At 44.5% G+C, this 71398-nt stretch overlaps 1 protein-coding gene and 1 non-coding gene across 2 annotated transcripts; one reads left to right on the forward strand and one right to left on the reverse strand.

Moving 5' to 3' along the window:
- The first annotated feature begins 2771 nt into the window (after positions 1-2771).
- Positions 2772-57751, forward strand: Rab10 (RAB10, member RAS oncogene family). The gene is made up of 6 exons (XM_052746050.1): positions 2772-3446; positions 39661-39721; positions 47489-47627; positions 50796-50885; positions 51603-51704; positions 55361-57751. The coding sequence occupies exons 1-6, from the start codon at positions 3320-3322 to the stop codon at positions 55442-55444; spliced, it is 603 nt and encodes a 200-aa protein (XP_052602010.1). The 5' UTR covers positions 2772-3319; the 3' UTR covers positions 55445-57751.
- Positions 57752-65430: 7679 nt separating this feature from the next.
- Trnan-auu (transfer RNA asparagine (anticodon AUU)) lies at positions 65431-65503 on the reverse strand. Its single transcript has one exon. It is a non-coding gene; the product is annotated as a tRNA-Asn (tRNA).
- Positions 65504-71398: the final 5895 nt, after the last annotated feature.

Raw genomic sequence — 71398 nt, forward strand, 5'->3', positions numbered from 1 at the left:
AAGTCCTAAAGACTGGAAGAAGCAGGTTTTACAGGCAGGTGATAACACAGCAAGGCTGACCCACCTTTCAAGCAAAGATGCCATTCTTTTTTTTTTTTTTTTTTTTTTTTTGGTTTTTCAAGACAGGGCTTCTCTGTGTAGCTTTGCGCCTTTCCTGGAACTCACTTGGTAGTCCAGGCTGGCCTCGAACTCACAGAGATCCACCTGGCTCTGCCTCCCGAGTGCTGGGATTAAAGGCGTGAGCCACCACCGCCCGGCAAAGGCAAAGATGCCATTCTTATGAAGAACAAAGTGACCAAGGAGTAGAGATTAGACCAAAAAAAAAGCAAGAAATCAGGTAGAGAGGTTGGTGAATCTCCTGCCTACTATGTAGAGAAGGGTTCAATTCCCAACAGGTAAAGAGTCAATTCCTTTTTTAGTTTTGTGAGGATGGGGTGGGATAGGGTGAGTGAGACAGGGTCTACAGCTCAGTAATGGCCAAAGTTTGGCTTTGCGCAGCTGACCCTTGTGCCTCCGCCTCCTACACATTAGGGTTAAAGACATGTGTACCACATACAAACAAAATTATGATCTCGAAGATGGGACAGCTCTAATAGTCCATGATCTTGATTTAAGAATAAAAACAGAGCCGGGCGGTGGTGGCACATGCTTTTAATCCCAGCACTTGGGAGGCAGAGGCAAGGGAATCTCTGTGAGTTTGAGGCCTGCCTGGGCTACAGAGTGAGTTCCAGGAAATGCGCCAAAGCTACACAGAGAAGCCCTGTCTTGAAAAACCAAAACAAACAAACAAAAAGAATAAAAACAACTGTTAATAAATATAACCAAATAATCTGGAAAATTTCAGACTATGGATTTTGAAAACAACTGGGATATAGAATGAAACCTTTTTAAAAAATAATTATTTTTAGCAGTGCATTATTTCCCAAATTTATATGGTGGCATTGCTTTCTAAATTCAGCTACCATAAAAACAAAGCCAGTAACATTCAAGCAGGTGTGACAGCATACACGTGCAAACTCAGGATCTGGGAGGGGGAAAACAGGAGATTGTTGAACCTGGAGCTTCATTTATACTAAGCAGTCTCTCTACACAGTGAGCTATATCCCCAGCTCCTTGAGGGTTTTTCTGGGGTGCTCAGAATTATGACTGAATGACAAATCCCCAAGGCCAGTGCTTACCTGCAATTTACATAGAATTGTTGACTTAAGCTATCGTAAGACATTCCCAACTGGAGGAAGAATGATTCACAGGATATAGTTTAATGATAAAACTAAGACCAATCAGCGAATCAACTGGAGGGAGATGATTTAGAGAACGCAAACACGTTCAAAGCTTTAGGGGTGTTTAGAAGGAAAACAATTTTTTTTTTTTTTGGTTTTTCGAGACAGGGTTTCTCTGTGTAGTTTTGGTGCCTGTCCTGGATCTCACTCTAGCCCAGGCTGGCCTCAAACTCAGAGACCCACCTGGCTCTGTCTCCCAAGTGCTGGAATTTAAAGGTGTGCGCCACCGCTGCTGCCCGGGGACAAATCTTTTAAGAACATGATCACAACTGAGATGGTCACAAAAGAACATGATCAAAGGCTTATTTAGGTTACACATGAAATGCGCATTTTGGTGACGGTGAGATGTGCGTTAACATGTAGCTTTTACTTCTCTTTAAGAAAATCTCTTTATTGGTTTGTAGATGTCCCAGGTTGAACCAGCTCACCAGGTTTGACCATTCCACCATCACAACCTGCATGTGCTGGAGTGATGAAACATACTGAGAAAGGTAGGTTAGAACCGTGGCTATTTCGACTACAGAAAGGAAGACTAGAAAAGGGAAGTGTAAATAAGACAGACAAGGAGAGAGGGAAGAAGGGGGTGAGGCAGATGAAAAAACACGGGCACGGGTTTGGTGGTGCAAGCCCACCAGAGAAGCACTCTGGAGGCTGAGACTGGAGAATCATGTATTGGAGGTCAGCATGGGGTTCACAGCCAGACTTTGCAACAAAATAACCAACCCTACAAACAAGTAAACAGGTAGAAAGCGACCGGTTGGGATGGGGCAGGCTTTTGGGTTTTCGACTTAGTGGTACAACTTTAGCAACCGTGACGGGGCCCCCCCCGCCTTCTCTTGTCTAGAGCGCTCCGGTTCCTGGGGATTCCAAGGGCTGCTTAGGCCTGGAGCAGCGAAGCTTCCATTCGCAGGGAGGTTCTCCCCGCACCCGGGGCTCCTCAGGCCGATGACATCATTCCGATCCCAGGAGCGCTGCGATTTTTCAATTTGGAATTCCGGCTCCTTCGAACTCTAGCTCCTTAAGGAGGCCGCGATGTCACGACGGGCCCTTCTGCAGACGTCTGGTTTTAGTAAGGAGGTTCTTGAATGGCCCAGGACACCCCTTTCTCTCATCGACGAGCTACACACACACAGGGACGCGCGGCCACCCACGCCCGTCGCTGAGCCAACATCCTTAGCTCCACAAGAGGAGGATGAAGAGGAGCAGAGGATCCCAGCAATCAGCAGGGCACCCCGGAAAAGGCAAGGTGTAGGGAGGTGGGGGGGGGCAGGGGCTACACGGCCGTAGTGCGCCTGCGCAGTTCCCAGGCCGCGCCCCCTCGCGGGGCGTGTCCGTCTGCTGCCGACCCAATCAGAAGGCGGCAGGGAGCGCGCCCGCGGCCTCGCCCTCTCTGGTCCCACCTCCGCGTGCCCTACACGCCCTCCCGCGCGCGTGCGCAGAAGCGGGCCGCAGGGGGCGAGGGCGCGAGGAGAGAAGGGCGGGTGTACGTCCTTGCGTGCGTCTCAGGCAGCGCGCACGCCGGCGTGAGAGGGCACGGGGAAAAAGGTGGCTCTGGCCGGGGCGGCTCGGCTTCCTGGGGTTATGTAGCAGGGCTCGTCGGCTCGCGAGACCTCCTTCGCTGCCCTCGCCCGGGTCCTAGCGCGGAGTCGGTGCTCCGGGCGGAGGCCCTGTTCAAGCCCGCCGCGCTCCCTCGACGTCGAGCTCGCTCGCCCGCCCGTGGGAGCGTCCCGGCCGAGCCGCGCTGAGGGGGGAGGGGAGGCCATTTTGTCCCGACCGACTCCCCGGAACCGGGCGGAGCGGCTGGGAGAGGCTGCGGAGCCGCGGGCGCCGCCCCTCGGAGGCACGGGCGCCGCCACCGTCGGGGCTCCCTCGACGAGGCCGTTCGGAAGGTCTCCCGCTCGGCCTCGAGAGCAGCTTTCTCCCGGGCATACGCTTCCCCGCTGCTGCGGCCCCAGAACGCCCGGGTGAGGAGTTGGCCGTAGTGAGCAGCACCGATCCCTTGGGGCTACCGGCGGCGAGCGCCCGAGCCGCTCCTCCCAATGGCGAAGAAGACGTACGACCTGCTTTTCAAGCTGCTCCTGATCGGGGACTCGGGAGTGGGCAAGACCTGCGTCCTTTTTCGTTTTTCGGATGATGCCTTCAACACCACCTTTATTTCCACCATAGGTAAGACCTGTGGGAGGATGGTGTGGGGGCTCTGCAGCCGCGAGCCTTTTTCTTTTATTCGAGACATCTTGCTTCCCGGAATTTACGCCTTTGTTCCAGTGATTCCGATTCCAGACGACAGACCTAAGTTACTGTTGGAATCGGAATAGCGCTTACTGGGGCGGGGTCTTCCCATGCTTTCCATCCGGTCTTGGCTTTTCAAGTCTCCTTCTCTGTTCGCTGCCTGCTGGCACAAAATAGGCAGCATTTAGCAGCGTTCCAGGATCCTGTTTCTTTAAGTAACTTGACTGGCCTTTCCATAATCGAGTGAAGTTAGTGGATGTGATATTTGTAATAGGCAGATTTCAGTGGTTGAGACCGAAGCGTTAACTGGCTGTGTGGTAAAGGCCCGAATTTATATGTGGGGTCGCGGAGAATATTCCATCTGGCTGTAACTTGGAGTAAACTTGAGAGTCGCAGAATCATTAAGGAAAATGAGAGGGGCGGCGGGGGGGGGGGGGGAAGTGAGTTGGCTCTCTTGACTAAACCATTGATGTGTCAAACAATTGGAGGCTCTTCGTGCTTGGGGTGGGAATCTGGCGTGATTGGCTCACAGTGCTTTTTCAAGACCTCAACAGAAGCAGGAGTCTGAGGGAGATAGATGGTCGGGTTCTGTCTTCCGTCCGATGGAATCAAGTCGAGTTCTTGTGTTTGACTTGACGCTAGAATTTGCAGGAAAATGTTTCGCCGGTCGTGGCCCTAAGGACTCCTGATGTACTTTTACCACATATTTAGGAATTACTTGGTGTGGAAGTAAAAGCTGAGAGGGGGCGGTTGACCTTTTAAATGGGTTTCCTGTTTCGGACATGAAAAGGGAAGGTTCCAAGAAAGTCGTTTTGACTCTGGCACCAATATTACTTTTCTCAAAATAACTGTACATGAAACATCCCCCCCCCCCACTGCCGCCCCCAGTTTTTTGAAGTATCCTGTGTCTATCATTTTTGGACGTCAGCTCCAGTATTAGGGCAGTGCAGGAAAACTTGTGATAAGTGTAACTCATTTCATGATGAGATTATTTAGAGAAGCAGCTGTAGTGGTTTTTCAACTCTTAAGAATTGTGGAAATCAAACTGATTTTAACCAATTTATACTATTACTGAAATCGGCTTGGATTTCCTTGTGACAGGTGTTTATCAGTAACTTAAACTTCTTCGTATAAAACCAGTTATACTGACACTAAAGTGAACAAGTTTTTATTTAAAACAGGTTGTTTTGCCTTACTGGTGGGAGGGACTGTCAAAATGTCAGGAAGCTTAAACTTGCCCTCTGCTTTGTGGGTTAGCACTTAGGGCCCCAGAGTTTGCTTTGAGGTGTACCTGGGTGAGTCAGGTGGTTAGATCAGCAAATATTTATTGAGAACCCAACGCTCGGCACTGTTAAAGGTATTGGGAATTTAAGTGGTGGATACAATAGACCCCTTGACTGTTCTGATGAAGACAGTCACGGTAGTGTGCAAAGTTCTCCAGTGAGGAGAGGAAGGAAAGGGACTAGTCTGAATTATGGGGAGTCTGAGGAGCTTTGCGTGGACAGTTTAAAACGAAGCCTGAAAGACAAGTATGAATTGGGTCAGAGGGGAGTCAGCCTTTCTGAGAGAGAGAATTTAATGTGTGGTCAGGTTTTGAAAACCTGCCATCGGGAAGGGTGAGGTGGAAAGTAGGAAGCCAAGTTTTTAAGTGAAAGGTGATCCTCAGCTCTCCAGCTCTCTGTCCCCAGGTACTGGAGATTGAAGAAGCCTCCTGCTTGGCAAGCTGCTGAGCCGCATCTCCAGTCCTGATCCATCCGTCTTTGTTGTTTCAAATGTAACCTGTTGTGTCGGAATCCTGGCTCCACAGGTTACTAACTGCAACTTTGGTTACAATGTCTTAAAATAGTATTAAATTGTGTCAAAGTATCTACCATGGTCCGTATGAGGATTTTATAGGTCGTGGGAAGGAAAGCACTTAGCAACGGGGCAGGTATTTTGTAGGAGCACAGTACAGATTTGTGCAGAATTTATGGCCTTTGTGTTACTGGTGTGTGGCAGAGTGTGTTGCTTTATGGATTGAATGTGTCCTGTACATAACGGCACTTAAATATTTGTTGGTGCTCTGCTAAATAATTTTACTGTAACCTCTGACTTTTACACATCTTGATATAAAAACATTTGATGTTTTGATATGAGATGTTGAATAAAGTAGCCTGAGAAAATGAACACAATTCTGACAATTCAAGAGTCCAGCTCAAACACATTCATGTGTGCAGAGATTTCTAATTTTTTTTTAAATGTATTTATTATGTATACAATGTTCTGCCTGCATGTATGTCTCAGGCCAGAAGAGAGCACTATAGATGGTTGTGAGCCACCATGTGGTTGCTGGGGATTGAACTCAGGACCTCTGGAAGAGCAGTCACTGCTCTTAACCTCTGATCCACCTCTCCAGCCCAAGATTTCTAATTCTTCTACTGTCTTAAAAGAGTGCTGTCTGAAAGAAATGTGAGCTACCCATGTAATTAAGCTTTAGTAGTCACAAGAGAAAAATTTAATAATATACTTTAACTCATCAAAGATGTACTTTTATGCAGTCTGTTTCAAACAGATATTTTACATTGCTTTTCTCTAGTGTGGGAGAATGGGCTGTATAGGCCACTCATCTCAATTTATATTAGCATATTTCAGTTGTTTGGTTGCTAGATGTGACTACTGGCCACTATAGTGACAGTGTATGTCTAAACAACAGAAAAGTAGCCAATTGATATACAGATAGCTAGAGATACTTCGAATGTTTATCACTTTTAGGACATTTAAACTATTAAGTATTATCAGTGGTCCAGAGTCTTGTCTCCTCCTCTGGGTGGGCATTCACCACTGTGATATAAGCTGAGCCTCCACACCTGCAACTGTGAAGAAGTAGTCACCTTACAACCGTTCTGAAGGACCAGACGACAAGTAAGGCAGCCCCTCATGTTCCAGGCAGGGTCATTAGCTTTTTTTGTTTGTTTGTTTTTGTTTTGTTTTGTATTTTTTCGAGACAGGGTTTCTCTGTGTAGCTTTGCGCCTTTCCTGGGACTCACTCTGTAGCCCAGGTTGGCCTCGAACTCACAGATCCGCCTGCCTCTGCCTCCGCCTCCCGAGTGCTGGGATTAAAGGTGTGCGCCACCACTGCCCGGCTGGTCACTAGCTTCTTACTGGCTGACTCTGAAGGAAGGCATTTTATAGGTCAATGGTTGTTAGAGTGCTCACCAGGACTATTGTTTTGCTTTTCTGTATACTTTCAATTCTTACATATTCATATTAGAGATCATGTATGTTTTTATGATTAGATTTATTGAAACTTGAAAAAAATTACTAGTATGTTTCACATTTAACCAACTGCAAAGTGAATCTCAAGTCACAGTTGGGTGTGATGTGGTGGCTCATGCCTCTAATTCCAAAACTTGAGAGGCTGAGGCAGGAGGATCACAGGTTCAAATAGCAAGACCATTCACAAACAACAGCAAAAAAGTGAATCTAAGATCATTTGAATAATAAGTTACATGGGGCAGGGGTCTGTGCTTTTTTGCCAGTAAGTGCTAAGCACCTAAAGGAGGTAGGTGATGCATAATGAGCACAGGTAGGAGGGAGATAAGATAGTACAATGAGCTCTCTTTATATAGAACACACTTCTCATTTGCTTTCTGAGTATTACAAAGTAAATTGGGATCAGATTTTACTTAAGAGTAAATATTAGCTGTTTGAATAATTGAGTAGTGTGTGTGTGTGTGTGTGTGTGTGTGTGTGTGTGTGTGTGTGTATGTGTGTGTGGTGAAGATGGAGGCCAGAGGATGAGGTCAGGTGTGACTCTGTTGTGCTTGCTTCACTTTTTGAAATGGGTTCTCTGATTGAACCCTGAGCTCGCCGATTGGTCAGAATGACTGGCCACAAGCCCCAGAGATCCTCCTGTCAGTTTCCCAGTGCTGGGGTTCCCTGGTGCCATGCTGGCTTTGTACTGGATGCTGGGAATCTGCACGCAGGTACTTCTGCTTGTGCATCAAGCATTTTAGGCCAAAACTGGTCTTAGAAATTCAATGATTGTTTGGAAAGTAATTAAGAAAGTTACTGGTTCTGGAAGTGCAAATTTCACAAGTTGATTTGACCATAATTTCTTGGTAATATAAGCTCTGGAAAGCATTACTCTATGATAGTATAGTAGCATGAACTTGTTCTTAAAGCACACATTCCTTTGTTTTGTTTTGTTTTGGTTTTCAACACGGTCTCTCTCCATGTAGCCCTGGTGTCCTGGAACTCACTCTGTAGACCAGGATGACTTTGAACTCAGAGATTTGCCTCTCTTTGCCTCCTAGTACTGGGATTAAAGGTGTGTGCCACCATTGCCTGGCAAAACACACATTCTTTTTTTCTTTTTTTTTTTTTTGGTTTTTCGAGACAGGGTTTCTCTTTGTAGCTTTGCGCCTTTCCTGGAACTCATTTGGTAGCCCAGGCTGGCCTCGATCTCACAGAGATCCGCCTGGCTCTGCCTCCCGAGTGCTGGGATTAAAGGCGTGCGCCACCACCGCCCAGCTAAAACCGCCCAGCTAAAACACACATTCTTTTTTTTTTTTTTGGTTTTTTCGAGACAGGGTTTCTCTGTGTAGCTTTGCGCTTTTCCTGGAACTCGCTTTGGAGACCAGGCTGGCCTCGAACTCACAGAGATCTGCCTGGCTCTGCCCCCCGAGTGCTGGGATTAAAGGCCTGTGGCACCACCGCCCGGCTAAAACACACATTCTTTTTTTTTTTTTTTTTTTTTTGGTTTTTTGGAGACAGGGTTTCTCTGTGTAGCTTTGCGCCTTTTCTGGAACTCACTTGGTAGTCCAGGCTGGCCTCGAACTCACAGAGATCCACCTGGCTCTGCCTCCCGAGTGCTGGGATTAAAGGCGTGCGCCACCACCGCCCGGCTAAAACACACATTCTTAATGTGTTGTTTTCACTGCTTGTGCTATCACTTGGTCCTTAATCCTCCCCCCACCCCCCCCCCACCCCCCAAGGACAGTATCTTCACTGAATAATGTAGTCCCTGGCCCCCATGTAAGAATTTAAATTGATACAGACTTGCCTCTGAGAGAGGTGTAGTGTCTTTATTATCTGAGTGCATTAGCTAAGCTTTGGAAGAGTAAGTTGATTCCACTAACCTGATTAAAGACTTGTTGATTGGGCCAGCAAGGGGCTCAACAGGTAGGGTACTTGAACCAAGCCTGGTGACCTGAGTTTGATCCCTGTGACCCACTTGGTAGAAGGAGAGTTCAGATCTCAAGTCTTCCTCTGACCTCTGCATGTGTGCTTTGACTCTTGAGTATGTGCCTGAACACACACACACACACACACACACACACACACACACACACAGACAGAGTCAAGTCAATAAATAGAAATTATTAACCCCTAAGAATCAGTTGATTTGTGGTGGCATATGCCTGTAATCCCAGTACATCCTCAGAAGGCAGAGGATGTAAGTAAGTTTGAGGCCATCCTGATCTACATGGATGATTCCAGGCTGTCCAGGGATAAATTGGACATGTTGGCACAATCCTGTATTGCTCAGGACAGAGGCAAGAGAATTACTGCTAATTGAAACCAGCTTGGTTTATGTAGCATGTTCCAGGCTAGCCTGTACTACAAAATAAGACACCACCTTCCCAAACAAAAGGAAGACAACAAAAGAGTTAATGAAATTCAGCTGACCCCATTTTATATAGTGTTTGCTTTTTAGAGAAATGAGCCAAACCTTTGTCATAAAAACCATGTAAGAGCTGTGCAGTGATGATACTCAGACGCATGCTGCAGGAATGCCAGAATGCCTAAGGAATTTTTCTCATTGAGGCATGTGCTTTTAGGATGGATTAATACCATGTAAAAAATGCACAACTGGCTTATAAGCACGTGAAAAGATGCTCAGCGTCATTAATAATTAAAGAGACACAAGTCAAAGCAACAGTGAGATGTTGTCTTACAGTCATTGAATGGCTATTCTCTATTAGACCATGGTGGCACAGGCCTGTAATCCCAGCTACATGGGAGGCTGAGGCAGGAGGATTTCAGGTTCAAGGCCTGTCTAGTCTACAGAGCAAGACCATCCTGAGCAAGTTAGTGAGAACTTGTTCAAAATTTTAAAAAGGAGGGCCGGGAATGTAGGGTGCTTAGCATGTGTGAGGCTCAGGAACGTAATCCACACATGTGGGGGTATATGAGAGAATAAATGACTATTCTTACAGTACCCCACAGAAACAAAAGCAAGTATTGAAGATATGGAGCATTTGGAACATGTTGCTGGGACTTCAAATAGTATGGCCACTGTCGGAAATAGCATAGGAGTTTTTCTAAAATTGAATATGTGAGCCTGGTGTTATGGCTCATGACTATAACCCCAGACTCACGAGGCTGCAGCAGGAGGATTGCTGTGTGTTCAAGGTCAGCCTGGGCTACAATGATCCTCTGAAGAAAATACAGCAGAAAAGGGACTTGCACACCTGGCTGGGTTGGTGGAATGCTCCCCAGCTCATAGGCCCTTGGTTTAACCCACAGCACCTCATAAACTGAGGGTGGGTGGTGAGGCACACCTCTAGTCCCAGTGCTCAAAAAAAGGAAGAGGCAAAGGGATCAGAAGTTCAAGGTCATCCTTGGCTATATAGGGAGTTTGAAACTAGCCTAGGTTATAGAACCTGTTTTTATTTTTTACTTTTGTTTTTAAAATTTATTTATTTTTATTTTGTGTGAATTGGTGTTTTGCCTACATGTATGCTTGTGTGAGGGTGCTGGATCCCCTGGAGTTGGAGCTACAGACAGTTGTGAGCTGCCATGTGGGTGCTGGGAATTGAACCTGGGGCCTCTGGAAGAGCAGCCAGTGCTCTTAATCTCTGAGCCATCTCTCCAGCCCCCTATTTTTATTTTTTAAAGGACAACAAGAAGAATATGATCTAGTAAATCTCCTTCTAAGTTATACCCAATACAGTTCAAAGCAATTTTTAAAAATTGTGCTGGAACTCTGACCCCCAGGGCCTTGTGCATGCTAAGCGAGTCCTATTCAAAGAGTTTAAAGTAGGGACTCACAGATGGTTGTATGCCAGTGTTTGTAGGAGCATTATATACAGTAGCCCAAAAGCATAAATAACTCAAAGCCCATTGATGGATGGATGATTAATAAATAAAATGTGTATGCATGCCATGGATTATTCATCCTTGAAAAATAATGAAATTCTGCTAAGTACTATACCAAAAACATAAAAATAGCCAGTGTGGTGGTTCACACCTTTAATCCCAGCACTCCAGAGGCAGAGGCAGGTAGAACTCTGTGAATGTATGGCCAGCCCGGCCTACATAGTGAGTTCTTGGACAGCCAGGGCCATGGAAGAGAGACTCTGCCTCAATAAAACAAAACAACATAAAGTAAGTCAGATGTAAGAGGACATCAGGTACTTAGAGCATACAGACATATAGAGAAAATGGAATGGGGATTACCAGGATGTCAGTGGCAGACGTATGTAGAGTTAATGGTTAATGGCCATAGAATTTTTTGTTTGAAATGTTGAGTAAGTGTTGGAGGTGAAAGGGGCACTGTGATCCTCCGGTCTCTGCCTCCCTTTCGGCTGAGACTGCAGGATTGCAACACCAAGCCCAACCTAAGTTCAGTTTTTACAAGTGGCGAAAATGGTAAATTTTGTGACATGTGACACTCCCTACCAAACAACCTACAAGACTGTTGAAACATTTGACCGGTGCTCTAAAAGAGCATTTGGTCATAGAAAGCCCCTTCTGTTCCAGATGACAGCTAATGCTAACAGTGGCTGGTGAGAAAAGAGGAACCTTCAGTAAATGCGTTTCACTATTTCAGGGCTTTGTTCGTGTCTGTGCTGCTCATTCTGAGAATTTCATTGTTACATTGTTCCCACCCCCAACTATTGGTGGGGTAGGGTACTTCCACTCATTAGTTTCAATTTGAAGAGTGAGGTTACTTAGGAGGGGCAATGTTTCCACTTGGATTATTTGTCCTTTGTGTGATAGAGTAGTCCAGAGCTTGATAGAGCAGAGGTGATAACATTAAAGAGAGTTGTTCTCTTCAAGGATTATGGGATAGAATGCTGTGTGAAGTATTTGAATGAAACTACTGATACTTTCATGTGACTTGGAGGCGGGGGAAAAAATGGAGGAGAAATATTGGTGATCTGTTTCAACTTGAAAGAGTACAAGGTTGCCCAGGCAGTGCTGTGGTAGAGGCTGCTCAGTCTTGATTTACAAAGGAGACTGTTTATTGAGCACAAAGTACAGATTGTGTTCTTAGCCATAGATGTACATGAGGGAACCACTCAGGAAGATGGTTAAGTCGTGAAGGAGGAGTTTGAAAGAGTGAGAAGGGACACTGAGGTTGGGGCAGTGTGTTTGAACCTGTACAACTGGTAAGAACAAGTCTTGTAAATGTGGAGGTGGCTGTGCCTTTCTGTACGCCTGTAACCCCAGTACCAGGGAGGCAGAGGCAGGAGAAATGCTGGAAGTTTGAGGTCAGCTTGCTTTGTGTAATTAATAGGTTTGAGGCCAGCCAGGACTACAGGGCAAGACCTTGTTTCAAAAACCAAAGTAAGTTAAACAAAATTTCTTAAGTTGGAGTTGGTGAGGAAAGGAATTTGAAAGAATAATGGTAGAGGAGAAAAAAATGAAGTGGAGCTGGAAATGTCTGTGTTCCTTTGGCAGATAGTGTGCTGGTCTACTGTGCAGGGAACTCATAAGGGCATGGCGGTGCATGTGTGCTCCAACACTTGGGAGGTGGAAGCAGGAGGGTCCACATGAGAATGAGAAAAAAGTTTTCTTTGATGACGTTGTCATATATTTTGGGTTGCAAGCATGGATAACTGGTGTTTATACTTTACAGTGATGAAAAATTACGTTTTTTAATGAAAAGAGCTATTGGTGATGGAGTGCTGTGTTTCCAGTATGATGCAGAACTGAGCACCCAAGGTTACAAAACATTAGAAGATTAGAAGAGGTACAATGCATCAGACTTGGAACAGAAGATACTGTTGATTTGTTTGTTTCTTATCAGTAGCAATGCTTACCCACGGTTTTCATTGAAAATTTTATTAAGATATTGTGGCTTCACATATAGTCTTTTTTTTTTTTTTTTTTTTTTTGAGACAGGGTTTCTCTGTGTAACTTTGGAGCCTATCCTGGAACTCACTCTGTAGACCAGGCTGGCCTGGAACTCCCAGAGATCCACCTGCCTCTGCCTCCCGAGTGCTGGGATTAAAGGCGTAAGCCACTACACCGGCTTAATTTTAATTAAAAAAAAAAAAAAAAAGATTTATTTATTTCATGTGTATGTGTGAGTGCCTGCATGTGTGGGCACCACATGTGTGCCTGGTGCCTACATAAACCTGAATAGGGTGTCAGATCCCTGAGAACTGGAGTCGTAGGTGGTTTGTGATCTACCATGTAGGTACTAGGAACTGAACCTGGGTCCTCTTCAAGGTGACAAGTGCTCTTAACTCTGAGCTAGCAATGTTTCCAGCTCCTTTGATTGTAAGTTCCGTTATTATTGTTTTACAGGGTTTATTATTCATATAAGCATATGTGTTTGAATCACATCCATCCTCCATATTCCTCCCTTCAGTTCCTCCCCAGCCCCTTCCAGCTTACCCCTCTCAACTTCACATGTTAACCTCTTTTTTAATTCTCCTGAGTTCATTAAGTGCTGTCTGTACGTGCTGAGTGTAGGAGCACTGGACCATCCATCCCTAAAGAAAACCGAGTTTCCTTCCCCAGCAGCCATGACCTGCTTCTGCGTGCCCACCTCCCCCCACTCCCCTCCGTGCTGGGCTTCTGTCTGCCTGGAGATGGAGCAAGGTTTTGGTTTTGTACGTGTAGTCCCAGCATGTGTGCAGCTGTGCTGTCCTGTCCATCATGTCCGGCAGATGCCGTTCTCTGCAGAAATGGACTCCCTCGGGTTCCTACAATCTTCACACCCTTCTTTGTCTTTCATTGTAAATTTTTTTTAATTGATTATTTGGACATGCACAGTCTCTCTTTCTCTGTCTCTGTGTGTTGTGTGTGTGTGTGTGTGTGTGTGTGTGTGTGTGTGTGTGTGTGTGTGTGGTGGCATGCATATGGAGGCCAGAGGACAGCTTTGTGGAGCCAGTTTTTTCCTCCGACTTTCAGGTGGCTTCCAGGGATTGAATTTAGGTTGTCAGGCTTGCTCAGCAAGCATGTTCATCCACTGAGCTGTCTTGTGCCTCCCCCATTTCTTCCTAGTTAAAAATTATCTTTATTTGACTAATTACCGTTTAGCTGTTTCTAGGCTCCCTATATCCTCAGTAACCTCTGAGTTTCCTCACAGTCAAGCCAGCAGAGAGATAATCTTTTGATTCCTGGCTATCTCCAGTCTAGACCTCTTCTCGAAGTCACAGGCTGGTTGTTAATTAGGCTGGCACCCCAGGCCTGCTCCTGTGTGTGACAGGCAGTCTTGTTTTTGCTGAATGTTCTCCCGTGAAGCCTGTCCTCCTCAAGCAGCTTCTTGCAGAAAAGCTGCATATGAAGGGAAGTTTGTGAGACAGCTCGCGGCAGACGGGTTTTTTAAGTGCTGCTGGCCTTGTATGATGGAGCTGCGGCCCGGGTTTCTACCATGGAGACATGCCTCTAGTCCCATGGCGGTGTTTTCATTCTTCCCTTTGGTTCACCCGAGTGTTGGGGAGTCTAGGTTGGAACGTTGTCTGTTTTCCAGCTTTGGATGGTGCTATAGTTTGAGCAGCTTTCTGATTCCTTCTTGGTTAGGGGTCGAGCTTGTTTTTGAAAGTCTTGGGATTTAAGAGTCCTTCCAGTTCCCGTTAGAAGTTTCAGTTCTAGCTTGGCGGACACTGTTTCTTTTAAAATGTCTTGTTCTAGGTACATGAGTGTCTTTTTGGGTTCTTCACTGGATTTCGTGTTGCATTTTTTCTTCTCTTTATTTTCTATTGTCTTTTTAACTGGATATTGACTCCATGGATTGTCTTAGTTTTTATTTTCCAATATTGTTGATTTGTTCTACTGCCTGGGAAATTTCCTCAACCTTATCTTTTAGCCCTGTTTTTTTGTTTTGTTTTGTTTTGTTTTTTCTCTCTCCTCTTTCCTTAAACCTCAGCCTCCAGATTACAGACTTGTGCCATTATAATTGGCTGTCTTTAAAATTTTTTCTATTGAAGAGATCTGGGTCTGGATCTGTCATGTTGTCTCTTGCTCACTTGATTTCTCTCTTTCTCTCTGTAGTCCAGACTGGTCTTGAACTGGCTATGAAGCCCAAGGATGACTTTGAACTCCCACGTTGTAGTAGCATTACGTCATGCCCCGTTATATCCAGCTTCTGTTTTCAACTTCAGTAACTCCTGGCCTGGCCTTTCCTTTTTGTTTCCTTCCTTCTCTCCCTCCCTTCTTCCTTCCCTTCTTTCCTTAACAGGGTCTTAGGAAGGCTAGAATGGCCTTGAACTTGCTTGGAAGCTGGCCTTGAACTTGCTTGGAAGCTCCCAGTGATGGGGTCACAAGTCAGTAGGTACTTGCTGCCAAGCCTGATTCCCAAGTTGATCTCTGGGACCCACATTGTGGAATGAGAGACGTGATTCCCACAGGTGTGTGTGCATGTGCACATAATAAGGTTCAAGAATTTAAAAAGAATGTATTGTTTAAAAGATAATTTGCAGCTGGTGGTGCAGACCTGTAATCTCAGTTATTTAGGAAGTTTAAGGCCAACTCAGACAGCTTAGTGGGACTCTGCCTCAAAATAAAAGTAAAAACGGTAGGCATGTCTTTGGATGATAGGAGAACTTGCTTAGCATGTTCGGCACTAGGTTCAGTTCCCAGTTAACTTCCTCCCTTCACCCCCAACAAAAATATTTGCCGACGGGACATGGTATCGAACACCTTTGATTTCAGCGCTCAGGAGGCAGGTGAATTCAAGGCCATCCAGGGATATATAGTGAGAGGGTGTTTCAAAAAAAAAAGGTGGGGCAGGGAGATACTTGCAGTCCCATTAATCTTTAGTCTTTAGTCATGGACGCTGAGATGTTCACAGGATGAACAGTGAACATATTCTAAAGTCTGGGAGTGCATCTAGAACTTAAATCTATAGGGCTTTCCTTTGTTTTGCTTGCTTGTTTTTTGAGACAGTCTCACCATGCAGTGCCTATTTGTCTTGAATTGGTGTTGATCCTCCTGCCTCTTACTCCTAAGTGCTAAGATTACAGGCATGTACCTGTCACCATGCTCCAGCTTTGTGGGCCTGGTTGATGGAGCAATTGCATTTTTCCAGAGAATGACCCTCAAATCACCTGTCTGTGGCGTGGAGAGGAAGGTATAAACTGATGGAGCATTTAAAGACATTTGGGAAATGGGTGTAAGGTTAGCTTAAATTTCAGGATATTTAGTCTTTTTTTAAGTCAGCTGGAGAGATGGCTCAGTGGTTAAGCATGCTTATCCTACTTCTAGAGGACCCATGTTTGGTTCCCAGCACTCACGCAGGGCAGCTTACAATCTCTTGTAACTCCTGCTCAGAAGGGATCTGAAGCTTCCCACTTTCTTGAGCACTCACACTCATGTGCACATACCTCTCCTCCCACACACACATAATTAAAAATAAGTAAATTTAGAGCAGAAAGAGAGCTTCCCTGTTTCAGTCTTATCTCCACATTGCACTGCATCTGTTGTCCTAATTGATAGTGTGTGTGTTTTTGCTGTCCTAGTGAACAGCCACTGAGATTCCCACTGAATCTTGAGCACTGATGGCATCTGGCTATGAGAGCGGAGGCTGCGACGATGTCTTTGTATAGACCTTTAATCAAGCCCCACTGTGCATCCAAGACCCATTCTCCTGGTGTTAAACCTTTCTAGGGTTCTAAGGCATGAATTGGTGTGTTCCTAGTTGCTATCTTCAGCTGGTCCTGATCCCTTTAGAGTTGCAGTATCTAGTTATTGAAATGAAGATGGAATTTATAATTCTTATTTTGTTTTAGTGTTTGGAGAGAAGGGAGTATGAAATCAGCTTTTCTGTCAGTTGGAATTTGAGATAATTTTAAATGATTCCTTTTATTTTTTTGAAGCAGGGTGTGTGTGTGTGTGTGTGTGTGTGTGTGTGTGTGTGTGTGTGTGTGTACACCAGAGAGCAGTCTGGTGACATTCTCAGAAACACCATCTATCTCCTTTTAGACAGAGTCCCTCATTGGCCTGGAGCTCACCAATTTGGCTAAATGGGTGGGCCCACAAGTTCAAGAATCTTGTTTCTGCACCCCAGTGTTGGGATTACAGTGCCGCCATGCCTGGTAGTCTTAAGTGGTTCTAGGCACTAAACTCAGGTCCTCATGCTTTTGAGGTAAACCCTTTCCAGACAGAGCCGTTTCCTCAGCCCATGACTCTACGTTTGGACTCACAGCATCTATTGTGTTAGATTTTATGTAATTTTTTTGAGACAGGTTATGTCACACGTTGGCCTTTTATTGATATCAATGAATTCCTCATATTCCTGCTTCCACTTTACATGTACCTCAATGCTCAGTTTATGTATTATTGGGGATTGAACCCAGGGCTTCCTGCTTGTTAGGCAAGAAGTACTCTGCCTGGGCTGGAGAGATGGTTAAAAGCACTGGCTGCTCTTCCAGAGGACCTGGATTCAAGTTCCAGCATCCACATGGCAGCTCACAACTGTCTGTAACTCCAGGAGATCTGATATCCTCACACAGATATATATATATATAATATATATATATATTATATATATATAATATATATGCAAAACACCAATGCACATAAGATAAAAATAAATAAATGATTTAAAAAAAGAAAGAGGAATTCTGCCACCTGAACTACACTCCCAGCCAGGGATAGTATTTCACTATTGATTTTGTTAACACCCAGATTACTCTCAAGATAATAGTAATAATGTTATTTAGGATAATCAGATGAATGTTGTAGGGAATCAGAAGTTTCAACTGCTGTCTATAACTGTGACATTTAAGGAAACATTCACTTAAATGCCTAGTTTTTTACCTAGTTACTTGGTACTTGTAGGATATTTTTGCTTTTTGAACAGAGTGTGACTATAGTCTTTAATTTCAGTCTTAAGCTCTTGGTACATTTTAAAAAATTTATTTTATTTTATGTGCATTGGTGTGAAGGTGTCAGATCCCTGGGGACTGGAGTTATAGACAGCTGTGAACTGCCATTGAGTGCTGGGAATTGAACCCAGGACCTCTGGAAGAGCAGCCAGTGCTCTTAACCACTGAGCCATCTCTCCAGCCCCTTCGATACATTATTTTTATAAGATACCCAACAACAAATGGCTCAGTAACTTCATAATCTGTCAGGATTACAGTAGAACCTCTATATTATATCATTTGGCTTTAAATGGTAAGACAACTAATTCTTGATTTTGGCTGATTTAAAACCTAGTAAATATTTGCTTATAAAAGGCAAGTGTTAAGTTAATTTACCTTTATGCAATCATAATAACAATTTTACCTCTCTTAAGTGAGACACTAGGTGTAGTGTTGTTGTTTTTTGCTCTTCTTGGGGGGCTGCCACCAGCTTTCAAGTAAATCACACATAGAGCCTTATTTTTATTTTATTTTTTTTTTATTTTCTGAGACAGGGTTTCTCTGTAGTTTTGGTGCCTGTCCTGGACCTTGCTCTGTAGACCAGACTGGCCTCGAACTCACAGAGATCCACCTGGCTCTGCCTCCAGAGTGCTGGGATTAAAGGCACGAGCCACCCCCGCCTGGCATGGAGTCTTATTCTTAATTATGAATGCCTGTCCTTAGCTTGGCTTGTTTCTAGTCAACTTTCCTTAACTTATCCCATCTACCTTTTGCCTTTGGGCTTTTCCCGTTCTCTTACTTCTGTAAATCTTACTCATACTCCATGGCTTGCTGTGTAGCTGGGTGGTTGGCCCCTGGAGTCCTCCTCCTCCTCTGGCTACTTGATCTCCTCCTCCCAGATTTCTCCTATATATTCTCTCTGCCTGCCAGCCCTGCCTATCCTTTCTCCTGGCTTGCTATTGGCCATTCAGTTCTTTATTAGACCATCAGGTGTTTTACACAGACACAGTAACACAGCTTCACAGAGTTAAAGAAATGCAACACAAACAAAAGTAACACACCTTAAAATAATACTCTACAACGTGTAGATTTTTGAAAATCCTGTATCTTCCCATTTTTCCCTCTCTCCATCCTTCCTTTCCCTCCCTCCTCCTCCCTCCCTCCCTCCCTCCCTCCCTCCCTCCCTCCCCCTCCTTCCCTCCCTCCCTCTGTCCCGTGTGTTGTATTTTGTTTTGAACAAGATCACATGTCTGGGCTGGCCAGAATTCACTGAGTAGGTGAGTAGTTGAGGATGACCTTGAACTCCTGATCTTCCACCACTTACCAAAGTGCTAGAATTACAGACAGACTGCTCTGCTTGACTCAGTCTCGCTCTGTAGCCCAAGTAGGTTTGGAGCTCACTTTGTGGCCCTTGAATTCACGTCTTAGTCTTCACAGCCCTGGAATCACAGGCTTGAGCTGCCATGGCTGGCCTTGCTTTTTGACTTAAATATTTATTTATTTAGGCATCTTTTTGTTTGTTTGTTTATTTGTCTATGGGCATGTATGCCACAGTGTGTGTTGGAGGTCAGAGGACAAACTTGCCGAGTGTGTTCTTTCTACCGTGTGGGTTTTAGGGATCCCACTCAGGTGGCTGGGCTTGATGGCAGGTGCTCTTAGCCTGTTGAGTCATCTCATTGGCTCCAAAAGTTTCTTTTCAAGCACAGTGGCATTTCTGAATGTTTTGGTAGAGGTTTGATGTTACAGTGTGAGAGTGTGAAGGTCAGAGGACAATTTGGCGAGTTGGTTTTCTCCTTCCATCAAGTAGGTTCTGGCTATTGAGTCCAGGTCATCAGTACCTTTACCTGCTGAGCCATCTTGCTAGCCCTAGAACTTTTTCCTTCCTCTCTCCCTTTTCCTTTCTCACAAGCCCAAGCAGGTTTTGAACTCCTGGTTTCCTTGTGTGTCTACCTGAGTGCTGGCATTCTTTTGCTATCATCCATCCGTCCGTCCGTCCGTCCATCCATCCATCCGTCATCGGATTTTTGAGTCAGTTTCTCTGTAAAACAGCTCTGGCTGTTATGAAACTCATGTTGTAGACCAGACTCACCTCAAACTCACATTAAAATTCTATTCCTTTTAAAAAAGATATATTTATAAGGATTTATTATTTAATAGTGTACTAGCATCTGTTCCCTGAGCAGCTGTGTGTAGAACATATACAAGATCTGCAGCAATTCTGCTATACATAATACATTATTTCTGCTGCCACTATGCAGTACAGTGGATTACTAAAATTTATACATCCAGGCTATACAAAACTTAATGCTCTTTCAACAATATCTTTTTTTAAATCCATTTCTTCCTTCCACTCATTAATACTAACCACTTTTCTGCTCTTGAAATTCTGTGAGATTGACCTTTAAAATTATTCTTTTCAAGATATGGTTTCTCTGTATATCCCTGGCTCTCTTGGAACTTGCTCTGTACACTAGACTGGCCTTGAACTCACAGAGATCCTCCTGCCTCTGCCTCCTAGTGCTGAGATAAAGGCTTGTGCCCCCACTGCCTGGCTCATAGTATTCCTTTTTCTGTGCCTGACTTCGTGGAGTCTAATGTCTTCTCTTCCAATTCTGTCCATATTGCCATACGTGATAGAATAATTTTTTTTTAAATGGTGTATGGCAGTGGTTCTAAACCTTACCAAATGCTGAGACTCTTTAATATCCATTATGTTATGGTGACCCCAACCATAAAATATTTTCATTAGTACTTCATTACTGTAATTTTGCAACTGTTATGAATTGTAATGTAAATATCTGTGTTTTCCCGTAGTCTTAGGCAACCCCTGTGAAAGGGTTGTTTGACCCCAGGGGTCATGATCCATAGATTGAGAACCACTGATGTATGGTGTTCTGTTGTGTATACATCACATTTTCTCTTATTCGTCTATTGGAGGATACTTAGGTTGCTTATGTATCTTGACTATTACCAGTAATGCTGCAGGGGACTTCGGGAGGCTGTCCTTGGCGAATGGGCCAGATTTATTTATTAATTATGTATAGTGTTCTGCCTGCATGTATATCTGCAGGTCAGAAGAGAGCGCCATATCTCATTACAGATGGTTGTGAACCACCATGTAGTTGCTGGGAATTGAACTCAGGACCTCTGGAAGAGCAGCCAGTACTCCTAACCTCTGAGCCATCTCTCCAGCCCCAATCTAACTCTTGACAGCCTTTGAACTCACAGTGATCCTCTGTCTCAACCTCCTTGGTGCTGGGATTACAGGCTTACAGGAGCCACACACTCAATCTGAGAAGGTTTTATCATTGATGTAAACATAGGCATTAGGGGAGAGGGATGGTAGAAAATCTGAATTGTTAAGCTTTGAGAGACTGGCCTTCAACACTGGCTTTGAAAAAAGCATTAAAGCTAACTATAGGAGTGAACAATTAAAACAGTGTTAATGTGTTCTAATTTGTGTGTGTGTGTGTGTGTGAGGAGGCATGGATGCTGGAGCCTTGACTCTTTAGAAAACGTTTTCCTGAAAGCAGTGGTGTGGTGTGCCTGATTGGTGGTGTTTGTAGAATTTGAAATCCTCCCAGAAATAGTATTACAGGTTGGCCCATATCCTTGAATTTTGTCAGCTAATTTTTATTGCACAGCTTGCTGTAATCTGGGTTAGTTGATGATTTGCTTTTAGGCAACATTTGTCCTTCTCAACCCATTTAGTCTTGGTTGGTTGATTTCATTCATTCATTCAATTTTTTTTTTCCCTTGGAGCAATCTTGTGTAGCTTGATTGGCCTGGAATTCTTGATAGTTCTGCCCCTACTTCCCCAAACCTGGGATTATAGCATGCAACACCGCCTATTTTTACACCTCTTCTTTCCATGTTTCCCTGCCATCAAACCCAGGACCACCCTGTACATGAGAGACAAGCACTCTTCCATGGAGATAAATCTCTGGTCCCAATCTTGTTTATTAAGTGTGAAAAAGAATACATTTTTTTTTTAAAATTCAGAGTGAATTGATACAATGGATCTTAAAAGCAAAACCAAAACAAGATGGGGCCTTTACCAACACAGCAGCATTTTGTAGATGTGGGAAATGCAAATTATCCTCAGATCCTCTTGAGCCATCTAGCCCAGCTAATTTTAAACAGCCCCCTCTCTTCTCTGTCCCTCTTCCCCTTTTCCAGACAGGGTCTCACTCAGTAGCTCCAGCTGTCCTCAAAGCCATGATGATGTGCCTGCCCGAGCATTTCCAGTGCTGGGCGAGTCAGCATGCCTCACTCTCTGTTAGACATGGTCTCTCTGTTCAACCCAGGTTGGCCTTAAAATCTTCTTTTTGTGGTACTCAGCCTCCTGAGTGTTGGAATTACAAGCATGAGCCACCGTCCTTGGCCTTTTTCTTTCTTTCTTTTTTAATGGACACAGGAAAAACTTTATTTAAGATCCTGGAAACCTGTTATATGTTACTGACATACAAGTTAATAACATCTTGCCTGCTGGACACATGACTAGGTACTAGCATAGAACCTGTCCTAGCATGCAGAGAGAGGGCTACAAGCTCCTGTTGTATTTCTTTTTTTTGTTTGTTTCTTGTTTTTTGTTTTTTGTTTTGGATTTATTTATTTATTTATTTATTATGTATACAACATGTATGACTGCAGGCCAGAAGAGGGCACCAGATCTCATTACAGATGGTTGTGAGCCACCATGTGGTTGCTGGGAATTGAACTCAGGACCTCTGGAAGAGCAGTCAGTGCTCTTAACCCCTGAGCCATCTCTCCAGCCCCTTTTCTTGGTTTTTTGAGACAGGGTTTCTCTGTGTAGCTTTGCGCCTTTTCCTGGATCTCGCTCTGTAGACCAGGCTGGCCTCGAACTCACAGAGTTCTGGCTCTGCCTCCCGAGTGCTGGGATTAAAGGCGTGCGCCACCACCACCCGGCTCCTGTTGTAGTTCTTATACTGGAACTTTCTCTGACCACCTGTGATACCAATATATTCTAATGACCTAACATGAATGTTCTGTAAGTTCCCCCCCTTTTTTTGCACCTTAAAAGTCCTAACGTGTTGATAGAATTTGGACCTTCAATGCAACCAATTACTACAAGGCTGTTCAGGAATACTCTCGTGTGGGCCCCATTCTTCATCTGTAAAATGGGAGACCAGCACCTATCCCAGCAACACAGTGAGTGACAGCGAATCTGCCACACTTGGATGACAAGCACCTTTACCCTCAGTCATCTTCCTGGCCTAGTTAAACTTTTTAGTTACTTAATGTGTGTGTGTGTGGGGGGGTGGTTAAGGGGACAGCTCTCTGGAGTTAGTTCTCTTCACTCAGTTGTCAGCCTTGTTGACAGGTGTCTGCCTGCTGAGCCATCTTGATTTTCCTCATTTCCTCATAAGTTTGTTTTGTTTTTATAACTTAGTCTAAGTAATCTTTTTGTTTGTTTGGTTTTGGTTTTTCGAGGCAGGGTTTCTCTGTGTAGCTTTGGAGCCTGTCCTGGAACTTGCTCTATAGACAAGGCTGGCCTCGAACTCTGTCTTCCAAGTGCTGGGATTAAAGGTGTGAACCACCGCTGCCCGGCTAACAAATGATATCTTCAGTCTTTCTTTTTTAAGCAATTAAGAGAGAAAACAGAGGAGAGGGGACATTCTAGACAGAGGAAATAGTGAAATAATTATGTGAAGGTCCGAGGGAAGACCCTTCCTTGTCCGCTGCAGGCCTGACTGGGATAGAGTAAGGGGAGTCAGTAGATGTTGAGGAAGCTGGTGTGGGCTAGCTCTTGTAGAGCCTGCTAATTCTGTCAAGGATTTGAACAGGGATGTGAAATGGTTAGGTTCATTTACAGAAGGAATGACTGTGAGATCAGGTGCAGAATAGGTTAGCATTGGAATTTCCTGGTTAGACTTAGCCAAAGATGTCTTTAAACTTCTAGAGATACACTGAATAGCTTAACCTTTCAGGTACACAGATTACTATGTATGTGAAAATGACTATCAGTAATATCAGTGACTGTGGCAAGTGTATGTGTGTGTGTGTGTGTGTGTGTGTGTGTGTGTGTGTGTGTGTGTGTGTTTAATGACCTTTAAGTGCTAAATACATTTAGCAAAATATTGAACCTGAGGTCAGATTCTGTTTGTAGTTAATTTGCTCTTAAAATTGATCAAGTCTTTTAAGTTCTGAGCTTCTTTATCTGTAAATGTAAGAAACATGTGTTTAACTTAATTGTGTTAATCGCTTAACTCTAGTTCCCATATGGGCTGAGTCTTGCTGAGTCATTTTCTCAGACTGTGTGGGCGAGGCTTAATTAAAACCAGCTAAGAAAACTTAATGATACCCCATACCTCTTCTGTACAAGTGTTATTTCATGTATGTTTCAGTTATTGTGTCTCTGCCCCCACCTCCAGTTTTTTAAGAAGGAATCTCGATATGTAGTCTGCCTAGCCTGGAACATGAGGTATACGTGCCTCAGCCTGCTGGGTGCTAGGATTACAAATGTTACAAATTTCTGCAGTTGAACCATCTGAGGGTAGTGGTCTCTTCGACAGTAGCAGGCCCTAGCTAGTTGCATTTATAAAACTGCATCCTTGACTTTGTAGTTATTTGTTTTCAAGTCTTTCTTTTCCACTGTTTTTTAATTACTATTTTGTGTATGAATTTTTTGCTTGTGTGTGTGTTTGTGTCCCACGTGTATGCCTGATGCTCACAGAGACTGGAAGAGGGTATTGGAATCTCTGGAACTAGAGTTGCAGATGGTTGTCAGCTGCATATATAGATCTGGAGATATATATGTGTGTGTGTGTGTGTGTGTGTATGTGTGTGTATATATTGCCCTGGATGACCTATAGTAGACCATATTGGCCTCAAACGCAAGAGAAATCCACCTGCCTCTGCCTTCCAAGTGCTGGAATCAAAGGCATGTACCACCATGCCAGGCTGATTTTTTTTTTTTTAATTCAAGCTTTTTAAAAAATATACAAGATTTATTAGTTTTAATTATGTGTATGTGGGGAGGTGTGCCTGAGAGCCCCTGGAGCTGGATTTACAAGCAGTTCTAAACCACCTGACCTGATAACCTGAGTCCAGGGAACTGAACTGAACAGTTAGTTCTCTGCAGGAACAGTACATGTATGCTGGGCGGTGGTGGTGCATGCCTTTAATCCCAGCACTTGGGAGGCAGAGCCAGGTGGATCTCTGTGAGTTCGAGGCCAGCCTGGTCTACAGAGTGAGATCCAGGACAGGCACCAAAATTACACAGAGAAACCCTGTCTCAAAAAACAAAACAACAACAAAAAGTACAGTACATGTGCCAAATGGTTGAGCCATGTCTCTAGTCCTCATTGTATTTTTAATTGTATGTGTGTGTGTGCCAGGGGTGCATGTGTGCCCGGGTATGAATATGTGGAGGCCAGAGGCATTGGCTCCTTTGGGGCTAGAATTAGAGGAGAAGGTTATAAACTGCCCAGTGTAACTGCCTGATGTGGGTGCTGGGAACTGAACTCAAGTTCACTTGTGTGTAAGAACAGTATGCATGGACTTTAACCCCTGAGCCATCTCCCCAGCCCTACAGAATTAAAAAGTAAAAATTCAGACTTTTGAGCAGAGCTAGAGACTAATAGCAAGGCATTCAAAAAATCTTAACTATCCAGTCATGGTTGTAGATACCTTTAATCCCAGCTACTTGGAGAGTTGAGACTGGATGGTCTCAAGTCCAAGTTCTGTCTGGGCTATATGTCAGTTCAATGCCTGTCTGAGCAACTCAGGGAGATCTGTCTCAAAAGGAAAGTAATAAAACAGGCTGGAGATAGGGCTGATAGAGCACCAGTCTAGCTTGTGTACAGCTCTGGGGCCACTTTCCAGTCTGCCAACAACAGTAATTTCTGTTTTCAGTTTTTGAGACGGTTTTATGTAGCCCAGGCTGACCTCAAATAAAGCTGTGTAGCTAGCTCATCCTTCTACTTCGGTCTCTCAAGTGCTGGGATCACAGGCTTGTACCACCGTGCCCGACTTTATTTTGGGGTTTTCAGATCTCTTTAGCCTGGAACTCCTATGTGGCTTAGGTCTTAGCTTCCTGAGTGAGTGCTGGGATTACAAATTACAGGCATGAGCCACAACACTTAGCATGGTCAGATATTTTTGATAATAGTCTTGGTTTGGGAAAGCTGTATGTCAGTCTTAGATTTATCTTTTCATTGTCTATTACATTGAGCTATACTGGACAGTTATATATTTTTATTTTGGAACTCTTTGGACTTGAAATGATGCATCCTTGGCTTTATCATAGGATCCAGCCTTCATGGTCTCCTGGGTTTTTTACAGTGCATGGAAGATGCACCTTTGCTTTCCTGCAATGAGAACTTGCTGCAGGATGCTAGGTTTTCCCATGCAGTAGAGAGTGGTAGGGCAAGGATCAGGTACGAGATGAAGAAGAATTTCATTTCATTTAATTTAGCCTCCTCTTAAACAGGCATGTAAACTTTTATAATCATGTAATAAAGTTTGTATTATGTTGAGCCTCGAGGATTATTTCTTCTTGAATTTGGTTTTGTTTGTTTAGGAATACTTAGAACTTTCTGGATTGCTTTTTCTTCCCTTGTAGTCCTTTCGAATAGTAGTGAAGAGAGCAAGAGGTAGCCATTGCCATTGTACAGGTGTAGGAGGCGGCTTGGTGGCAGGCACTGATAATGTGACAGGTGTATCATGGCCAGGCCTTGAATGTGGGACTAGAAACATACAGATTTAGTTTGGCCCTGTACTGCTCTGCACCCCAAATACTGTCCATATGATGGACTTGGTGGCACATGCCTGTAATTCCAGCACTTTGGAGTCTGAGGCAGGGAGACCACTGGGAGTTCAAGGCCAACCACCAACCAACCTGTCTTACATAGCAAGTACTAGGTCAGCCATTGCTAAGAAGCAAAATGTGCTGTCCCTCAAAACAAACCCCAGAAACAATGAGTTTGTGGTAAGCCCTGACCTTTGTGTGCCTGTTTTTGTGTGAATACATGGGGAGTCACTGTGAAACAGCTCCTTCTGTGAGACAGAACTTCTTCCAAGGAAAAGCACCTTTGAGATAGTTGGAATTAACCTTTTTTTTTTTTGTAATAACAATGGTTGTTCAGACTTGAGGACTTGGCCAATACTTTCTCTAATGAACCAAGTGACAGTATTTGCTGCTGCTGATAAAATGCATGCTTTACAGTTTTGGAAACGTGTGATCCTCTGTGGCACATTTTCCCAATAATTGAATTTTCTCCTTCCATGCATGGTGGCTCATGCCTGTAATCTAGCACTTGGTGAAGTGGGAGCAGGAGGAATTCTGTAAGTTAAAGGCCAGCTTAGACTACAGAGTGAGACACTGTCTAACACAAAACAAAACAACAATTAAAAATCTGATAAGTTCCACAGTGATAATAAACATGGCCTTTCCCCCATACTGTAATGAAATGTGTCAGCATTTTAAGGAACTTGAAGTCAATAAACTTGAAATTCCAAATGGCCAAAACATGATGTTAAAAAATCATCCATGCCGGGCGGTGGTGGCGCACGCCTTTAATCCCAGCACTCGGGAGGCAGAGCCAGGCGGATCTCTGTGAGTTCGAGGCCAGCCTGGGCTACCAAGCGAGTCCCAGGAAAGGCGCAAAGCTACAAGAGAAACCCTGTCTCGAAAAACCAAAAAAAAAAAAAAAAAAAAAAAAAAAAAAAAAAAAAAAAAAAAAATCATCCATGGCTCCGATGTTGGTGGTGCACACCCTTAATCCCAGCACTTGGGAGGCAGAGCCAGGTGGATCTCTGTGAGTTCGAGGCCAGCCTGGTCTACAGAGTGAGTTCCAGGACAGCCAGGACTGTTTCACAGAGAAACCCTGTCTCGAAAAACCAAAAAAAAAAAAAAGGAAAAAAAAATCATACATGAAGAAGATCCATTGAAAGTATGAAGTGACTAATGGGTGTTATTGTAGTAATATATGAAAAGTTCAGCAATAGGGCTTCAGATTCCAGATTGCAACTATCTTTAAGAAATGACTTCTGAACCAGGTGGTGGTGGCATACACCTTTAATCCCAGCACTTTGGAGGCAGAGGCAGGTGGATCTCTGTGAGTTCTAAGCCAGGTCTACAAAGCGAGTTCCCAGACAGCCAGGGTTATTATACAGAGAAACCCTGTTTTGAAAAAGAAACAAACAAAAATATAAAGAAAAGAAAGAAATGACCACTGGGCTTGGTGGTGCAGTACTCAGAAGAATTAGAAGCTTGGAAGCCAAACTGGTCTGTTTTGTAGTGCTAAGAAAATCTAAATGCAGAGCTCCCCCCTTTCCAGGTACATATCTGTATGCAACTAGATTTTTCTCTGTGACTTTATATTCTTTACATGCTTCAGCCAAGCATACTGTAGCAAACTGAATGCAGAAGCACCTAAAACTAACTTCTGTCTGTCAGGGTAAACACCAGTTACAAAACCTTAACATCATGCCACTTTTCTCACTAGGTTTATTTTATTTTGGATAATGTTATTTTTTAATAAAAATGTTATTTATGTTAACACGCAGTATGTTATTTTCAAACATGCTAGTCATCTGCTTAAATTTTTCTTAGTTTTAGTTTCCAGTGTGATAAATACAAATTGGCATAACCCATATGGCAAAAGCTTAATTGGGTCCTCAGTAATTTGGGGACGTAAAGGACAGAACAAAAATTATGAGAAACAATTAATGTGTCTCTTTTCTTCTGTGTACATGTTGAGGTCATAAAATGTGCCTGAGAGACAGGTTTGTGCTGTGTGTGTCCCATCAGAAAACAGATCTCACTCTGGGTTGAATTTAGAGTATAGTTATTTGTTTTAAAGGGAAAGAAGAAGGTTGGGCGTGGCAGCCCAGGTCTGCTATCCCAGAACTCTGGGGGTAGAAGTAGGGTGACGGCTGCGAGTTTGCTATACAGCAGGTTCCAGACTAGCCAGACTGCAGTGGGACCCTGACTCAAAAAACTAAAAGGAAAGAGGAATTACTAGTGGAGTTGTTTCAAAAGGGGTGGAAGAACAAATGGGAGAAGGGTTCTTATACAGAGAAGGAGCTGCCGCCTTCTGTGGCCTGCAGCTCTTAAGCATGTACTTAACTTCCTGTTGAGTGTTGGAGGTAGCCTTTCTGCTCAGTGAGGCGTGGAGGTCCATACCTGTAGACTGAAGTGGGAGGATCACTTGAGCTTGTGAGTTCAAGACCAACCTGGACAAGACTCATCTTAAAACGGACATTATTTTTGTTTTCATTGCTGTGACTGATGTACTGTTGAACTAATGCCCTGTGCTGGACTGCCCCTGCCCACTACTGTTGCCTGTGAGTAGAGGCAGAGCCTCTGGGTCTGTTGGAGCTACTACCAGAATCAGATGGCTTGCTGTTTCTTCTTTCATTTCATTTCCTGCTAGGGTGTTTAATTAGCAGATTCTATCCAGAGCCAGGCTTTCAGAGCTGGTACTATAGATGAGAATCAGAACAGAATACTAAAAGCTTCATATAGTTAACAGGTAAAGTGGGTTTTCAGGTTGTTTGTTTTAATTTATTTGTGTGTGCATGTACATGTGTATATGTGCATGCAGGCACATGTGTATTCAGGCACACATGCCCATGTGCATACACATGGAGGCCTGAGGAAGAGGTCAGATCTGTGTCTCTGTGTCTCTCTGTGTGTGTCTCTCTCTGTGTGTCTCTGTGTCTCCTCTCTCTCTCTCTCTCTCTCTCTCTCTCTCTCTCTCTCTCTCTCTCTCCTTTATTCCCTTGAGCCAGAGTCTCTCACTGCACCTGGAGCTTGCCATTTTTCAACTAAACAGGCTGTCCAGTAAGTTCTGGGGCTTCCCCTGTCCCTCCGCCCTCAGTGAGGCATTTACAGGTACATGCAGCTACAGCCGGCTTTTATGTGGATGTTAGGAATCCAGACTCAGGTCCCCATGCTTGTACAGCAAGTGCTCTTATCCATTTCCCCATCTCCCCAGCTCTACAGTTTTTTAAGCAGTTGATGAAGGGGCTGAAGTGATGGGTTAGTGGTTAAGAGCACTTGTTGCCCTTCCAGAGGACCTGACTGAGTTCTGTTCCCAGAACCCATGTGGGACAGTTCACAACTATCTGTAACTCTAACCCCAGAGGGTCTGAGGCCTCCAGTTTCCTCCTGCGCCTGTACCCACACATGCACATATCCACATGTAGATATACATACCTATACCTAATTTAAAAACAACACAAAGAAATGTTTTTACAAGAACCAGCTAATGAAATCAGTTTAGTATAATAGCTGTCTAGGCTTCTTCAGTGATGGCTTCAAGCTCTTCTCCTGACTCAGTACAGATGGAAGTAATCTTAACAGTCTTAGACTGTTGAAGTCAACCAGTCACTTGAGGATGCTCATCTCATCCATGTCTAGAACCTTCACCACAGGGTGTTTTTGCTGTAGTGATTCTCAAAGGGTATGGGAACTGGTCCTTTTACTTTCTAGTCTTTCCCTTCACCCCTCTGACCAAGTGAGCACACACCTGCAGAAACTTCCTGTTGCGAGTAAACAGTGGTGAGTGAGGAGCTGGAGCCAATGAAACACAGCTCCATTGCAGCCTGGTTGCTGTATTTCACTGAGGCAAAGGGCAGAAGGAACAGACTAGAGCTCTAGAGTCTTACGAAGGAAGCTAAAATGGTAGTAGCTTATGGTCAGAACCCCAAGGTTTTGATTTAATAGAGTTGGAGAGAGCTTTTCAAGCAGTGGGTCAATATGAATGAAATGAGATTAGAGGAATTGATTATAAGAGAAGTTAATATTGCACTTTAAAAATTCAGTTTATTATTATTATCTATGTGCAGATGGTATGTGGGGGCACTTGTATGACAGCGTGCATATGTAAGGCAGAGGACAATTGTTGCCTGGGTTCAAAGGATCATGAGACCCAGGCTTCCAGGCCTGAGTGTCAAGCACCAGTTTCTGTGAGCCATCTCACTGGCATCATTACACTGAATTTTAAGAGAGAGCTACAAACAGTGGCAGTGGAATTTGGACTTTACCTGGTAGAAGTTTAAGAGCAAGAATGACATAATGAAAGGAACAGTATACAGCGTTGGAAGACAGAATGGTAGGAGCATGAAACAGAAGAGGCTATCAGGACTGCCTTGGAGGCTGGTGGTCTGAGCATGGGATGATGGGAAGGCAGGAAAGAAAAGACTGTTCTAAAGAGTTTTGAGACTTTGGATTGTGAGTGGTGGACTGAAAGCAAACCAGAGGTGACTCAGAAGATTTAAAACTGCTCATTCTAGTGAACTTGTGTGGTTGGGATTGGAAACATGATTGTAAACTTCAGAGTCTAGGAAAGATGGGAATGTGCTTTCAGAAGGATTGGATGAGACGGAGAATTAATGACAAGGATTAGGGTGGTTTTATTCATGGTGAATTCTATGTGCTTTTAGGAGAAAGTGGACAGCCGAGATGGCCCCTTCATTCATAACTCAGTTCACACTGCAGGAGTGACTGACACACAGGGGAAGGTCCCGTGAGAAGTAAGGATGCCGGAAAAGGCAGCAAAAGGGATCTAGTCAAGACAGTTAGCTGTCCGAGCAAGCGTGTCGGTACACACCGTTAGTCCCACCAGGGAGGCCAGGGCTCCGTAGAGACCCTGTCTCAAAGACCAAACAAAACCTGAAACAAACTCAGGTCCTCATGTTTGCCTGCCAAGGGCTTTACCAACCATGCCATCTCCCCAGCCCAAATAAGGCTGAGTGTGGTGGCACAGGCCTTTAATTTGAGGGCAGCCTGGTCTACATAGCAACTTCCAGGACAGCCAGGGCTACATAGGGAGACCTTGTTTCAAAAACAGTAACAACAAAACAAAATAAAAAATTATATGAAGAAAGAAAGCTAAATAGGAAAAAATTTCAGGTATAAAATCCAGATTACTCTAGTGTTATTTCTTTGGTTAGAGTATGAAAATGTTGAGCCGGGCGGTGGTAGTACATGCCTTTAATCCCAGCACTGTGTAGCCTTGGCTGTTCTAGAACTAACTCTGTAGACCAGGCTGGCTTTGAACTCAGAGATCCTCCTGCCCCTGCCTCCTAAGTGCTGGTACTAAAAGCGGATGCGCCTGTAGTCAGTTCTTAATGATAAGATGTCTTCTTTCATCAAAAGGAAAATATTCCTTGGCTTAAGTACTTTTGTCTCAGCCTGAACAAGTTTTAATAAATAAAAATTATCTCTAAAACCTTGAAAGAATGATAGATGCTGGAGCATTAGGGTGCAAGGGATCTGGAGTGGAGATCCTGAATCTAGGAGATTTTTAGGTAAAGGGTGTGGGCAAAGGATACATGGCATTCATTGGTTTCAATGAGAAAGTGTTCCCCAAAACGGGACTGCTTAGCTTTATTTATTTATTTTTCCATTTATTTTATGTACATGAGTGTTTTGCCTGCATGTATATGTCTGTGCACCAGGTGCATGCACTGCCTGGGAAGGCCAAAAGAGGGAGTGTTGAATCTCCTGGGACTGGAGTTATAGATAGTTGTGAGCTTCCAGGTGGGTGCAGGGAGTCGAACCCAGGTCCTCCTTAATCACTGAGCCGTCTCACCCCCCTCCCCCAACCACTTAACTTTTAAAAGCAAAAAGGTTTGAGCACTTCCAGATCTGATCACTACAAAGTAACTGGTACACAACCAGTGTTCTAGCCTAAGTAGCTAGGAAACAGGACAAAGCATATGAAACAACTGCTCCCTGTGAAAAGGAAAAAATCGAGCCCTGTAATCTGCTCAGGTTTCTGTCTGAAACTGGATTCCAGTGCACAGTTCAAGCAGAGAAAGGCAGTCTTCTCAGGCCAAGGGAATAAAAAGTACAGGCTGGATGGAAGGCAGGAATTTGTAGATTAAAGAGTGAGATACAGAAATCTTCAGGAGAGCCCCTTTTTGTCTTTGGCTGACTTGGGGTGAGGCTCACAGGCTGGGCAGGCAACAACTCTGAAGAACTTGGTAGATGTTATTGGCACTCACAGGTTGGGAGACAGTCTAGTTTGTAATGTGTGGAGCAGATCCTTATCATTAAGGATAAAGTAACCCGAGAAAAGACGTTTTAGCCCCTCCCTAAAGGGGAAGTGGGAAGTGGGAAGGGTAGAGAAAAAAAAAGAGGCTGATAAGCCTTCAGCTGAGTAAGCCAGGGTTGAGGTGTAGTTTACTGGTAAAGAGCTTGCATACCATGCAGGAGGCACTGGCTTCTGTTCCCAGTGCCACAAAGTGAGCAAAAGAAGAGATTAAGCCAGTTCTCAATTATCTGCCACAAGGGCAAAAACCCAACATTGAAAACAGTCTGTATACCATTATAACCAGGTGTGGTGATTCACTCTCCAGTATTTGGGAGGTGCAGAAAGATCAAGAATTCAAAGCCAGCTGTGACTTTGTTAGAGAGTTCAAGGTCAGCTTTGGCTGCATGAGAAACTGAGACAGAAGAATCTTGAGGCTTAAAACTAACCTGGGCTTCTCTACATAGTAAGTTCACGGCCAGCCTGCACTGTGAGGTCCTTTCTAAAATTAAAGGACTGCATATTCATCAAGTATATAAAATAAGTTTCCAATCCCATATTAATAGATAGATAAATAAATGGGAAAATATAACCTTTACCTAGAGAAGAGTTAGTTGGTAGATCCAGAAATGAAAAGATGGTAAGTTTAGAATACAGTTGCCATGAAACACTTAAAGAAAGGCATGATCAGGACATTGTTGAAAGGGGTAAGAAAAAAAAGACCCAGTGAAGCTTCTAGAACTGAAGGATTCAGGATCTGAAATGAAAAGTTCAGTCAGGGATCTCTACAAGTTACACATTCTAGAAGAAAAAGAAAGAAAAGTTAATAGAAACTATTTACACTGAAGCACAGGCCAGCAAACAGACACCAGGCAGTGATGCCTGGGACAGTGTCACCTGGTCTAACACACACATGTCATTGGAGTCTGGGAAAAGGTGGTTTGCAGGAAAAGTATTTGATAACTAATGGCTGAAGAATTTTTAAATACAGTAAAAGCTATGAGCCTATAGGCTCTAATGAACCTTGGTAGGATGACTACAAAGAAAACAGCACCAAGACCCATCCCACTCAAGTTACTGAAACTGGAGTTAAAAGGAACGGTATAGAGCTAGAGAGACTGTTCTGTGTTTTAGAGCACTTGGACTTGCAGAGGACCCTGCTTCTATTTCTAGCATCCACAGCCATCTTAATCCCAGTTCCAGGGGATCCATTACTCTCTTCTAACCTTGATGGGTATCAGACATGAACATGGTGTTTATACCTACCTGCAGGCAAAACACTGATACATTTAAAAATAAGTAGGAATAATATAAGTCACATGTGATGGTAGATACCTATAGTCCCAGCATTCAGGACGCTGAGGTAGCAGATTTCAAGTTCAAGACCAGACTGGGCTAGGTAACAAGACCCAGCCTCAAAAACAAAACTTATTGGAGTGGGGTGGGATGGAGTGGGGTGAGGTAGGGTGGGGTCAGAATGATGTGTTGAGGGATTAAGATAAGAACATCTATTGATTTCTTTTAATCAAAAATAATATAAACTCAGGAAATCATCCTAATTGTAGTACAAATGAATAACAAAACAGTTGTAGGATTTAGAACAGCACCAATAGAATATGTATGTAATTATAAAATGGGTTATTGGATTAGTTTATATTAGAGGCTGCATAATATCATAGTTGCTGTCTGGAGATCTTGGGAAGCCAGTAGCTACTTGGTTCAGAAAGCTGGGCATGTCAAAGCCAAAAGGATCAATGATGCATGCCATCCTAGTTTGAGGCTTGAAGACTTGTAAGTTCCAAGTCACTGGTGTGATTACCCATAAAGATAGAAGAAGCTGGGAGTCTGGGCAAGGATAGCAGTAAAAAGAATCAAGCTTGAGCAGCATGCATAAGCGTCCCCCTTCCACTTTTTGTTTGTTTGTTTGTAGACAGGGTTTCTTTGTGTATCCTTGGCTGTCCTAAAACTAGCTCTGTAGACCAGGCTGGCTTTGAACTCACAGAGCTCCACCTGCCTCTGTCTCCCAAGTGCTGGATTAAAGGCATGTGCCTCTGCTCCCTGACATTCCCCCCCTCTTTAATTGAAACAAGGGTTGTACATTGCACATGTACTCTACAACTGAATTATGCCCCCCAACTCCGACCTCATTTATTGTGTGGGAATAATAATGTGGAGTAGGGTTGTTGAGAGCATTTAGTGGTAATCCAGGCAAAGAGCATCTCGGAGCAAAGCTAAGCACACTGTGCAATATTGATTAAGCTATTATTACTGTATGAAAGGACCCTTATCCTTTGATATACTCTCAAGACACTCGTTTGCATGCACATGCAGGGTAAAAAAAAGAATGTCCATATTAGAAAATGGCCGTTTTGACATACTGTTAGTGTGCTGTTCGTGAAAGAACTGAGGTTGGAACCTGGTTTCTTAAATTCTAGACCAGGAGACATTCAAAGGTGACTGTATTTGATTTTTTAATCCCTCTCAGAGACACTTAGTTTTACTTGATAAAAACCGTAAGTGTTGACAGTTAGTTTGTAAACTGATAAACTTCAGCTCTCTGGAGCTTATTGCATGGCTGCCTACGCTGATCATTGCACGCGCAGTGGCTGGAGGGTGCACTTTGTCTTCTTGCCACTGGATGGCGCTTGTGTAACACTGAAGTCGATAGGTTGGCTGGCCTTGAATGTGCCCTGCTCCTCATGCCTCTGACTCCCCAGCAATGCTCTCATGGGCATGTGCCACCATATGTGGCTCAGGTGTGTTTTCTGATGTGGTTTCTCTCTTGAGCAGCTGAATATTGATACACATGTTTACTGTAGTAAATGAAGTACTCTTTTAAGCTGAATCTCAGGAGTCAACAGAAAGTAAAAATTCTGTGAGTGTGTTTTACATAAGCATGACCTGTTTGGGGACATTGCTCATTGGATCAAATCCTGTATTTGTCTGTTTCAGCCGATGACAGGATTGCAGTAGAATCTGATTATTCCCCTTGGCAGCATCTTAGAGGGTTATTGTTATGCTCTCCTGTCCCCTCAGGCAGCTGAGCTAGTTAGTTATTTTTGCTCTGGTTCCTAAATTTAAAAAAGACGATTTATTAATTTATGTGCATGGGTGTTTTCCTGAATGCTTGTATGTCATCACATGTGTGCCTAGTGTCCACAGAGGTCAGAAGAGGGCATTGGGTCCTCTGGAACTGGAGTTACAGACTGTCATGAGCTGCCATGTGAGTTGCTGGGAACTGAACTCGTCTTCTACAAGAGCAAGTGCTCTTAACTGCTGAGCCAATTCTGTAGTCTTGATCCCTAACTTTTATCCTAAGCCTTTCTGGTTAATTTTCCACATTTAGCTATATACTGGGCACATGTGGGAGTATAAAAACTACATGCTGGTATAGCAAAAGTATTTACTTAGGAAAAAGTTAAGAGCTGTAAAGTTGTGTTTGTAAGCTGTGCATGGTGGTACACGCCCATAATCCTAGCCACTTGCAAGAGGATAGAGAGTTTGAGACCATTGTGAACTTTACATAGCCAGACCCTATCTCAAAACAAATAGATTGTGACTGCAGGAGGAAAATTGGAGTGGCCATGCTAAGAAACATGAGTATCTTTCTTTTTACACAATGATGATCCAATCGACATTTTCCATGTGGTGGAGAGGATGTCCTTGCAAATATGGCTCCTTGGTTGACCTAATTTCTGTTGATGTATTAGGTACAACACATCCTTACCCTGGCCCACCTTGTTTTGCCTTTCTCAGGCAGTTTTGGCTCTTTCTGTTAGTAGACTGTATTTCTATAACCGAAAAAAAAAAAAAAATTTAGGTTCCCATTCTTACTGTTGTGGAACATAGGAATTCAGTGCCACAGGACGTTCCTGGTACCCCCATTGTTCTCTTCTCAAATAATAACAGACGTTTGGTCACTGCTTAACCAAGTGGTGCACTGTAGTTGCGTTGTCCTTCTTTTCCTTCTTTAGTTTATAGTCCCTTCTTTTCACAGTCACCCAGGTTTTCAGGTACTCTCCTTCAACTCAAACAGAATCAGTAGACCTTGTTTTTTTGTAAATTGTATTGCTATTTCCTCTTTCATAATCTACCCCTGGGCCCAGTAGACACCCCTCCTCCTCCTTTTCCTCCTCTCTCTCTCTCTCTCTCTCTCTCTCTCTCTTTTTTTAAGGACCAGGTCTCACGCAGCTCAGACTGGACTTGAACTTGCTGTGTAGCTGAGGCTCAACTGCCTCCGGAGTGCAGGGTTGATAGTGGGAAGCGCCCCTCTTGAAAATAATTTACTTCTGTTGCTCTCCAGGCCAGTTTGACCTGTCTTTTTCATCACTGACAGTGATTTCCTATGTCCCTCTCTCTTGGTTTGGTAAAACTATCTCCTTGTGGCTGTCTACAGGATGCATGTGTAGAGAAATTCACACTGTGCCTCAGAATGGTTTCACTTGGTAGAAGGAAACCCAAAGAGAAATAGGAGAAAGGGTGTAAAGATTAATGTGCACATGTATGCCAGAACCACACAAAGCATGAAATTCAAAGAAGAGTCAGGTGGTTGAAGCTTAACTGTCCTTTTGAGAAAGGGAGAGGAAGATAGGCATCGGGAATTTAGGGTTAGAAAATGACTTTTAGGATAAATGGCTGCTCTTGAGTAGATTTAGTCGGTTTCCAGAAAGTTCCTGCCTGTGGTGCCAACGGGTCAGGGAAAGTGAAGAGTCAGCTGTCTTCTGTGCAGGTAAACTCTTGGGTGTGAATCATCTGCCGTGTGCCAGGAGAGTGGAGCTTGATATTTTCTCGATGTTTCTCCCCATCTGCACTTGAACAGCTCTCCTGATTATTTGCTGTCATGGTGTGGAAAAAGGTTAGGAACTCTCAATTCTCAGACTTTGTGCAGCTCACCCTGTTATGGTGCCATTCTCTGAGGCACCTCTGTGCTAACACATGGGAGCTGAATTATTTGTTATCTTTCAGGTCTGAGAATAGCTTTCATTTAGTATTGGCTAGACACACACTGAAAATCCTTGGTGTGTCTGTGTTCGTATGTGTGTATGTGGTGTCCAGAGGTCTAACTTTTTGAGACAGCGTCTTTTACTAACCTTGGGGTCCTCCTATCTTCACCTGGGTCCCTAACCCCCTAGTGCTGGGGCTACAAACATGTGCTGCCACACTTGGCTTTTTGAGTACTGGAATCTGAACTCAGGACCTCATGCTGATGTGATGGTTAGCTTTAATTGTCAACTTGACACAACCTAGAATCAACTGGGAAGAGAGGTTTTTTTTTTTTTTTTTTGGTTTTTCGAGACAGGGTTTCTCTGTGTAGCTTTGCGCCTTTTTCCTGGAACTCACTTGGTAGCCCAGGCTGGCCTCGAACTCACAGAGATCCGCCTGGCTCTGCCTCCTGAGTGCTGGGATTAAAGGCGTGCGCCACCACCGCCCGGCGGGAAGAGAGTTTTAATGAGGGATTGTCCACATTGGACTGCCCTGTTAGCATGTCATTAAGTTTATTGACATGGGCAGACCACCCCGTGGGAAGCACCATTCTCTAGGCAGAGGATTCTGGACTGTGTCAAACTGGAGCAGTGGAGCTGAGCACAAGCGAGCAAGTGGTGTGTGTCCATCCTTGTCTCTCTGCTTGGGATGTGATGTGATGTGACAGCTGCTTTAAGCTCCTACCACTGGGACTGCTCTTCTGGTGACTTAGCCCAGAACTGTGGCTAAAGGAAGCCTTTCTCCTGAGCAAGCCATGTGGAGCAAGCCAGTAAGCAGCACCCCTCCACAGCCTCTGCATCAGGTTTCTCCCCTGTTGGCGCTCCTGTCCTGACTTCTTTGATGATGAGCTGTGATGTGGAAGTGTATGCCAAATAAACCCTTTCCTCACCCCCCCCAAAAGAAAAGGAAGCCTTTCTCTGTTGGTGGGCAGCTATTTGTCACCACGGCAGGAGGGAAGAGTAGCACAGCAAGCCGTGTGTGCAGACAGGCAGACAGACACACAGACAAGCATGCACACACAGAGTCACACAATGTGTGGGAACATGGGACGTGTTCTGTTTCTCTGCAAGCCCTTGTAAGCTTTCCCCCGGTGTTTTCTGTGATGTGTCTTGGTGTAAGTCATCCTTTATTCATGCAGTGCTTGATGAGTCTTTCAATTTAAAAAAAAGTAAATCTCTTTGGTTTTAAGTTTTAGAGAGCTAGTGGTGGACGTTGACTGAATGTGGTCCTGAAAGAAATTCAAGGTGTTTAGGATGATGTTTCTTTTTAATTTTTTTAAAATTTATTTTGTGTGTATGGGTTTTTTGCCTACCTTTTGTACCCCCCCACACACCATATATGTGCAATACCTGCGGGGGCCAGAAGAGGGCACCAGATCCCCTGTAACTGGAGTTAGATGCAGTTGTGAGCAGCCATATGGGTGCTCGGAATTGAACTGGGTCTTCTGAAGTAACAGCCATACTCTTAACTACTGTGCCTTCTCTTCAGCCCCTAGGGTGATGTTTTTATCTTGACCAATTTGACTCATGAATTTCTGAATGTTTTATAAATTTCCCAGATGCCTTTTTGTTAGTGATTTCCAGTTTAATTTTTGGGATCAGAATGCATACATTGTATGATTTCAATACATGTAAACATATTTTATTGTGATAGATGTTCATTGTGTGCTGTAAGTAAGAGTGTGGAATCCCAGCACTTGGAAGGCAAAGGCAGACAGAGCTCTATGAGTTGGAGGCTAGCCTGATAGTGAGTTCCAGGCCAGTGAAGGCTACATAGTCAGTCTCTGTCTCAAAAAAAAGTGTGGGGGTGCGGGTGAGTAGGGATTTTTCTGTCTATATATTAAAAATAATTTTAAATAAATAGGCATTAAATTTTCCAACTAAAATATTAAGTATTTAAAGTTTTTCTATTTCCTCACGTGCAGAAGCTCTTTCTATGTAGTTACTGTTCCTATCAGGCTTGGTCTTGTATTACTCAATTCAGGTTGTGGACACATATATTCATGTGTGGCATTTACTGTTAGTGTATATGCATAAGCAAGCAGGTTTCAATGGTATAAGCATTTGACTTCAGAAAATTTTATTATTGCCAAGAATAAAGCAACAATTGTAATTTACCTTCTCTGTGTTACAGGAATAGACTTTAAGATCAAAACAGTTGAACTACAAGGAAAGAAGATCAAGCTACAGATATGGTAAGTGACAGGTGTACTTACTTCATGTGTTGGTGCCCGCTGCTTCAGGTTTGTGGTGAGACTCCCCTTTGCCATTTGTCTAGCGTCTTCTAGACTGCCCTCCTGAAGCAAGCATCCAGCGGCTTCCAGGAAGGAAAACACTGCCGTTGACTTGAGAGCCCATGCACTGTCTGTGTCTAGACTGTATAACTCCATAGTGCCCTGTATCTAGACTGTATAACTCCATACTGCCCTGTATCTGGACTGTATAACTCCATAGTGCCCTGTGTCTAGACTGTATAACTCCATAGTGCCCCGTGTCTAGACTGTATAACTCCATAGTGCCCTGTGTCTAGACTGTATAACTCCATAGTGCCCCGTGTCTAGACTGTATAACTCCATAGTGCCCCGTGTCTAGACTGTATAACTCCATAGTGCCCTGTGCCTGGACTGTATAACTCCATAGTGCCCCGTGTCTAGACTGTATAACTCCATAGTGCCTGTATCTAGACTGTATAACTCCATAGTGCCCTGTGCCTGGACTGTATAACTCCATAGTGCCCTAAGCACACAGCTCCGCCAACCCCACGTGAGGGGCCGAGAGGGAAGGAGCTGCCTTGATTCTCAGGACTGTAGCGCTCCTTTTACGGCGTGTCACTCAGAATAATAGTGTTTACAACATTCTCTCTGCTGTGCATCTTTTATTTTATGCGGGAAAGTTCTGCTACTGGCTCATAATTTTAGAAACCCAACCATACTAACTAGACTGGTAAAGACAACAATTTCAGATATTTAACATCGGTTTTGCTTACTGGGTTTAAGTGTGTTGGATGGAGCCGTGGTTCTGCTGACAACTGCCACTCTGTACACAGGATCTTTGGGAAGTGCTGTCTTACAACATTTTAGGAACAAAGATATGTTTATTATCCTAGAGCACTGGATTAGACTTGGACTTGTGTGAGAAGTTCTAAAAATAACTTCACCAGCAAATAAGCAGCTCTAGCCCTGAGCAAAGGGGTTGTTAGTTGCCAGTTAGTCCAGAGGTAGTGAGGCAAGAAGCCTTTTCTTTTGGTTTGAAGTGAGTTGTTTGAGAGATGGCTCAGTGGTTAAAACAGGAACTTCTGCAGAGGACCCAAGTTCAATTCCCAGCACCTACTACATCAGGCAGCTCACAGCTACCTGTAACTCCAGCTCTGGGGAATTTTGATCCCTTTGGCCTCTGCAGGTACCTGCGTGCGCGTACACGTATACACACACACACACACACACACACACACACACACACACACAAATGAAAATAAAATAAAATAAAAAAATACACCGCTCGTTGCCAGTCTGCAGAGACTGGGTATTGTGATGAGAATCCGTATGTGGAACTCAGGAAAGGAGGTGGAGGAAACCAGATTGAGCCCAGCATTGTGTCTGTGATCCCAGTTTGGGAGAAGTGGAGAGAGGATGATCAGGAACTCAAGGCTACATACTAGGTTCCAGGAGAGCCCTGGCTACATGCTACCATATTTAAAAAACAAACAAGGTCATTTGGCTAAGGTACAGTCGTTGAAAAGTGTAACTGTATGAAGTATGCAAATTAATGGGACACAGAAAACTTTAAAAGATTAATAACTTGGGTTATTCTAACAGAAATGGGAGGCAGTAATTGTTGTGTTTCTGAAAAATGAAGACAAATTTTTAAAAACAGGCACAGTGGGGCCTGGAGAGATGGCTCAGTGCTTAAGAGCATTGACTAAAAAAAAAAAAAAAAAAAAAAAGAGCATTGACTACCCTTCCAGAGGACCCAGGTTCAATTCCCAGCACCCATATGACAGCTCACAGCTGTCTCTAACTCCAGTTCCAGAGGACCCGACACCCTCACCCAGATATACATGCAGATGAAACACCAGTGTACATAAAATAAAAATAAAATAAATTAAAAAAAAATCAAACAGGCTCAGTGAGATGGCTCAATCGGGAAAGGTGGCGCCACCAAACCTAAAACCCGCATTTGACCCTCAGAACCCACATGGTGGAAGGCAATACCTGCCCCCCCCCCCCAAATTGTCCTCTCATCTCCACATGTATGTCTTGGCATAGATTTGCCTCTCCTCAAAAGATAGGAAAATAAATGTTAAATAAATCAGCCAGGCATGGTGGCATATGCCCTTAATCCCAGCACTCTCTCGGGAGGCAGAAGCAGGCAGATCTCTGTAAGTTCGAGGCCAGTCTGGTCTACAGATCAAGCTCCAGGACAGCCAGGGCTGCACAGAGAAACCCTGTCTCAAAAAGCAAACAAACAAAGACAGACAGACAACTGTTAGCCACAGAGTCCTTTTCCTGGCCAACAACTCCATCATCCTCAGGATCCTAAAGTCTTCTGTATAGTCTGTACTGGTGACTTTATCCTTTACCCAGAGACAGTGGCCTCATTTCAGCACCGCTTCTTTTTTCCTACTGTGTTAGTTAGACGTGACTAGGAGGACTTTATAACTAAATACAGGAAATTAACAGGCTGGGATGAGGCCGTGCCAGAGCAGAGTTGCAGTGACCAAATACCTTGCAAAGGACTCTAGAGTCCTCAGGATGATGGAAATGTTGATCAGGACAATGTTTGTATGGTTGACAGTGGCTGATGGAGCATTCAACACCCTGAACAACATAATTGGTGCAGTCCCTCGTGGAAAAAAGCCTTGAACCTGGTCTGCTTGCCATCATGAGTCTGTTCCTGCACTGGCAAACCTAGGCGCTGAGGAGCTGGCTCAATGGTTAAGACTTTACTGTACAAATAGGAGGACCAGGGTTCAGATCCCCAGAACCCACTTAGCTACTGAGTGGGTTGGCAGCATTGGCCTGCCATTCCAGTCTGGAAAGGTAGAGAAGAGGTCTTCAGCAAGCTGGCTCTGGAGACTAGCCATGTTGGCAAGCTCTGGGTTTGCTTGAGTGACCCTGTCTTGATGAATCATATGGAAGAACAATCAAGGCTGATACCTGATATCAACCCTGGGTCTCCACACACATGCGTGCACACCACAGACACATGGAAATGGGAAAAGAAAAAAAAAACAACCAAGAACCCCTCACTCTTGAAGACATCCCCATTTCCTCAGGAAAATCTGAAGGGGCTTCTTGAGGGATAAAGAGAAGGGATCCACCTCCTCCAGGACTTTGATAGCCTTGGTCTTGGTCTTATCTCTGTAAGTTCTGTAGCCAGTCACTGCTGCTGACTCCTCCCTTGGAAGAGCCCCAGTCTCCCTGGCCCTTCTTTTTTTTTTTTTTCTCCAGTCATTCTCTGGCATTCCTTATGGTTTAAATTTTAAATTATGTGTAAGTGTGTCTGTGTGTGGGTATGTGCTGTGCTGGCAGAGGTAAGAGGCATCAGTCTCCTGGACCTGGAGTTACAGGTAGTTTCAAGCCACACAACAGGAACTGACCTTAGGTTTGTGACTGTGTGTGCACGCTCTTAACGCTGAGCCGTTTCTGTAGCTCCCACAGTGCCCTGTTTCAAAGGTTTTCAATATCGGTTTTTTTAAACTTTTGGTTTGTTTTGGCGCTTTTGGTTTGTTTCGTAGTAGGTTTATTAAGACATAATTCACATGCCATTTTACCAGTTAAAGTGTCCAATTCAGTGGTTTTTAGTTTAGTCGAAAGATTGTATAGTCATCATTATAAATTTAGAATACTTACTCTCAAAAGAAACTCCGCACTTTCACACCCTGTTCTCCCAAACCTTATTAGTTTGCAGTCTGTCTCTTAGCTTTTCCTGTCTAGACATTCCTTATATACAGTATTATATAATATCTGATAGTTTGACTAGCTGCTGTTTCTCTTAGCACGTTAATCAAGATTCATCTGGTTTATACATGTGTACAGGCACCACTGCCTTTCCATGTCTGGGCTAGTATGAAGTGTGTGAGGGTATGTGTGTGTGTGTCTATCTGTCTGTGTGTGTCTGTGTTGCCCAAGGAGGGAGAAGAAGGCATCAGATCCTCTGGAGGTGAAGTTATAGACAACCACTTGTGAGTGAGTCACCTGATGTAGGTGCTGGGAACTGAACTTGAGTCCTTTGAAAGAGCAGCAAAAACTCTTAACTGCTGAAGCAGTTCTCCAGTCCCGTGTTTAATGTTTTTAGCAAAGGCCAGACTTAGCTAAAATATCTGAATAATTCTATGTTGCTACCAGTAACAGGTGAGGGTTCCAATTTCTGTAGGTCCTTGCCAGCATGCCTTTTTTATTATAATCATCCTAGAGAAGTTGAAGTGGTATCATTGTGGTTTTGTTTTACTTTTCATTTCTGCTTAATGATGATGTTGGACCTCTTAAGTATTTATTGACCATGTAAGCATATATTTGTGTAAAAATGCATTTATATATTTTGCTTATTTTTTACATTTATTTATGTATTTTATGTATATGGTGCTTTGTCTGCATGCATGTCACACCAGCAAACATACCCCTGCCCCTCCCATGAAGTAACTGACAAAGGTATATGGAAAAACAGCAACTACAGATAGTCTTTATAGATGTTTGCTGAGGAGAGGAGTGGGTGGGATGTATCTCAATGGTAGATCTCTTGTTAGACATACTTAAGCCATGAGTTCAGTTTTTAACATTGCAAAAAAAAATTTTTTTTTCCAGGAGGTTTTGTTTTGTTTTAAACATAGACAGGCATCTTCTAAAATTATGTAGACTAGTATAGCTAAACAGTTTTAACAAAGTGCACTAAGAAGAATCAGTCATATGATTTTTAAAGCCCCCCACCCCCAACACACACACCCTCACACACACAGGGTTTCTCTGTGTAGCAGCTCTGGCTGTCCTGGAACTCACTCTGTAGACCAGGCTAGGCTTCCTCTGCCTCCCGAGTGCTAGGATTAAAAGCATGGGCCACCACACCTGGCTTGCCCAATGATTTTAAAGTATTTTATTTAGCAACAGTAGAGCAGGACAGTGTGGTAAAGAGGAAGACATAGACACATAGAATATTAAAACAGAATAAAGGGAGCCAGGAAGCTGGTTCAGTGAATAAAGGTACTTGCCATCAATTACAACTGAGTTTGATCCCATGACCCACAAGGTGGAAAGAGAGTATCCTGCCCTGAAAGTTGTCCTGTGACCTCCACACATACCATGGTGTACACATGCCCATATATATACCCAATAAGTAAATATAATATTTTTTTGCCTTCATGTGTATATGTATACCATGTGCATGCCTGGTGCCTGTAGAGGTTAGAAGAAGGTGTCAGATCTTCTAGAACTGGAGTTACACGTGGTTGTGAGCCATCTGATGTGGGCTGGGAACAGAACCTGGGTCCTCTGCAAGAGGAACAAGTCCTCTTAACTGCTGACCCAAATCGCCAGTCCCGACATGTAGTAAGTGTGCAGAGAAGTATTTATACATATACAAGTAATTGAAAGGCAAGAAGGAAATCTGAATTCTGTCTTAGATAATACTGATGTCAAATTATAGTTTTGCCACTACACTACAGATACCTTTGGGTTACTTTATGGGCAAGGCATGGTGGTGCACACCTTTAATCCCAGTAATTGGAAGGCAGAGGCAGGAGACTCTCTTGAGTTTGAGGCCAACCTAGTCTATGTAGCAAGGTTGAGGCCAGCCAGGGCTAAGTAGTGAAGCCTTGTTTTAGAGAGGGATAAGGTAAGAGCAGGCAGACAGCTCTGCTGTTTAAGAGCACTGGCTGCTCTTCCAGAGGACGACCCAGGTTCAGTTCTTAGCACCCACATGGCGGCTCACAACTGTCCTCAATTCCAGTGCAGGGGATCTGCTGCCCTCTTCTGGCTTCTTCTACAGGCGCCAGGCATGCACATGCTGCATGTACATGCAGGCCAACAAAACACTCAAACACACAAGACAAAAATAATTTTTAAAAGTACTTTTACAAAAAAACTTGCCGGGTGGTAGTAGTGCACACCTTTAATCTCAGCACGTAGGAGGCAGAGGCAGGCGGATCTCTGTGAGTTTGAGGCCAACCTGGGCTACAGAGCGAGATCCAGGAAAGGCGCAGAGCTACACAGAGAAACCCTGTCTCAAAAAACAAAAAAAAAAAAAAAAAAAAAAGGTAGTCTTTGGATCTGATGCTCTCTTCTGGTCTCTGAAAGGCACCAGGCAAGCATGTAATGCGTATGCACTTATGCAAGCAAAACCCTTACACATTTACATAAGATAAAATAAAGATGCACAGTTAAAGAGAGGGAGCTGGAGAGATGGCTCAGTGATGGAGAACACTGGCTGCTCTATGGAGGACCCAGGGTCAAGTCCCAGCAATCCTCATGGCAGCTCATAACTAACTGTAACTCAAGGCCAAGGAGATTCTGGCTTCTATGGGCACAAGGCACATATGTGGTACACAGACATACATGCAGACAAAACACTCACACACAGAAATAAAAATAATTTAAAGCCGGGCGGTGGTGGCGCACGCCTTTAATCCCAGCACTTGGGAGGCAGAGGCAGGCGGATCTCTGTGAGTTCGAGGCCAGCCTGGGCTACCAAGTGATTTCCAGGAAAGGCGCAAAGCTACACAGAGAAACCCTGTCTCGAAAAACCAAAAAAAAAAAAAAAAAAAAATTAAAAAAATTCAATACAATGAGGTGGAAAAGCGTGGAGGTGGGGATGTAGTACAGTGGTGGACTACCTGACTAGCATGTGCAAGACCCTGGCCAGGCTGCAGTGAGTGAGTGAGTGAGTAAACTAACAAACAGTAGTCTTTAATGATCGAAGAATTCCACATGCTTTCGTGTTTATTATGGGAGTAAGATACTGAGTAAAATGGATCCAGAAGTTTTTATATGGCTTGTGGGTATTTAAATAAGTTCAAAACATTTTTTTTTTGTCACTTGCTACTGTTTTCTTCCTTTCAGCTCAGTATGAGTAGGTCATTAATTACTGTAGCATGAATCTTAAAAGTCTTTATTAATAAAATCAAACCTCAGGCCAGTTATTGGGGTGAATGCTGGAAGATCAGAGAAGCAGAACAAGCCACAGCTTCCTCACCTTGCCAATTCCTTAGCTGATCCTGTTTCCTCAGACTGGATGCCTCTCAGCTGAACTGTGCTGCTCCAAAGCCTAAAAGCTTAACCAGCCAAATGCTTCTAGTTTCTGGTCTTCACGCCTTATATACCTTTCTGCTTTCTGCCATCACTCCCTGGGATTAAAGGCTCACTTTCCGGCCGGGCGGTGGTGGCGCACGCCTTTAATCCCAGCACTCGGGAGGCAGAGCCAGGCGGATCTCTGTGAGTTCGAGGCCAGCCTGGGCTACCAAGTGAGTTCCAGGAAAAGGCGCAAAGCTACACAGAGAAACCCTGTCTCGAAAAACCGAAAAAAAAAAAAAGGCTCACTTTCTGGGATTAAAGGCATGAGTCACCATGCTTGGCTGTATCCTTGAACACACAGAGATCCAGGTAGATCTCTGCCTCTGGAATGCTAGGATTAAAGGCGTGTGCTACCACTGCCTATCCTCTATGTTTAATATTGTGGCTGTTCTGTCCTCTGACCCCAGATAAGTTTATTAGCATGCACAATATTTTGGGGAATACAGCACCACCACAAATTACCTCCAACTATGAAGTGTGGAGCTGGGCATTCCCGGGCTGCCAGCACTTTGGAGGCTGAGGCCGGTCTGTCTCAAAGAGTTCAATGAGTACTTGTTCTGTTTCCTCTTTGTGGTCAATAGTGAATTTCAATCTGTACTTTTGCTACTATTCAGTTTTGTCCTTTATTTGAAGTGTAGTGATATTAAGATGCTTCAATCAATTCTTGACTGTTTGTTTCAGGGACACAGCAGGCCAAGAGCGATTTCACACCATCACAACCTCCTACTACAGAGGAGCAATGGGCATCATGCTAGTGTATGACATCACCAATGGCAAAAGTTTTGAGAACATCAGCAAGTGGCTTAGAAACATAGATGAGGTAAGACCTCGGAAGTGCCTAAACCCTCCCTCCCTCGCCAGCTGAGTAGTTGATCTTCAAACTTCGTTCAGTAGCTCTGTAGATAATAAGAACTACCGGTGGTAATTGTTTTTCACTGAATTGAATTGAATGATTTAAAAATTTTTAATTATTAAGTTTTGGAAAGGTTATATTGGTTCTTGACATTTTGACATGTTTAGATATAAAGACAGTAAATCTAACCAAAAGGAAATAGTACTACATGCATGTGAAGTTAACAGTTTTTTGTAAGCTGAACTTACATATCAAAGCGTATCTATTTCATTGCTATAGTTTTGAGACTTCCTGTTGGAATTGTTATTCATGCCATATTGCTGTCCTCTAACATTTACGTTTCACTAGGACTTTGGAGGGATACATGAAGCAGGGTAACTACTTGGCTGTAGAAATACTCAAGGAAGGGCGCTTTAGACCAAAGATGTTAGTTACCCTTAGCCCAGTTCTTGGGAGACTTGATCTCATGTTACGTCTCTAAAACACGGAGATATTTGTGTGAGGTGTGTAGGTGTGTGTTTGGTATAGACGGGGCTATGCTCGTCAGGCACACATGTAGGGTCAGAAGACAACCTTCTTCACCTTTGCACGGCGTTCAGGGACCCGGTTCGTGGTAACAGGCTGACACAGAAAGCTTCTTTTCTTTGTCTTTTGTCTTTTGTAGTTTTTCGAACCTGGCTTTCTCTGTGTAACCCTGGCTGTCCTGGAACTCGCTCTGTAAACCAGGCTGGCCTGGAACTCACAGATCCATCCACCACCTGCCTCTACTTCCCAAGTACTGGGATTAAAGGTGTGTGCCACCACTGCCCAGCTCACAGCAAGCATTTTGATCCACTGAATCATCTCATTGGCTTGAAGCTCTGTGTGTGATTTACGAGTATTGTCTGTTTTGTGGATGGTCTTGTCAGTGTCTTTTGACTCATCTCAGACTGGTCTTGAACTTCTAATCCTCTTGCCTCTTGCAGCTTCCTGCATAGCAGGCAAGCAGTCTACCAACTGAGCTACCCAGTCCTTTTCACTCTTCTGCATACTTGTAAGGCAGGAAAGAAAAGTGAGATCACCTAATGGGACATGGGTTGAGAAAGCTGCCCCATATCCCAGTCTGGTTGAAGTTCTGCCAAGTGACTGCCAACATGGTTTACTGTGTGGGAGAGAGACTCTTCTGTATAAAGACATCCCAATAAGGGTTTTAAAATGGTAGTGACCTGTGCTTAAAGTCTTGGCATATGTGAGATGTCAAATATGGCCTTCCTCCTTTCCTAGATAGAGGCTTGTAGTTTTCTGGAAATTTTATGACTTAAACTTCCTTTACAATGAAAATGTGTCTTAGCTCCCTGTTAGTGCTTGTGATCTGTGGTTTTACCTTACCAGTCTGTAATCCTATCCAGTGTGTCTCAGAAATCACCCTGTGATGCCATTTACAGAAAAAGAGGGGGTGGAAACAGGTGGAAGGTCCCTTAGAACAAAGTAATTTAAAAACCATCAAAAAACCCCAGGCATGGTGATGCATGCCTTTAATCCCAGCACTTGGGAAGCAGAAGCAGGCAGCTCTCTATGAGTTCAAGGCTCCCAAAGTTACACAGTGAGACTTTTTTTTTTAAAGCCACAAATCAAATGTCTAATGGTTGTTAACATCTTAAATGTGACTCTTGAAATCATGTCCACAGTTGGCTATGCACAGTTCCTTCCCCAAGTGCCTCATTTTCTACTAACTTCTGTGCCTTAGTGTATGTTCACAATCTCTTAGTCACTTCAGCTGTTTCACATTGACTTGTCCTGGGATTCTCTCTTTTTAAACAATGATTTTTACTTATAGGAATGTACCTGTATGAGTAAATACCATGTGTGGGTACCCACTGACTCCAGAAGAGATTATCAGATACCCTGAAGCTAGAGTTACAAGTGGTTGTTGTGATTGACCTGGTGTGGGTGCTGGGAACTGAACTTGTGTTCTCAGGAGTGCTCTTAGCTGCTGAACTACCTCTCCAGCCCAAAGATGAGAGAAGCTGTTTTGCCAGGTTATGCTGAAATTCTTTTCTGCAGTGAAATTAATGCTGCCACTTGGTTGCACAAAAGTTTTGGTTTACGTTTTTGATTGTTTGGTTTTGGTTTGGGTCTTTAAGTCAGGGTCTCACGTAGCCTAGGCTAGCCTCAACTCTGTGACCTTAAATCCTTGATTCTTTCATCTCTGCCTCCCAAGTGCTAGGATTAAAGGCATACTCCACCATTCCTTTTTTTTAGACTTAGGTGTATGAATGTTTTGCCTACACATTTGTATGTGTGCCGTTTGCATGCCTGATGCCTTGGAAGTCAACAGAGGCCTGTGCCTAGACCTAGACCTAGACCTGCACAGGTATCCTGGCCCTAGAGTTACAGGTGTGTGTGAGCTACCATGTGGATGCTGGGATCAACCTGGCTCCTCTGCAAGGGCAACAGTGCTCTTAACTGCTGAGCCAGCTCTCCTACCCTGGCTTAGATTTAATTTAATGAATGAAGAATTTTAAAAAATTTATTAAGTATGCAGTGTCCTACCTGCATGCCAGAAGAGGGCACCAGATCTCATTATAGGTGGTCGTGAGCCACCATGTGGGTGCTGAGAATTGAACTCAGGACCTCTGGAAGAGCAGTCAGTGCTCTTAACCTCTGAGCCAACTCTACAGCCTGAATGAAGAATTTTTAATACCATTTTGACTTGTAAAAATGGGGGGGTGTTGCTGAGAAGTGAGTGTCAGCAATTTTTTAGATACTTTTCTTCTTAGCTTTGCTATAGATAATTCTTCTTTTAAGAGGGATGGTAGTTAGGAAGAAAGGAGGCCTGAGCTGAGGTCATAACTGCAAAGGTTTCCCACACCAATAGGAATATGTTTACTAACTAAGCAGTGTGTCCCTGCTAGGTGTTGCCACTGTTGGTCATTTCTGTAGCACTTTAAAGCATACAAGCGCACAGCAGGGAGCCGGTCCAGGCACAGGCTCTTTCTTTCCCATGCATGGATCTGTGTCCCTGCACTTACATGCATGCCACACGCACAGACACTTGGAAAAGGACATGAGTTTAAGAAACATACAGTCGTGTTCAGAGAATATTAAGTCATAATTCTTGTCAGTGTGCAAAAATACAATTTTATCCTGTTTCAGCATGCCAACGAAGATGTGGAAAGAATGTTACTAGGAAACAAGTGTGACATGGACGATAAGAGAGTTGTACCTAAAGGCAAAGGAGAGCAGGTAAGAGTGAACTGTGGAGGTGATAGAGCTCCACTGCGGGGCTGTGCGGTGCACTGGGCGGCTCTGCCGGGTCTTCCGGAAAGGGCTCTTTGGAAGCAGCGGCTCACTTACCTGTGAGCATCCTCTCCACTGCATAGGTAACATGGGGGCAGAGCCACATTCGTGCCTCGTGTGTCAGCTCCGTAAGCTGTACAGAAGAGCGTGTCAGTGATTGGTTTTGTTGTTTGCATCTTAGAACTTAATGAAACGTGTCAGTTATTAAGATTCTGAAGTTTGATAACTAAAAGACTCTGGCAGGCGGAAATTAGGTATATCACACCGAGCTCTTAATGTAAGGACATCGTACCTGATCAGAATATCTGAAATGAACTCTTGAGATTGTTTCATTATCTCCCTCTCTTGTTAAGATCTTGACCCATGGGCTGGAGAGATGGCTCAGAGGTTAAGAGCACTAACTGCTCTTCCAGAGGTCCTGAGTTCAATTCCCAGCAACCACATGGTGGCTCACAACGAACTATATGAGATCTAGTGCCCCCTTCTGGCCTATAGGCATACATGCTTTATACATAATAAATAAATAAATCTTTAAAAAAAAAATGTATTCTAGTTGATACCACTACCTTCAGAGTAAAGTGATGATTTCCTCTAACATGTTAGTGCCACCAGTTGGCGACCCGTATTTGGCAGTTGCATAACATTATTTTGCTTCTATTTTAGATCGCAAGGGAGCATGGTATTAGGTTTTTTGAGACTAGTGCAAAAGCAAATATAAACATCGAAAAGGCGTTCCTCACATTAGCTGAAGACATCCTCCGAAAGGTAAGTTCCTTTGTGCAGCGACACTTTTGAATTACTTTGTCTTGGTGGTGGTGGTAGGGGTCGTTTTTGTTTTTCTTTGTGCCAGGGTCTTACATGTACCTCAGGCTGTCCTGCGGCTCTTGTTTCTCCTGTCTTAGCCTTCTGGATGCTGGGGTCATCCCACAACCTTCTATTCTTTGTCTCCTACATACTGTGTTCACATAGAAGGTTTGGGTTTGGGTGCTGTAATTCCTTAAAGATCACCTATTATCAATATCTCATCCTCCAGAATGAAGGAGCTTGGAGCTAGATGTCTAGAAAACCTGTGGAACCTGAAGGAGGTAGTCAGTGGTAGCTGTTGGTGTCCACTGTCTGCTCTCTAGTTCACACTGCTCCCCTGCAACTCCTTGTGTCTGCATGTGTGATGTTGGGGGATGAGCCCTGCAAAAAGAAGGGAAATTGGGGCTGAGGGTGTAGATCAGTGGTTCTCAACCTGTGGGTCATGACCCCTTTGGCAACGCTCTGTCAAAAATATTTACATTACGATTCATAATAGTAGCAAAATTGCAGTTGTGAAGTAGCAATGAAAAGAATTGTATGGTTGGGGGCGGGGTCACCACAACATGAGGAACTGTTTTAAAGGGTCGCAGCGTTAGGAAGGTTGAGAACCGTGAGTGTAGATCATTCCTAGAATGATTGATTGCCTAGTATGTGGGAGGCCCTAAGTTCAGTCTCTGGTATTCAGAGAGTGAGAGAAGGTTAGTGTAGGTAAGTATATGAAGGCTATTCATGGTGTATTGAGTGGTGGGAAGCAGGTTAGAGCCAAGCGCGATGGCATCAGATTGATCACATGTTGAGGCCAGCCTGGCTTACAAAGACGGATCCTGTCTCAAATTTTAAAAAAAGATCAAGTGAAAGATAATGGTTTCATTTTAAAAGATTATATGATATACACTACTTCTGCTAGGAGAATATGCAGTACATTGTATTCTATGCAGCATGTTGTGTGATGCTTGATAAAAATGAGATAATGAGGCTTAAAAAAAGATTGTATGATACCAAACAGATAGATGTATTTCATATAGCAAAGGTTACATACATCAAAGGAAGATCTGGAAAGGTAGGTTTTTAAGAAAATTCTTTAAATTACGCAAACGTTTTAAAGTGCTGATTTTGTTTTGTTTCTTAAGCATTGATTGTGTGGGCTGGAAAGCAGCTCAGTGTCAGAGCACTTCCTTGGCATGCTCACGGCTCTGGGTCCTGTGCTGTCCTAGTCTGCATAGTCCCAGGCCAGCCAGAGATAGGCAGTAAGATGCCCTATCTCAGAAGAGAAAGAAAATTACAGCTCCTTCATACGTGGAAATGCCATGGAAACCTACTTTGTAAGCTAATCTGTTTAAAGGTGAAAGAGAATGTTTGAAAGCCAAGTGCATTGGCATACACTTTCAAGACCGAGACAGATTTTCATAGTGAGTTCAAGGCTAGCCTGTGTACCACAGTGAGATCCTTTCCTAAAAAAAAAACAAAACAAAAAACTGCTGAGCACAGTGGTGCACGCTTTTAATCCTAGCACTTGGAAGTAGAGGCAGGTGGATCTCTGTGAAAGGCCAACCTGGTCTACAGAGTGAGATCCAGGGCAAGCCAGGGCTACACACATAGTGAGACCCTGTCTCAATATCATCATCATCATCATCTCCCTAAATTTAAAGAATCCCTTGTTAACTCTTCTCTTGGTTAGTGCCCTTTTCCTGGCTGAGAGCCAGATTAAGGTCTGCTTCATAAACTGAATTCATACTGTGACTCTCCAGTGTTTTACCAAGAGACGCTCCTTTGTCGAGATCTACACAGATCTCATTAAGTTAGAGAAAGCCAGACTGTGAGCTGTAGTGAGTAAACCTCAGTCCCACTTACCCGGGAGCCACAAGTCCCCAGAGAAAGGGAACTGTGCGCAGTTGTGTTTCCTTGGTGTGGGCCTGTTGGAGCTGCCTCTTCACTTTCTGTGTATTTCCCTTAAAAGCTGTCCAAGTAGCAGAGGCAGACATCAGGAAGCTCACGGGGTTTGGGGACCAGTCTTGTTAGTCTACAACTTGATGAGTCCGTCTTGAGGCAGTTGAGACTAAGTCAAACAGGAATCTCACTTCAGGTTACTAGGCTCTCCAAGGGCTGCTGGGTGTTTAGAACATTTTAATATTTTCCATTGTTCTGCCAAAGACCTTGATTTTTAAGTTGTTCCAGGAAGCTAAGTTCTCAGACACACCTTAGCCTTTAAAGTTCTGTTGTGATACTCTAAGAAACATGTGCAGGATGTTGGACAAATACAGAATAATAGAAAGGAGAAAGCCCACCCCTAAGAGTTAGACCATTAACATTTTGGTGTGTCCTTGGAGCTGCTTCTAAGTCTTGCCCACCCAAACTATGTAACTGCATTTCATCCCCTCCCTTCCATTTACTCATGATTGAGATTGCCTTTTTGTTTGGTTGCTTTTTGAGACAGATTTCTCTGTGTAGCCCTGGCTTTCCTGGAACTTGCTCTGTGGACCGATCTGGCCTTGAACTCACAGAGATCCGCCTGACTCTGCCTCCTGAGTGCTGGGATTAAAGGCATGCATCACCACCGGCCCACAAAGGTTACCTCTTTTTTTTTTTTTTTTTTTTTTGGTTTTTTCGAGACAGGGTTTCTCTGTGTAGCTTTGCGCTTTTCCTGGAACTTGCTTTGGAGACCAGGCTGGCCTTGAACTCACAGAGATCCGCCTGCCTCTGCCTCCCGAGTGCTGGGATTAAAGGCGTGCGCCACCACCGCCCGGCCAAGGTTACCTCTTTTAAAGCACCAGTTAATGCAGACCTGTCTGAAAAGGCAAATAACTGAACAGAGAAAGGCTCTTGGTGTCTCTCAAGTTAGACATGACCTAACAATGCTTTTTGTGAGTTGTAAATATTTTTTATTTGGAGGGGGCAGGATTTGCATGAGTTCTACAGCGCATTGTGGAGCTCAGAGACAACATGAAGGAGTCAGCTCTATCCTATTGTATGGTCCCAAAGACTAAACTCAGTCATCAGTCTTAGCAACACCTGCCTTTAAGACAAAACAAAACACAGGCCGGGCGGTAGTGGCGCACACCTTTAATCCCAGCACTCAGGCGAGCCAGGCGGAGTTCGAGGCCTGGGAACCCTCTGTGAGTTCGAGGCCAGCCTGGTCTACAGAGCAAGATCCAGGAAAGCTACACAGAGAAACCCTGTCTCGAAAAAAAACAAAACAACAACAACAACAACAAAAACACAGGTCTTGTTGGGTAGTCCAGGCTGACCTAGAGTTCTTCATTTTCTGTCTTCTGGATTCTGGGATTACAAGCATGTGCTACCACGCCTGGCTTAATGATGCTAAGTACTAAGTACTCCAATGACAAACCTGCTCAGGAGAGTTAGGCAGGGATGGTTTGAGATGCTTTAGTAAGTGTTGCCAGGAGATGTCTGTCACACTCCACGGAGGAGGAGGCCACCTAAAGGACAACCAGAAACAGTTTCCAAGTGGAGACTTAGTGTGGGTGGGGGAGGGTGGCGAGCTCCTCCCGTGACTGTGAGTGCCTTTTGTTGTCGAGCTGATATTGATGATTCTCCCCGTGGAGTGTGTCGTCATGTCAGTAACGGTTCCTCACGGTTGCCTCCTTGTGTTGTTGCAGACCCCTGTAAAAGAGCCCAACAGTGAAAACGTAGACATCAGCAGTGGAGGAGGCGTGACGGGCTGGAAGAGCAAATGCTGCTGAGCTCTCTCTCCTGTCCATCTGTCGCCATCCACCATCCGTTTCTCCTCTTGCTGCAAAATAAAACACTCTGTCCATTTTTAACTCTAAACAGATCTTTTTGTTCCTCATCTTAACGATTCAGTCCACCTATTTTATTTGTTCTTTCATCTGTGACTGCTTGCAGACTATTATAATTTTCTTCAAACAAAAAAATGTATAGAAAATCATGTCTGTGATTTCATTTTCAGATGTATTGCTCAGCTCACCACTGCACTTCAGTTGTATTATAGTCCAGTTCTTATCAACATTAAACTATAGCAATCATTTCAACTCTATTCTGCAAAATTGTATGAGAATAAAAGTTAGAATTAACAATTTTATTTTGTACAACAGTGGGATTTTCTGTCATGAATAATGTGCTTGAGTCCCTATAATCTATAGACGTGATAGCAAAGAAACAAAAGCCAGGAAGCACTCATTTTTGCCTTGAATCTGTCCGTGGGGTTAATTTTGTCCTGTGCCTTATGTGGAAAGGAACTTCTTCAGTTCTTCTTGTTTTGTTTGGAAGCATGTGCAGGAGACATTTCATCCAACATCAGCCCGTTCAGATGCTCGCGGTTTGCTCGGCTGTAACTTTCACAGTAGTTAACTGAGGACAAAGGGTGAGGCAGAAGTGATACTTGATTTGCAGTCTCGTTTCCAGTGGCCTTGATATTGAAACCAATTCCTGCCACCAGGTCCCTCGGCCACTCTGTCCCTGCGTCTCATCTTTCTGCATGCTGCTTTGTTTGCCCACTGCTCCTGGTCTGAGTTATTTAAAGATGAAAGGTTTGTCGAGTTGAACATACAGCACTGATTTACCTTGCTAAGTAAACGGAAAGATAAATTCTAACTGCCTACTATCAGATGTCAGTTAATCGGTGTCGGCCCTCATTTACTCTCCTAAAACCTGTCCCGCTGTCTGCCTTCTGTTCCTCCCCTCCCCCTTGCCCTCCCTGTCTGTCCATTGAGTTTATGAAATGGAAGAGTTAATTGCATGCACTAGTGTTTGGAGGGTGTTGTGGTTTGTCTTTCTAATTAGGTATATATCCTATTCACTTTCCTAGAATAAACTTCTTAACCTGAATTTGAGTAGTCTCCACTCTGGCAACTCCTCTGGCAGTTCGGTAGCCCAGGAAAGACTGGTTCTGAAATAAACGTGAAGAGCACGAAGGAAGAGTGGATCTTAGTGATGTTTGCCAAATGTATTGAGATTTGGCCTCTGAAGAACACTTCAGTGTTAAGTTGTCTTTACTGTAAGATTTAGAAATACATTATAATATTATTAATGTCCCATCTTTACATCCTCTTGGAAAACTTGTATTACCATGGATTTTTAAAGAATACAAAGGACAGCGAAAGGCTTCTCGTGTAAAGCTGAGATCTCTGGCTTTCTGACCCTCGCCTCGCCTCCTCTTTCTAGTCTGGCTTCATTGCTTCTCATTAGGACAGGGTAGGCTAAGTTCCCTATGCTGCTGGCATCCTAAGATGATACCTTTGTGGAAATAATTGTGAATAGCATGATTCATTTCAAGCAGAGGCTGAGTTTAGGACAGCAGCTTCCCTTGAAAAGGTTTCTGTGACACGCATTTTAATGACCTCTTGGCTCACACAGACAATATAGGGACATATCTGCTAAGAGAACCCATGCATTTTTCAGATAGTGCCCTAAAGACAGTTTTACATGCCTCACTGGTGGCTCTTAGTTTTTTTCCTCCCTCACTTGACTTTATCATTGTTTACTAGTAAAAAGCAACATTGCCAAATAATCCCGCTTTTCCACTCTGAAGAATGCAATGTCTAAGCTTTTGAAGTCGCAGGTTAACCCTGCTGCTGTCTTTGGGTCCTCGCTGTTTGTGTTCTTCCCTCTCTCTGGAATGTGGCAGCTGCCGCTTCACTTTAAACCTCTTTAATCCTTGATTCAGTGACTTAAGGTTTGGAGCTACACACTGGGATTTTGGCTAACAGACTGACAGTTTTGTTGTTTGCATAATTATAATCGGCAATTGTACAGAGAAAGGCTACGGCTACCTTTTGTTAAATCTGCACTTTCTGAATATCAAAAAAAAAAAAGGGAAATGGAGTATAAATTAACTTTTGTATAATCTGTTTGAAACCTGAGTTTTATTTGCTTACTCTTAGGGCTTTGTCCCCTTTCTGTAAGTCTCTTGGGATCTTGTGTAGAAGCTGTTCTCATCAAACACCAACAGTTCAGTCCATTCTCTGGTACTAGCTACAAATTCGGTTTCATACTCTACTTAACAATTTAAATAAACTGAAATATTTCTAGATGGTCTACTTCTGTTCATATAAAAACAAAACTTGATTTCCAACTGTGTGGTTTGGTTTTCATTTATTTTTGGATTGGAGGGTTGCTTCTGAAAACAGTACACGAGGGCATCCTGTTAAACATGGTAAAGATAGAAGGCAAGTCATTTTATCAGCATATGGAAAATAGAAGGCGCTTGGAAGAACTGTGTAGCAAACTGTATTTTAAACCCACAAGGAGCTCTGATAACAGGGTGACTGCCCTGGTCCTCTCCAGCTCACGCTATTCCCTGTGCCAAGGGCCAAGTGAACCCGAGGGTGACCAAGGGCACCCAGGTAGGCTCTCAGTCCTGAAGGATGGTGCAGCCGTGTTTAGACGGTGACTGTCCTCTTACTTGAAAATGGTTTTTCCAGCGTCATGAACCAGGGCTTGGCCTTGCCGAGTATTGGCAAAAGCGGTGCTCAACCCTATGTTAAGGCCTGGTCAGTAGAATGTGGCTGCTTGTCTCTGCTGAAGAATCATGCAGAGGTGTTTCATACGTAGTTTCTAAGAGTCATCTGAGTGTTTTCAATGCTGCCCTCTTCCTGACCCCAACATACTCCTATTGAGGTTGAGGGTGAAGCCTATGGTTGTCCCTTTGAAATTGGTGTGGGAAAAAAGGATATGGTCTCTGTCCATAAACTCACTGTCTGAGAAAGCAAAAGTAATCTGATAGCTGCCACTTCTAAGGCGCAGGCAAAAGGATCAGGAGTTCAAGGCTAGCCTCATTTTTATAACAAGTTTAGGGCAGCCTGGGCTATACAAAACTCAGTGTCAAAAGGTAATTGCTGCTGGGTGGTGGTGGTGCACGCTTTTGATGCCAGCGCTTGGGAAGCAGAAGCAGGCGGATTTCTTGAGTTTGAAGCCAGCCTGGTCTACAAAAGTGAGTGCCAGGACTCTTACTCAGAGAAGCCCTGTCTTGGGGACAGAGAAACGACCTCTCCACCCCACCCCCAAAAGACCCCCACAACAACAAACCTATCCATGAGCTTTGGATTTAAGGAAAATGGATTGCGCAGGTCAGAGAAAGTTGAATGAAACCTGCCTAGAACAGTAGCAGAGGGCGTTGGGTTAGTGAAGAGGGTCTTGTGAACCTGCTTGGGTGTGGGAACCTCCAGTGCCTGTCACCCTGTTTCATTGGGGTTTGTTGTTTTGTCTAAGTCATCTTGCGGCAGATAGGAAAGCTATGGTTTTTCAAGAGTCTCTTTCGAGAAGGGGTTTCCCTGTAAAGTTCTGACTGTCCTGGATCTCACTCTATAGTCCCGGCTGGCCTTGAACTCAGGATCCACCTGCCTCTATCTCCTGAGTGCTGGGATTAAAGACGTGTGCCACCATGCCCGGCCTTCAAGAGTCTTAATGGGTTTCTGAAGCCACCAACAGAAAGTTGGTAGTGGCCAGGACACTAGTACTAGTAAAAAAACTGCCCCAAAAGGTGAAGGGATGTGGTTCATGCCAGCTTAGGTGGACTAAGGTCATTTGTAACTGACTAGTAGTCCAGTGTGACTTGTAGGGGAGGAAGAGATGCATGCAAGAATGCTTTGCTGGGGGTGAGGGGTGAGGTTTCTAGCCAGCCTCCAAAGGAGGCCATGTCTGCCTGTTGTAGTTAAGGAAGGGAAGTAGTGCAGGACTGAGGAACTCTCACCATTGAACAGCTACTGTGTGACCATGTCCCCAGTCACAATCCCATTGTTTACCTGTCACTGGTAACCAGTGAGACAGGAATGACTAAAGCAGCCAGTAACATTTCTGCAAGACCCCGAAATGGTGACGTTGGTAGAGTTACGATGATTTGACTTGCCGTAGATAGAATTTTTACTTCATGGGGGGATTGGTATTCTCATTAGATCCAAAAAGTCCAGTGAGGTTTTTACATAGCCTGCTACAGTCTTGAACTCACTAGGCAGCCATGGATGACTGTCTTCTGCCTCCTAAGTACAGCGATTACAGGTGTGCAGCAGCACTGTCTGTTTCTCCAGGGGTGGAGATACACCCAGGGCGTGGTCATTTATGCATACAAGCTGAGCTGCATCCCAGCCCCCTAGTGACTCTTGGAGGGCCGGGGTGTGGTGTTAAATGAAGCCAGGTCCCCACAAGGTCCCAAATAGAAGCAGAGCCAAGTTGCTAGCTGAGAATGGCATGTGTGCAGGAGGTAGCAAAAGGAAGCAGTCTCCCCTGCCCTCCTGCTGTAGGAGTTCCACAGCTGCCTGAGGGCCTGCAGGCTCCCAAGCTGAGTGGAGAGCAGAGGCCTGAACGCAGGGCATGGCGCAGTATAATGAAACCTACTAAATGAAGTGAGCGGCGACCATCTCCTACCTCCAGTTGGATTCTTGGCTGCCCTTCCTCCAAGAATGGATTGGTTGGACAGCAGAGGGAAACCAAGGTAACTGGTAAGCTGGAAGAGCTCAGCAGCAAGAGGGTACCGCTTGAGAGATGTTTCAGCTCTAAGTCCCCAGAAGGCTTTGGGGTGCCTAACTGAGAAATTGCAGGTGCCACAGCCCTCTCTGCTCTCACACTTCTGGGTGCCAGTCAGGAGGTCGGTTACAGCACAGAGGCCCTCAGCGGGTTGCCGGGGAGCCAGCTGAGAAAGGCCCTTGCAGAGGGAGTCTGTGGGTCTTAAGGACTGGAGTCTCGGGTCTCTCATAGCTTAGGCAGGAATGAGTCCTTGTGCCGGCAGCTACCTGTTCCAGTTGTGGAGGCGGAGAGAGGGAGCTTCCTGTCAGGGCACAAGCCTCAAGCAGAGGGAGCCCATATTTGTCTCCCAAAAACTCCCTGCCGTAACCTGGGGCTTCTCACTGCATTTTGCTGGAAGACCCTGGAGAGGGTCTCATTTATTGAGACCAGCTGGCTTCTGATTGGATGACTGTGGGCACGGAAATAAGATGAGACAGTGGGGGCCAGGGAAAGACAGGAATGTCAAACCAGACTTCCCGCTGGCTGTCAGAAGTGGGAGGTGCTACAGAAGAGGTTGGGGGTGGGGGTCAGGGTGGGAGGGCTGCTAGTTCCTTTGCTGCTGCATCGCCAGCTGTCGGAGAACCCCACACGGGCAGGAGACTGCCTCAGACACCCCCTCTTATGCCTACCCTGAGATTATCCACAAAAGCCACCACCCCTGATTCTTGTTTTCATTTTGTTAATTTGTGTGGATCTCTGTGCGCACATGCATGCGGGTGCCTGAAGAAGCCACAAGAGAACATCACGTCTGGAGCAGCAGTTACAGGAGGCTGTGAGCCGTCATGTGTGTGTGTGTGTGTGTGTGTGTGTGTGTGTGTGTGTGTGTGTGTGTGCTGGGAACTGAGCTAGGGTCGTCTGCAGGAGCGGCAAGCTCCCTTCACTCCCAAGCCATCTATCTCTCCAGGCCCCTTTTTGTTTGTGTAATGCAGTACTGGGATCAGACCCATTTCATGCAAGATAGACAAGCACTTTACCAACTGCACTATATCCCCAGTCCCTACAATAATTAATTTTTTTAAAGTTCTTTCGTATATTACATCCTGACCTCAGTTTCCCCTCCCTCTTCTCCTCCCAGTCCTTTCCCTCACCTCCCTTCTCCCCCAGATCCAATCCTTCCCTTCTGAAAAGGGCAGGTCTCCCAGAGATACCAACCAAACATGTCATATCAAGTTAAAGTAAGTCTAGGCACCCCCCCACCATACTAAGGCTGCTCGAGGCAGCCCAGTAGGAGGAAAAGGGTCCTAAAAGCCGACAAAAGAGTCAGAAGTGGCCCCCACTCCCAGTTAGGAGAAGACCGAGCATAGCATATATGCAGAGGACCTAGGTCAGACCCATACAGGTTCTTGATTGTTGCTTCAGTCTGGAAGCCCTGGCTAGTTGATTCGGTGGGTTTTCTTGTGATGTCCTTCACCCCTCTGGCTCCTACAACCCTTCCTCCTCCCCTTGGGCAGCACAATAAATACTTCTTTTTAAAAAATGTCATTACATTTATTTGTGTGTGTACATGCCAATAAATACTCTTTAAAAATTATTAAATTTGTGTGTGTGTGTGTGTGTGTGTATGTGTGTGTGTGTACTCATTCCAGTGTGCCACAGAATGATGTGGAGGTCAGAGGACAACTGTGAGAAGTCAGTTCTCTCCTTGTGGGTCCTGGGATCACACTCAGGTCATCAGGCTGAATGGAAAGCTCCTGTACCCACTGAACCACCTCACTGGCCCAATAGATGCTTCTTACGAGGCCAAGCCGGGAAGATCAAATGTGTAGTCTGGTTCCAAATGCCACATTGCAGGAAATGTGAGGACAGAGGAACAGATTAAACCACATCAATCCAAATCCAGGTTGGCAAGAGTTCACAGGACTTTTGACCCAGCCTCTCCAACGATTGCATGGCAGTGAGGAGAGAAAGGTAAGCAAATGAAATAGAAATGTGTTTAGAAAACTGATGTTTATGTTCAGAAAAGAAAATTCAGCAGACAGTTACCCCAAAGGTGAGGGTGGGGCTGTTAGCAGAGAGGGAGAGGTATGACTGGCAGGTGGGTGTGGGTCCCCAGGACATTCTGTCTTCTGGTGTCGACATTGCTCCCGGGGTGTTGACTTCGTAAGTTTATTGTCTATTCTTACTTCTTAATTTTTTTTGGAGACAGTGTCTTGATATGTATCCCAGGCTAGTTCAGCCTCTCAAGTGTTGGGATTGGACATGTGCTACCCCATCTAGTTTACACATTTGTTTTTTGTGAGTTATAAATGTAATCATAGCTAGCAGTGGTGCCCCATGAGTCAGGAGGATGGGCACAGGTTGGAGTTCCTGTTGAGCCAGGGCAGCGGAGACCCCGTTTCAAACAAAACAAAAATGCCCAAAGTAATCCTAAGGGGCTCCATGTATATGTGTATGCTTACACTGAGACACACTATCTCTAGGAACACAGAAATTGGTCTGCTTTGGGCCATAGTCACTATTAATGGCCTCAGATACCAAGTCTCAAGGAAGGCTACTGCCCCTCTGAGAGCTATGTGGCTGCCACCAGAGCCTGAGCCCTCTGGGGATGGGGACTGTGTGGCCTACATTTCTTTCTTACCATGGGTTCTGGTTCAGAGTTCCGTGGTTGTATTGCTTGATGAGACCCAAATTATGAGCCAGGGTGCCAGGAAAGTAGGAAAGGGTGTGTGTCTTAACTTCCTAGTAATGGAACATGTGAACAGGACACTGTCTTTAAAAATCCACCCCTGGGGGACAGTGAGATGGTTCACCTGGTTGCACAAGCCTGGTGACTTTTGTGTGATCCTTTGACGCCATGGTGGAGGAGAGCTGACTCCTGAAAACTGTCCTCTGACCACACACACTGGCAGGAACGTGTTTCATTCCTCTTGTGAATTTATTCAAACTCATAGGTTTGCATAGCTGAATGTCTGGTCCCCAGTTGGTAGAACTTTGGGGGAAGGACTAGGAGGTGTGGCCTTAGAGAAGGGGGTGTGTTATTGGGGTGTCCCTTGAGATTTCAAAAACTCACACCATTCCCAGTTAGCTCTCTACCTCATGCTTGTGGATCAAATATGGGAAGTCAGCTACTGCTCCAGGGCCATGCCTGCTTGCCTGCTGCCATGCTCCCCATCACGATGGTCATGGGCTAACCCTCTGAAAATGGAAGTCCCAGGTGAGACACTTTCTTTTACAAGATGCCTTGGTCATGGTGTTTTAGTACAGCAATAGAAAAATAACTGAGACACTCCCTACTGAGACACTCCCTAGTAAATTAAATTAAAACCAATTAATTTAATGCCTATCCCAGACTGGTGATGCAGCTAGGTAGAGTGCTTGCCTACCATGTGCAAGGTCCTGGACTCAATCCCCAGAACCCCATAAACCAAGTGTGATGGTGAATGCCTGTAATCCTTGTTCAAGATCATTCTTGGCTACAGAGCCAACTCAAGGACAGCCTGGGCTATGTGAGACACTGTCTCAAAACCAGCCAAACAACAACAAAACACAGACAGACAGACACCACGGTTGTACCCAGCCCATGTGAAGCAGAATGCCGGGTTGAGACTCAGGTGCTAGTAGTTGGGGGGGTTTGTTGTTTGTTTTAACTTCCTTAGTGATACCCTTAGGCAGCCAAGTTCATGAGCTGGCAGCTGCACCCTTCACATCACCTGCCTTGGGACCTCCTGGGAGCTTGTTAGAAATGTACCCTTGCTTTTGAGTCTCTGCCCTGTCCCAGCTCTCTAGAGCCTACTCCCATTCTGGAGAATACAGTTTCTTCTTCAATAAACCGTCCTTCTCCATCACAAAAGCAAAGAAGGAAGAGAGGGAAGAAAAACATAACCGTAGGGCTAGGGATGCAGTACAGTGGTGAATGCTTGAAGGTCCCAGGCTTGATCTTAGCATCTCCCCACCCCCACCCCCAAAAAAGGGTGGTAGTGGTGGTGGTGGTTGTTGTTGTTGGTGAAACAGTCTCAGCACAACTAGAACCCATGTTTAAACAACAGACAAGTGAACGTGGCCTGTATTGCAGTTTGGGAAGGGCTGGCCTGTGCTGTTTCTCCATGGCAGCCCACACCCCACCATCAGGGAACAGGGCGTCTGGCCCTCCCTTCTACCTCTCACTGAGCAAAGCATGTTTGGCCTACGTGTCATCTGGCAGGTCCTGCATACTTTCTTGGTTTTGAGTTAATTGTCCTTTGAAAGATTTGTGTCCTTACAATTCCTGATTGCTTACAATTCCTGATTACAGTCCATCGCTGATGAGAAGTCGGGGCAGAAATTCCAGCAGCTAGTCATGTGTCCACAGTCCAGGGCAATGAGTATATCCATGTTGCCTGCTGGCTACTTTTTTATTCTCAGCTAGTTTCTGTTTTATGTGGTTCAGGATCCCCTGCCTAGGGAATGGTGTCACCCACAATGGGCTTTGTCCACCTACATTCATCAATAATGAAGACAACTCCCACAAACATTCCATCAGACCCACCTAACATTAAGATGTCCCTTCTAGGTGACTCTAGGTTGTGTCAAATTGACAGTAAAAACCATAGCTTATATTTTTTTTTCCTTTGAGATACTGTCATATGTAGTAAAAAATGACCTTGAATTCCTGATCCTCCCTCCTCCAACTCAGATGTGGTGAGATTACAGGTGTGCACCACCTTGTCTGGCTTTATTTTTAACGTTTTACTTTGAGATGAACCTTGCTGTGCTGCCCAGGTCAGCCTTGGACTCTTTTTTTTTTCTTTCCAGAGCTGAGGACTGAACTATGGTGGTATTTTATTTGTACTGAAGTGTGATTTTACTTGTATGTTAATAAATAAAGTTGCCCGGGGATCAGAGCTATTAGAGCCATAGCAAGAGCATGGCAGTGGTGGCGCATGCCTTTAATCCCAGCACTTGGTAGACAGAGCTAGGTAGATCTCTGTGTGTAAAAGGATACAGCCAGCATTGGAGACACACGCCTTTAATCTCAATCCCAACCATAGAAGACCTGGAAGTCTCTACAGACAGGCAGTGACGAGGCAGTCATGTGTTTGGGTTTACAACCAATGAGAAGGCAGAACAGAAAGACTATAAAGACAAACACACAGGAAGTAGCTCCCTTTTGGAGAGCTCTCTTGGCTGAAGCAGGAAGGGTAAGGCTCTTAATTCTGACCTCTTGGCTTTCTTCTCTGAATTGGCTCTGTATTTCTTATTTAATAAGATGGTTGGTTACATCTAAATTTGGTGCCCAACGTGGGGCTTGAACCCACAACCCTGAGATTAATAGTCTCATGCTCTACCGACTGAGCTAGCCAGGCCCAGGGCCTTGGGCTTGCTAGGCAAGCACTCTACCACTGAACTAAATCCCCAACCCCAGCCTTGGACTCTTAAACTCAAATAATCCTTTCACCTCAGCCTCCCAAATAGCTGAGACTGTAAGCCCAAGCCACTGCGCCCAGCTTGTATTTTTTTTAATGGCAGTTTCGATTATAACTCTAGAAGAACTTTCAAATCCAAGCCACAGTTTGGTCAGACTTAACTACTGCCAGTGGCTGGATAAGTTAGTGGACTCCTCTAGAGCTCAATTCCTTATCTCTAAAGGGGCCAGGAGACAGCTCAGCGGGTCGGGATACTTGCTGCCGAGGCTTATGACCCGACTTTGATCCCTGGGACTCAAATGTTGGAGGGAAAAAACCGACTCCTGAAGTTTGTCCTCAGAATTAGGCATTTGCATGCATGCGCATATGCATGCACCCAAGATAAATGTAGAATAAAGGGTGCGCTAGAAAGTCCCCCCAGATTCTAATAGAAATACTCTTCAGTTCTGAGGGCTCCTTGCTTGACAAACACGACTCATAACACTCCAACTTTTCGGAATTCACAGGGGCTTGTCACTTGTGTAGGATGGGTGGAGGGGTGGAGACTATAAAATTAACCATAGAGTCACTATGCCACCTGGTGATCATTTTGGGAACTGAACTCCCAATGTCCAATTCCCAGCGAAACACTCACCTTAAACCAGTGGTTCTCAGCATTCCTAATGTTGTGACCCTTTAATACAGTTCTCCATGTTGTGGTGACCCCCAATTATAAAATTATTTTCATTGCTACTTCATAACTGTAATTTTGCTAGTAATGAATCATAATGTAGATATCTGTGTTTTCTGATGGCCTTAGGCGACCTCTGTGAAAGGGTCACTTGACCCCCAAGTTGAGAACTGCTGCCTTAAACACATTGAAGAAGGGGCTAGAGAGAGGTGGGGGGCCTGGAGAGATGGCTCAGCAGTTAAGAGCACTGACTGCTCTTCCAGAGGACCAGGTTCAATTCCCAGCACCCACATGGCAGCTCACCACTGTCTGAAACTCCAGTTCCAGGGGATCCAACACCTCCACACCAATGCACATAAAGTCAAGTTAAATAAATTATGTTTTAAAAACCACATTGAGGATTTAGGGGGTGTGTATCACGCTGGACGAGCACTCTGCCAACTGAGCCACGCCTGCTTCTACCTCCCAAACGCTGGGATTACAGGCATGCACCACTACCCCATCCTACTCAGTTCTTCATGCTGGTGAAAAAGAGGAAGAAAAACCAACAGGAAGGACACAAGGACACGGGGAGCAGAGAAAACCAAAGAAAAGCAGACGAGGTGCTACACAGGTAAAGACGTCTGACCAGGCCTGATAGCCTGAATTTGATCCCTGGCGGAAGAAGAGATCCTCCCCACGAAAGCCATGGCATGTGTACTCATGTGTACTTTGCAAAAGGCAAAGATCAATTCGAAGAGTAAAATTTGAGGAACTAGCGCTGGGCATGGTGGCACACACCTTTAATCCAAGCACTGGGGAGGCAGAGGCAGGTGGATCTCTGAATTCGGGCCAGCCTGGTCTACAAAGCGAGTTCCAGGATAGCCAGGGTTGCACAGAGAGACCCTGTCTCAGAACGCAGACAAATGAGTAGCTGGAAATAGGGAGGAAAGCAGCCAGTGTGCTCTGGCCTGAGGTTAAGAGGCCGGCCCTTTAGGAGAGGATATTATTAGGTTGTGGGAGCAGGCCCTCGGAGGTGGATTAGGGACCTTACAAGAGGGAACGAAGTTGAAGAAAACTTCCTCTTGCCCTTCTGCTTTCTACCACTTACAGACACAGCTGGACAGCTACAACTTGAACTTGAGTTCCCAGCCTCCAGAAGTGAGAGTACATTTCTGTTCTACGTAAATTACCCAGTCTGTGGTATTCCATGACAGCAAAGTAAGACAGAAAGAGTTGAGGGACATTAGTCTCAAGATTAGAAAGAGATGGCACACCCGCATGTGTACACACACACACACACACACACACACACACACACACACACACCCCAACCTAGAAGATTGCCAAGAACTATCTTTATGGCATTTCAGAACTATTGTTTTATTGGAATGCTCTGCATTTGATTTTATTCAGTCTGTACCCATTTCACTGTGGATACAAGTGAAAGTCGGAGGACAACTTGTGGGTCTCTCCTCCCACCACATGATTCCAGCGATTGACCTTGGTCAGGCTCTGCGGCAAGTCCCCTGCCTGCGGAGCCCTCTCGCTGGCCCGTTGTCTTCCATAGCTACAGTCTGGGGCTGTAGCTCTCCATGCTGGAGCCCATGCTTCACAGACTCAACCTCCAGCACTGTGAGCGCGTGCCAACCAAGGGGCACATGCAAGCTGCGTACAAGAAGGAGAATTTAAATGGTTGTTCCCCCCGCCCCAGGTCAATGCTCATTCCAGTGACCATGTCGGAGGTGGGAAAAAGAAAAAAAAAAAAGACATATGGAGAGAGGGACATTTTTATTCTCCCCTGTACTCCCTCTCAGGAATCTAGTCCAGCAGAATGAAATCCTGGACTAAGAAAAAAGGAAACCTTAAGATTTGGAAAACAGAGAGGAGCTGCAGCTGGCTCCCCTCGGGAGTGACCTATCAGAGTGGGCAGGAGGACATGGTACCCAGGAAGAAGAGAGAGGGGCTGGGACCATGACTCAGTCAAGTGCCCGCTATTCAAGCATCATGGCCTGAGTTCAGTCTCTAACACACCTACAAGTCACGTGCAGTGGTCAGGTTCAGTGAGAGGCCCTGTCAAAAACGAAGGTGGCACTTAGCCGAGGGTATGGCTCAGTGGTAGGGTATTTGTCTGGCATGCACGTGGCTCTATCATCAACCCCCAGTCTTGAAAAAAATTTTAATTAACGAATTAACTAAAATAAAAATTTAAAAACAAGGCCTCCAGAGAGCAATCAAAGAAGACACAGCCTTGACCTCTGCCTTCCAGGTGTGAGTGCACGTACACACAATCTGCACACAAAACATTGAAGGAAGAAAGGAATACTGGGTAGTTTAGTCAGCTTGACACAAACTAGTGTCAGCTGGAAGGATGGAAAGGTTCCCCTGGCGTCATAACCTCCCCAGCCATGGCCCTGGGCTTTTGACCAGATTGTTTGAAACAAGGTCTCAATGTAGCCCGGACTAGCCTTGAGCTCCTGATTGTCCCGCCTCTACCTCCGCTGGCATTACATGATGACATGTGTATAGCACCATGCCCCGCGTAGATAGAGAGAGGAAGACAGACACAAAGACATCCTGGGGTTAAAGGCGTGCACTGCCACCGCTTGGCTTACAAGGATGTTCTTAGGTCAGGCAACAGCCTGTGATTTCACTGCAGTTCCGAGCTGTGTTCCGGTGTGCTTGTGAGGCTAGGACTGTGACCTAGAAGACATCCCTACAGCTGTTCAGTCACTCTGGTTCTGGAACCTTCTAGACTAGAGCAGGACAGTCAGGGTTGGTAGCTGCTGGCCTCTGCCCCGGCTGCCAGGGTCCCCTGCTTGGTGGCGGCAGGCCCGTGACAGCTGTACACCAGGCAGAACGGACGACTGCTTTTGTCTGATGGTAATCGTCTGTGTTTGGGGGTTTTTGGTTGGTTTGCTTTGGGGTGAGAACAATTCCATTTCCCCCCTTTCTACTTCCTCTCGTGATTTAAGTGACTCACCACGATGTCAGCACCTAGAGTTTGTTGGTCTGCACCGGGTCAAGTCAGGAATGTGAGCTGCCATGTGGGTGCTGGGAACCAAACCAGAGTCCTCGGAAAGAGCAGCCAGTGCTCCTAACCACTGAGCCATTTCTCCAGTCCCTATAGATGGATAGTTTTCAAGCTAATCCTTGCCGGGTGGTGGTGGTACATACCTTTAATCCCAGCACTGGGGAGGTAGAGGCAGGCGGATCTCTGTGAGTTCGAGGCCAGCCTGGTCTACAGAGCGAGTTCCAGGAAAGGCGCAAAGCTACACAGAGAAACCCTGTCTCAAAAAAAACAAAACAAAACAAAAAAACCTCTATATCTATCTATCTATCTATCTATCTATCTATCTATCTATCTATCTATCTATCTATCTACCTACCTACCTATCTATCTATCTATCTATCTATCTATCTATCTATCTATCTATATCTAATGCTCTTAACCATCGAGTCAAATCTCTAGCCCCCTAACTCCACAATTTTTTCTTTTCTGAACTCTGCCTTTGGCATCATGTTATCTTAAGGAATCATCACCCAGTACAAGGCCGTTTAGATCCTCATTCATGTTTCCTTCTACTTGTTCAATAGTTTCACATTTTACATTGTGATGTGTGGTCCATTTTGAATTGACTTCCAGGGCCTGAGTTCTGCATCCATGTCTGTTTTTTTGTTTTGTTTTGTTTTTGTTTGTTTGTTTGTTTTTGAGACAGGGTTTCTCTATGTAAGTCCTGGTTGTTCTGGAACTCTATCTGTAGACCATTCTGGCCTCAAACTCGCAGAGATCTGCCTGCCTCTGCCTCCTGAGTGCTGGGATCAAAGTTGTGTGCCGCCACCACCCGGCATTTGGGTTTTATATATACGTTTCCAAAGGTGCTGTAGAGTAAGTAGCCTGTCCCCACTGAGTTTCCTCTGCTCCTTTGTCAAAGACTGGTTACCTTAGTACAACCACTGGGCCTCTATCTAGGTCAACAAAGGCAATCTGTTGGGTCCTTCACCAGTTCATCGGCTTGGTTCATGTCAGATAGGCAAGAATCTCGGTGTTTCTGCCTCATCCTTTGCTGTCATGGAGGCCCAAATGACTTCAGTCACCTGAGCATCTATCCAGGCAAGTGTCGTTCTGAGACACTCTGGAACACCACTGGCAAGAAGCACTTCATCGGGAAATAATTTGAATTTCATCATTTGAAGATCATGAAACTTTTGAAAAGAGCAATTCAATTTAAAAGCAAGCCATGAGAAGATGATGAAGTCTCGGTTTACAGGTGTCCTAGGAGCCCGGGAGGTGGCTCCACACATGACCACGCAGACACATAAGCCTGATGACATGGCTTCCATCTGGTACGCTGTCCTGAGATGGAGTCACCTAAGACTCTGAGATGAACAACCAGTGGGGGACCCGGCTCCTTCAGGGAACGGGAAGCCGAATGTCTGGTACTTCTCAGGAATCTACTGACCCCTCACTTCAGCAGAACAGCTTGAACACAGCCTCCTGCTATCCTAAGGGCCAGAGTCCCCTCCACACTGCAACATTTGTTTACAATCTTGTGGCCTGTGACAGTTCCTTCTTCTTTAATGCCCCCCTGCCCAACTAAAATCACCCTAGAAAACCCCAATTCCCCCTTTGGCTCTGCTATTCTCTTGGAGACTGGCAGTTCCTGCTTTAAATAAAAGCTTTATCTTCCGGCTTCAGCGTGGCTCTAGCAGTCGCATTCTCTTGTGAAAAGCCTCAAGCCAACCCTAAAACCAACGGGAAGGAGAGAACCAACCCCCTAAAAGTTGTCCTCTGACCTCCTTGGAGGCACCAGGCACACATGTGGTGCATAGATATATGCAGGCAAAACACTCCCATATATATATATTTATTTATTATTATTTATATATTTTATTTATATATATTATATTTATATATATTATTTATATATTATTTATCTATAGATAGATAGATAGATAGATAGATAGATAGATAGATAGATATGTGTGTGTATTTAAATTGCAGAGTTGTATTTTTTGTTTTATTTTATTTTTGTTTGTTTGGAACAGGGTTTCTCTGTGTAGCCCTGGCTGTCCTGGAACTTACTCTATAGACTAGGCTGGTCTCAAACTCAGAGATCCGCCTGCCTCTGCCTCCTGAGTGCTGGGATTGAAGGCATGCACCACCACCACCAAGCATAACCACT

Source organism: Peromyscus californicus, unplaced genomic scaffold (genome assembly GCF_007827085.1).
Source record: "Peromyscus californicus insignis strain IS unplaced genomic scaffold, ASM782708v3 Scaffold_1__1_contigs__length_55948999, whole genome shotgun sequence".
Lineage (NCBI taxonomy): Eukaryota > Metazoa > Chordata > Mammalia > Rodentia > Cricetidae > Peromyscus > Peromyscus californicus.

What these genes read in the sequence shown, in the direction of transcription:
- Rab10 (XM_052746050.1), top strand. Translation starts at nt 3,320, where the DNA reads ATGGCGAAGAAGACGTACGACCTGCTTTTCAAGCTGCTCCTGATCGGG. An exon ending in CACCTTTATTTCCACCATAG is followed by an intron (nt 3,447 to 39,660) that starts GTAAGACCTGTG and finishes TCTGTGTTACAG; the next exon opens with GAATAGACTTTAAGATCAAA. An exon ending in CTAAAGGCAAAGGAGAGCAG is followed by an intron (nt 50,886 to 51,602) that starts GTAAGAGTGAAC and finishes CTTCTATTTTAG; the next exon opens with ATCGCAAGGGAGCATGGTAT.